Raw genomic sequence first — 72,089 nt, 5'->3', positions numbered from 1 at the left:
TATCGCCTTTAAGTATGCTTAGAGTTGTCCCCTTTTATGCTTAGGTGATGAACCTTGATGTGTGCATGCTTGCATGTATCATTTGTGCTCTTGTGTATCCTCTTAGGCCACTGTTTTGGGGGTGGGCTGAGGTCCTCTCATTTCAGTATAAGTCTGTCTTTGCATATTTTGCATGCTTGCATGTTGTATTGCATTGGTTGCATGCTTACATTGTATCATTTTCGCATGTTTTCATGTTGTTTAGTTAATGGCATTACATAGTCTTGTTGTATGCTTGATATGTCCTTATTGCATTAGTCTAGCATGCAAGATTAGATAGTGTCATGTTGCATTAGCTTAGCATGTTCATGTTATCTTGCATGAGTTGCATCACTTTGCATTGTATATTGCATCCATGCATTACAATTTGGCTTGGTTTGGGGTGTCAAGCCAAGTATGAGGATTGAGGAGTGTTCATACTCCAAGTGATGTAACATGTCTCAACCCTCGGTCGTCAATCCCCTTGACCTCAACATGATAGGGTGTTGGCATTCATTTTTTTTTTTTTGCATGCATTTACATCAAAGTTGCTAACTTGGCCTCTTAGGCCATCATGCATCAAAAGTGCACAATTGATGGCCCGAGGGTCGAGGGTCATGCTCCCTTGAGTCCCTTGCATGATAGGGAGTGTGCCCATGCTCACATTTGCTCGAAAATTCCATGCCATACACTGCTTGCCCTCTGCTGCTGTCAGCTGCAGGTTTCAACAGGAAGATTTGGCCGGTCGGCAATGATGAGTGCCGACCGGCAAAGAATTTTGGCCGAGAGCAAAATCTTTAGCCGATAACCTCATTTCCATGGCCGGTGGCCTTTTGATTCGGCCAGTGGAACTCCACTGCACTTAGAATGAAGTTCAGAATAGTTCAGGAGACTTTCATAAATTTCAGAGGGGCAGGGCAGTGTCAACAGAGGCAACAGTGCTATGGCAGCAAATTTCTGGGCGAGACGAGTCAAACTTGCATCATTCGCGCATCCCGAGGCGGGGGCTGTGGCCACCTTCCATTTGCATTTAATTTATTAATTAAATTAGAAATTCTGTAATAATTAATTTAGTATTATTTATTTGGACTGTAATATTTATTTGGACCCTTCGAGCGAGGGCAATTGTGTAATAAGTGTGCGTGAGTGTGTGTATGTCTTCCAACCCTACGTCTTTCTTCCCTTTTATTTACCCGCTTATGATGGTAGACTAGGGCATATTTAAATTAGCATACCTTATTCTATGCATGCGTGCATTCATACATTTGTCTTGCATGCACCAGGCTCGGCACATCATGCTAACTGCATTGTGTTTCAATTCCAAATTGAATACGTGTTAGTTGTAGCATTTCACATGCCATGTTTAGAACAGCCGAGCCCATTTCTAGTTGCATTTCGCATGTGTTGCATTAGCCATCTTAAACTAGGATCATGCATATGATTACTAACTAGTTTCTGTTTTGGCTTGGAGCACTCGGTAAGCATTTATGCTTTAGCATACCGCATGTGTGTGAGTGTTGCCATAACAGCATGATTACCATGAGGCTAGCTGCTTATGTGATATAACTGCTTGAATGCCTGTGGATGGAGGTTGAATTAATTAAATTGGGATAATGCATTAAAACTGTGAGTTTTAAGCCCACTAGATAGTGGCAAAACCATATTTTCTAAAGCCCACTTGAGGGTGGGAAAACCTACATTTTAGCCTATTTACAAGTAGCAAACCATTTTCAAAACAAGCATGAAATGTTTTGTTGCAATTTAGGCAATTTGGTCTATACTTGTTTGCTGCGTGCATAACATAGTAATTCTAGGCTAATAAATGGAATAAGAACACATAACGTTTTCAAAAACGGATATCACGGTTAGTAGAGGCCGATCTTCGGATCGGGCGAGAGGGGGTGCTCATAGCTGACCTTCCCCAATCGTACCCAAGCTCCCGAGCCGAGGCAACTTTGGTGATGATGGACATGTGGCCTTTCGCACTGAGTCAGGGTTTCCTAAATTTCCCCTTAAAAAAAATATTTAGGTGGCGACTCTGTATCTGGCAAAACAGTCCATGTTTGGCACTTCTTTTCTAAAAATCTATTTTCTTAAAACGATTAGCCGGATTTGGACTCTTTGGTTCAGATTAAGAACCGTGACACAAATTGAGTCCGAACTGTAGCACGAAGGCCTCACGCGGGCGCGTCTACACCCACCCATGATTTAGAACTAGCGGCGGTAATTTTTGCCTTAAAAATTTGGAGGCATTACTTGTATGGTGAGAAGTTTGAGATCTTCTCCGATCATAAGAGTCTAAAGTATTTGTTTTCTCAAAGGGACTTGAATTTACGTCAATGGAGGTGGATGGAATTTATGAAGGATTATGACTTTGAGTTACACTATCAGCCAGGGAAGGCCAATGTAGTGGCCGACGCTTTGAGTCGGAAATCGGTAAAATCTGTGTGTAGCTTGGCAAGTGTGGCCATTCGGGAATGGGAAATGCTAGGTGTTATTGGCAAGTTCAATTTGCACTTGGGTGAATCCAAGGAGAGTGCTACATTGTTTACTTTGAATGCTCAACCTACCTTGATTAGTAAGGTCATAGAAGCATAACAAGGAGATCGTGATGTAGAATCAATCCGTATTAAAATTTCCAATGGGAAGGAGGAGAAAGGTTTGAACATTTACTCAGATCTGAGTGTACATTACTTAGACCATTTGTTTGTACCAAAATCTTGTAGAGAGGAAGTACTTCAGGAGTTCTGTAACTATAGCGACCCCGGTCTTTTCTCTTTAGATTATTGTATCCGGACTTAGGTTCCGTGGATCCTGTCATTACTTATTGGTTGTTGTTGTCCTTTAATCTCTTAGTATTTGAATTATAGGTTGTGTTGGACGGGTCTGTTACAGGTTGGTTGATAGTTGATGCCAATAGGTGATGCCCAGATTTTGGCCTTCACGCTCGAGCGGAGGTTTTAACGCTCGAGCGGGCCCTTCGTTGTTGCTTCTCCGCTCAAGCGGGAGTTTTTGACGCTCGAGCGGGATTTTCCATCTCCCAGTATTTTGCTCTGCAGTTCTTCCGCTCGAGCGGTAGTTTTTACGCTCGAGCATGATCCCTTGTTTTGTTCCTCCGCTCGAGCGGGGAGTTTGACGCTCGAGCGGGTGCAGCGCCTGCAAAACTTCTGAAAGGGTGCAATCGACGCTCGAGCGGCTTTCTTCACGCTCGAGCATGATTCTGTGTCTTACGCTCGAGCGGGGCTTTCTACGCTCGAGCGTAGAGTCGACTACATCAGTCCGTGATTTCACTTTTCTGATCACTTTTTGACCTACCTTTTCATCTCTTAACTTTTAAAAACCGCCCCTTGAGAGTCTCTCTCTCTACTCTTACCTTCTCTCCAAGATTTGATCTATTTCCGGTGATCTTCTACCCTAGTTCCTTTGGAAGAAAGGTAGAGCCTCACGAGATCTTTCTTTTAATCTGAAAAAGAGAGGATTTGGAGCACTTTGGATTTTGGGTCATCATCTCCATCTTCTCTATTTTAGTTGTGATCTTCAAGGTAGGGATTTCCTACTCTATTCTATAAGCTTTGTTCTAAGTTGTGGTATTTTAAGATGTTGAGATCACTTAGATAATTTTGGGAAAAACCCTAGTTGTATTAATTAATTAATTTGTAAAACTAATTTAAGGGAATTGGGGAATTTGGTTAAATTCATGAAATTGATGAGTTCATAGATTAAATGGTGTAGTTGGATGATTTAAATCACTCACCTATTAAATTGTTGATATATTTATTTCCAGTCTAGAAATAACTGTTTTGGGCTATCGGTGGAGGATAGTCATGATTGTTGTAGACATTGCATGTGGATTAGGAATAACTGAAACTAATCACATTGGTTAAGTCATTAATTTGACTACTGAATTAATACTGAAAATACGTGCATTGGTTGAGCATTGCATTTGCATATTGTGTGGGAGGAGATAGGGGATGTACTCCACGGTTTAGGGGAAGATAGGGGATGGACCTCTAAACCGGATTTTTGTTTGGGAGGAGATAGGGGATGGACTCCATTAGCACCATTTTTATGTGTGCTTATTATATTGAAGTGTTTTTACATGATTATTGATACAGCACTAAAATGTGTATCAAATGGGAAGTATGAAGTGTTTTGATATGAGCATGAGTCTCATTTGTTTTGTTGATATTGGAAGTAATGTGATTATGTTATATAATTCACTGTTGTAAGTTTGGCCAGGTTCTGAGCCATGTTGATAATAATGGAAAGTGAAATGTGTCTTAGACATTAGTGTTATGAGACTGTTTAATAATAAAATTGATTATTTTGATTAACCATCTATTGAATGCTATAGCTTTATTCAATGCTTATATTTGGTTTAGTATTTTTCTACTGGGCTGTGGCTCACCCTTTATGGGAACATCATTTTCAGGTTCAGGTGATAAGCTACCTCCACGGACTTAGCCTGGAAGGATTTGATGTTTGGGATGTTGAAGACTTGTCTTTAGTTATATGTTTTATTTTGTTATTTTTGGGATTTCATGTAAACATTCAAGCCTAAGGCTTAACTTGTAAATGAGTTAGTACTCATCCTTTTTGTGTCCAAGTGTTAGCTTGGAAAGATGTAAGCCCTTAGGGCATTTATTTTGATGTTGCAGGATGTTACAAGTAAAGTCTGTCAATAAGAATACTCTGATGACTAACTCAAATGATTCTTTTTCTTTTATAAATGCATGTTAATGTTATGGTTATTATGGGTTTATTTTGAGGGCGTCACAACTTGGTATCAGAGCGTACCGGGTTTGAATACTTTGGGTACGTGGGAAGTGATTAGTATCACAATGGGTTCGTCTCGTTTGATAGAGACTTAGTGTAACGTTATATGCTTATATGATAACATGTTTCTGTGATTATGTGGGTATGGAATGTAGTTTCTAGGATGTTGATTGGACCCTTGAGTTCTAGTAGTCTTGTTGGAAAGGCACTTGATCACTGCTGCTTCCAACCGGAACTATAGTAACGCATTGGGACTATCATTATCCGGGAATGAAATTCGTAGGTGCTTATGTGATTATGTGCTTACGTGGAATGAATTATTGTTGTCCATTGTATTAGGACGCGAGTGTTTAGCTTTGGCACATTTATTAATGTGCTAATGTCTTTGTTTCCTTTATTAGGATGTCAGGACGAGGACGAGGACGCGGTAGGCGTGGTAGGCCGGGTAGGCAGGAGGTGCCTGTGCCAGAGGAGATTCCGATAGTTCAGGAGGGAATTGGCCAGGCCAATGTGGCCGAGCCAGTAGGCCAGCAGGCTTTGGGCGCTTTAGCTCGAGAGATAGCGGGGGCATTCAGGGAGTCAGTAGGCATTCTCAGAGCTGAGAATCAAGCTCAGGCTGGTATTGTGGATGCAGGACCTTCCTTTCTGAAGAGGGAGTTCTTCCGGTCCAATCCGGATGAATTTGTGGGTGATCCTAAAGAGCCACTTAAGGCAGATGAATGGCTTGAACAGACAACGAAGACGTTTGAGATGCTTGGCATCGAAGACGAGGGGTTGAAAGTGACCTTGGCATCTTTCCAGTTGAAGGGGGATGCGGGTCAGTGGTGGAAGTTTACTAAGGGGCGTATAGGAGGTACGTGGGAGGCTTTTGTGAATGCTTTCCAGGAGAAGTTTTTATCTCCGGCAGTTAGGGAGAAGCTGCGAGACCAGTTTTGTCAGCTTAAGCAGTCGAGTTCTTCTGTGGCCGAGTTTGAGGCTGCATTTACTAGTTTATCCAGGTTTGCACCTGAATTGGTGGCGTCTGAGGAACGCCGCTGTATTGAGTTTGAGAAGAAGTTGAGGCGTGGCCTCAAGCTGAGAGTTGGGGGAACTATGATTCGGGATTATGGGCGTATGGTTGATGCTGCAGCCCATATGGAGATCATGATGCAAGAGGAGGAGGAAGGGCAGAAGGGCTCCAAGAGGAGTCAGGATAGTCAGAGTGATGGTAGGAGACAGAAGGGTTTTAATCCCCAGCAGTCTCATGGTAGCTTTTCGAGATCGACTTTTCCTGTACCGAGTGCCAGTTCGGGGAAAGGCAGTCAGGGAGACATTACCTGTTTCAAGTGTGGCCAGTTGGGCCACAAGTCTCCAGTTTGTCCTCAGAGGGGAGGAGTTCAGAGAGCAGCATCTTCTTCGGCTCGATCTCAGAGCCAGAGTCAGGGTAGAGGTCAGCCACTCTCGTGTTATCAGTGTGGTCAGCCAGGGCATATGAAGAGGTATTGCCCCCAGTTGGGTGGCACACCTGGTGCATCTGGTTTGAGGCAGATTCAGGGTCAACAGCCAGCTCAGTCGGGTCAGGCCTCGAGGGCTAATCAGGGGGCTTCATCGTCTCAGTCGGTGCAGCAATCTTATGCTCCTAGGGGTGAGCAGGTTGATCAGAGGTCATCTGGGCGCGTGTATGCTGTTACCGCGCAGGATCTTGTACCGGCTCCATCTGTTGTGAGAGGTACTTTCTTGTTTTGCAACTCGGTTGCTAATGTTTTGATTGATACGGGTGCATCTCATTCCTTTGTGTCTGCTGCATTTGCATCTGTTTTGGAGTTGGAGTTAGCACAGTTGGCATCTCCTATCTGTGTAGTGTCGCCTCTTGGGGGTGAATTGATTTTGAAACATGGTGTTAGGGGTTGTGATATAGAGGTTAATTACCATAGAATCCCATTTTCTTTTGTAGTTATGCCTATGAGAGGTTTCGATGTTATTTTGGGTATGGACTGGTTATCGTCATACCGGGCAGTTATTGATTGCTACCGCCAGAGGGTCACTTGTTGTACCGTGAGCGGAGAGTATTTTCATTTTCTGGGGGACCGGGTTGGTGATGTGTTGCCACCGGGGTATGTTCGACGAGGAAGGAGTGAGCTTAGTGGGCTACTTGCTAACCTTTTGATTAGTGAGGATGATGAGACCCAGGTTGTGTTGCCAAGGGTGGTTTGTGAGTACTCGGACGTCTTTCCCGAGGATCTTGTTGGTTTGCCACCGCATCGAGAGATTGAATTCTCTATTGACCTAATGCCCGGCACGGCGCCGATTTCTATGTCACCTTATCGTTTTGCCCCAGCCGAGTTAGTTGAGTTGAAGATCCAACTCCAGGAGTTACTAGACAAGGGTTTTATACGCCCTAGTGTTTCGCCGTGGGGAGCACCGGCCCTCTTTGTTAAAAAGAAAGGTGGTGCTTTGAGACTTTGCATAGATTATCGGAAATTGAATCGGGCTACGGTTAAGAATAAGTACCCTATGCCTCGTATCGATGACCTGTTTGACCAGTTGAAGGGTTCCCGTTGTTTCTCGAAGATAGACTTGAGATCGGGTTACCACCAGTTGAGGGTCAGGGTAGAGGATATTCCGAAGACGGCATTCCGTACGCGGTATGGCCATTATGAGTTTTTGGTAATGCCATTCGGGCTCACCAATGCACCGGCAGTCTTTATGGACTTGATGAACCGGATCTTCCGGGAATTTTTGGATCAGTTTGTAGTCGTTTTTGTGGACGACATCCTTATCTATTCGCCTTCTGAGGAGGAGCACGAGGCACACTTGAGGGTGGTGCTTGAGTTACTTAGAGCCCATAGGCTGTATGCCAAGTTTGGGAAGTGTGAGTTCTGGCTGAGAGAAGTCAAATTCTTAGGCCATGTGGTATCCGGTGAAGGAGTGTCTGTTGATACATCCAAGGTAGAGGCAGTGCAAGATTGGGCACAACCTAAGAGTGTGTTTGAGATCCGCAGTTTCCTGGGGTTAGCTGGGTATTACCGTCGGTTTGTGAAAGACTTCTCCAGGTTAGCATCACCGTTGACTAGACTGACTCGGAAGGGAGTTAAATTTGTATGGAGTGAGACTTGTGAAAAATCGTTTCAGGAGTTGAAAGTTAGACTGACTACCGCTCCAGTATTGATTATTCCAGAGAGAGGGTTGGGTTATGCAGTCTATTGTGACGCCTCACGAGAGGGTCTGGGTTGTGTATTAATGCAAGAAGGGAAAGTAGTTGCCTATGGTTCACGTCAGTTGAAAATTCACGAGCAGAATTACCCTACGCATGATCTAGAGTTAGCAGCTGTGATATTTGCCTTGAAGGTTTGGAGGCATTATCTTTATGGTGAGAGATTTGAGGTATTCTCGGATCATAAGAGTCTGAAATATTTGTTTACACAGAAAGACTTGAACTTGAGGCAGAGGAGGTGGATGGAGTTCATAGAGGATTATGACTTTGAATTGCATTATCATCCGGGAAAGGCCAATGTGGTGGCCGACGCCCTTAGCAGGAAACCTGTTGGTGACATAGCTAGTATAGCCATCCGAGAGTGGGAGATGTTAGGTGCACTTGGAGAGTTTGATTTGCTTTTGGGCGAATCCGTTGAGGCTGCGGCCTTGTTTTCTGTTGTTGCACAACCTACACTTGTGACTCGGGTGTTAGAGGCTCAGAGGGGCGACCTTGAGATAGAATCCCTCCGTGAGAAGATTTCTGGTGGGAAGGTTGAGAAAGGTTTGACGGTGTATCCCGACCTGAGTGTGAGATACCGAGACCGTCTATTTGTGCCGGAGTCTCATCGAGAGGAGGTACTCCGAGAGTTTCATCATTCACGCCTTGCGGTGCATCCGGGAGGTACTAAGATGTATCGGGATTTGGGTCGCCAGTTTTGGTGGCGGGGTATGAAGAGAGATGTGGCAGCTTTCGTATCTAAGTGCCTTACTTGTCAGCAAGTGAAGGCCGAACATCAGAGGCCAGCGGGTTTGTTGCAACCCTTGCCTATTGCCGAGTGGAAGTGGGAACATGTCACTATGGACTTCGTTGTGGGTCTTCCGAGGACTCAACGGGGTAGTGATGCTATTTGGGTAGTTGTGGACCGGTTGACTAAGTCGGCGCATTTTATTCCTATGCGTGTTAAAGATTCAGTTGATCATCTGGCCGATTTATATATTCGGGACATAGTGAGGTTACACGGGGTTCCAGTGACGATCGTTTCAGATAGAGATCCTCGTTTTACTGCCAGGTTGTGGCAGAGCTTGCAGAGTGCCTTAGGCACTAAGTTGACCTTTAGCACAGCTTATCATCCTCAGACTGACGGGCAGTCCGAGCGTACTATTCAGATCCTTGAGGATATGCTTCGGGGTTGTGTTCTTGACTTTGGTGGGTCGTGGGAGAGGCACTTGCCTTTGGTGGAGTTTGCCTACAACAACAGCTTCCAGTCTAGTATCGGTATGGCACCGTTTGAGGCCTTATACGGCCGACCGTGTAGGTCTCCTGTTTGTTGGGCCGAGGTGGGTGATGCACCTCTGTTGGGTCCGGAGTTAGTGAGGGAAACGACGGAGAAGGTTGAACTTATCCGTAAGAGGCTTGTTACAGCCCAGAGTCGTCAGAAATCTTATGCCGACCGTAGGAGAAGACCTTTGGTGTTTGAGGTGAGTGATCACGTCTTTTTGAAGATATCACCAAGACGGGGATTGATGAGGTTTGGGAAGAGCGGGAAGTTGTCCCCTCGATTCATTGGTCCTTTTGAGATCCTTGAGAGGATTGGTGAGACTGCTTATCGTTTAGCTTTGCCGCCGCAGTTATCCGGAGTACATGACGTGTTTCATGTGAGTATGCTTCGGAAGTATGAGCCGGATCCATCACATGTATTGGATTGGACCGATTTAGTAGTTGATGAGGATGTCTCGTATGAAGAGAGACCGGTTAGGGTCTTGGATAAGCGGGATCAAGTCTTGCGAGGCAAGACCATTCCTTTGGTGAAAGTTTTGTGGAAACATCACGGGGTGGAGGAAGCCACATGGGAACGTGAGTTGGAAGTCCGCGAGAAATATCCGGACATGTTTAATGATTTGTAATCTTGTAGTTAGATTTTGTAATATTGTCAAACCTTAAAGCTTTTTATATATGTCTTAAGCTGTAAAACATTTAGAATGTTTTGGTTAATGGAAATATTTTGGAACTTACCTCGAAATGGAAGTTTAATGGAACATTGTATATATTGAATATATTGAAAATTGTTGAAATTGAAAGAAAATTGCATAGTGTTAATGCAGGTTGAAATATATGTTTGTTTTGCATATTGTGGCGTGCCTCTTAGTTGAGAGATGGAATGGCCGGTGTTGGGTCAAGTTGTTTATTATTGAGTTAACATATTGTTGGAATTTGAGAAAACTTGTTTTTAAAACCTTGTGCTTAATTTCGGGGACGAAATTCTTTTAAGGGGGGGAGGTTATAGCGACCCCGGTCTTTTCTCTTTAGATTATTGTATCCGGACTTAGGTTCCGTGGATCCTGTCATTACTTATTGGTTGTTGTTGTCCTTTAATCTCTTAGTATTTGAATTATAGGTTGTGTTGGACGGGTCTGTTACAGGTTGGTTGATAGTTGATGCCAATAGGTGATGCCCAGATTTTGGCCTTCACGCTCGAGCGGAGGTTTTAACGCTCGAGCGGGCCCTTCGTTGTTGCTTCTCCGCTCAAGCGGGAGTTTTTGACGCTCGAGCGGGATTTTCCATCTCCCAGTATTTTGCTCTGCAGTTCTTCCGCTCGAGCGGTAGTTTTTACGCTCGAGCGTGATCCCTTGTTTTGTTCCTCCGCTCGAGCGGGGAGTTTGACGCTCGAGCAGGTGTAGCGCCTGCAAAACTTCTGAAAGGGTGCAATCGACGCTCGAGCGGCTTTCTTCACGCTCGAGCATGATTCTGTGTCTTACGCTCGAGCGGGGCTTTCTACGCTCGAGCGTAGAGTCGACTACATCAGTCCGTGATTTCACTTTTCTGATCACTTTTTGACCTACCTTTTCATCTCTTAACTTTTAAAAACCGCCCCTTGAGAGTCTCTCTCTCTACTCTTACCTTCTCTCCAAGATTTGATCTATTTCCGGTGATCTTCTACCCTAGTTCCTTTGGAAGAAAGGTAGAGCCTCACGAGATCTTTCTTTTAATCTGAAAAAGAGAGGATTTGGAGCACTTTGGATTTTGGGTCATCATCTCCATCTTCTCTATTTTAGTTGTGATCTTCAAGGTAGGGATTTCCTACTCTATTCTATAAGCTTTGTTCTAAGTTGTGGTATTTTAAGATGTTGAGATCACTTAGATAATTTTGGGAAAAACCCTAGTTGTATTAATTAATTAATTTGTAAAACTAATTTAAGGGAATTGGGGAATTTGGTTAAATTCATGAAATTGATGAGTTCATAGATTAAATGGTGTAGTTGGATGATTTAAATCACTCACCTATTAAATTGTTGATATATTTATTTCCAGTCTAGAAATAACTGTTTTGGGCTATCGGTGGAGGATAGTCATGATTGTTGTAGACATTGCATGTGGATTAGGAATAACTGAAACTAATCACATTGGTTAAGTCATTAATTTGACTACTGAATTAATACTGAAAATACGTGCATTGGTTGAGCATTGCATTTGCATATTGTGTGGGAGGAGATAGGGGATGTACTCCACGGTTTAGGGGAAGATAGGGGATGGACCTCTAAACCGGATTTTTGTTTGGGAGGAGATAGGGGATGGACTCCATTAGCACCATTTTTATGTGTGCTTATTATATTGAAGTGTTTTTACATGATTATTGATACAGCACTAAAATGTGTATCAAATGGGAAGTATGAAGTGTTTTGATATGAGCATGAGTCTCATTTGTTTTGTTGATATTGGAAGTAATGTGATTATGTTATATAATTCACTGTTGTAAGTTTGGCCAGGTTCTGAGCCATGTTGATAATAATGGAAAGTGAAATGTGTCTTAGACATTAGTGTTATGAGACTGTTTAATAATAAAATTGATTATTTTGATTAACCATCTATTGAATGCTATAGCTTTATTCAATGCTTATATTTGGTTTAGTATTTTTCTACTGGGCTGTGGCTCACCCTTTATGGGAACATCATTTTCAGGTTCAGGTGATAAGCTACCTCCACGGACTTAGCCTGGAAGGATTTGATGTTTGGGATGTTGAAGACTTGTCTTTAGTTATATGTTTTATTTTGTTATTTTTGGGATTTCATGTAAACATTCAAGCCTAAGGCTTAACTTGTAAATGAGTTAGTACTCATCCTTTTTGTGTCCAAGTGTTAGCTTGGAAAGATGTAAGCCCTTAGGGCATTTATTTTGATGTTGCAGGATGTTACAAGTAAAGTCTGTCAATAAGAATACTCTGATGACTAACTCAAATGATTCTTTTTCTTTTATAAATGCATGTTAATGTTATGGTTATTATGGGTTTATTTTGAGGGCGTCACAGTAACGCCCTCAAAATAACAACATTAAACCCATTAATACAGACATGCATTGATATACAAAAGCTTCACATTCTCCTATTCATCAGAGTACTTCATTACAAAAGTATTACATGTTAACAACAAAAGCAAATGCCCTACGGGCTTACAGCTTTCCAAGTTAATACTTGGTTACAAAAGAGAGTACTAACTCAATTACATATTAAGCCCTTGGCTTGAATTTACATGTAATACATCAAAAGAAATAAGACAACAAAAGTGTGTCCTCCTTTAGCCTCCCAAGCTAAGTCCTTGGAGGTGGCATGCTACCTGTACCTGAAAATGATATTCCTATATAGGGTGAGTCACAGCTCAGTAGAGATATACTAAACCAAATATGAACAATGACTAAAAGATTAGCAGTTGATAGATGGGCAACACTGATACTTTCCCTTATCACACTTTACGGTTTCATGACATACAAGTCCATATTTCAATCCATTTTCCAATTCTTTTCAATTCTCAATTTATAACCATGGCTCAGAACCTGGCCAAACAACTTATATGAGACAATAACTCATATTAAGCCCTTTCTCATTTCATAATAGATAAGCATACTAGCTATATCACACACCAACAGATAAGCATACAAGCTATATCATCACTTCCATTGATATGCATAAAAGCACTATCACACTTCCAAAGACAAGCATATGAGCTCTGTCAACACATCACTAGATAAGCATATGAGCTCTATCTATGGAGTCCATCCCCTATCTCCTCCCAACAACATCCAGTTTAGAGGTCCATCCCTTATCTTCTCCTAAACCGTGGAGTACATCCCCTATCTCCTCTAACACAACACAATGCATATAAACAATAATTATACACATCATCACACAACACATAAATTTAATGTATTCTTTCAACCGTCATACTCAATGACATATTCCAGTGATTAGTTTCAGTTTACCTAATCATCATGCATTGTCTACAACAATCAAGACTATCCACCACCGATAGCCCAAAGCAGTTATTTCTATACAGAAAATAAATGCAACAATGGATATATAATCAACATTTCAACCAGGTGAGTGATAAATGATCCAACTACACCCTTTAACCCCTTTCCTTTCCAATTTCCACATTTTCAAATCAATCCCTCATTACCAACAATTAATTATACAAATTAATCAATCAATGTAATTAGGGCATTTTTCATAATTAACATTACAACCCTTAGGTTCCATTTTCATTAATGTTTCAACATTAATTTCACTTTTCCATGCCAAACATGTATTTAGGTTTTATATAGCTAAAACACCAACTTTTTGTAAATTTACACAAAAGCCCCCAACTATCACAAAATTACCAAACCAACCCCAACATCTCAAAATACTAAAATTTAAAGACAAAGTCCATAGTGAGGAGTAGGTTATCCCTACCTCGAAGTTAGAGCTCGAATGGAGAAGAGACCAAAACCAAAATGCTCCAAAGACCGAGATTTTCGGATCAAAACGACGCCCTCGACGATCAACACAACTTTTACAAAGGCCGAAGAGAAGGAGGACACTCTAACTAGATCAAACCCTAGAGAGAAGGGAGTTTCTAGAGAGAGAGGCTCTCAAAAAAGGTTTTTAGAAAAAGTAGGAGAGAGAAAGAAAGGCAAAAAGTGATTTAAAATCACCCAGCGGACAACTCATATACGTATGACCCGCTCGAGCAGAGAACACAACACTCGAGCGCCAAGAACAAAAATCTGGACACGCTCGAGCGCAATAAGGCCCGCTCGAGCGCCAAGACACAAGAATAAAGCACTTCCGCTCGAGCGCGAAAACCAGTCCGCTCGAGCGTAGATTTCCTCCTCCCAGAACTTATACCCAGAAAGTACTACCCGCTCGAGCGCCACCACACCCGCTCGAGTGTAAACAAACCCCCTCGAGCGTAAAAATCACATCTGCAGAAGTTTTGCAGGAACACGAAATACTGGAGGTGTGCAATCCCCGCTCGAGCGCAAGAAGACCCGCTCGAGCGGATCACCTAAAAACTGGACAACAAGGATTTGAAACCAAGGCCTAACCAACCTGTAACAACCCTGCCCAAAACATTCTAAAACTCAATCAAGTGGAATTAAAGGACGACAACAAGATGGATACCACTACCAACTTCACGGAACCGAGTCCGGAACACAACAGAACAGTAAGGGGACAACCGGGATCGTTATAAGTTCCATCACTCACGCCTTGTGGTGCATCTGGGAGGCACAAAAATGTATCAGGATCTTAGTCCCTAGTTTTGGTGGAGAGGTATGAAAAAGGACATAGCTGTGTTTGTATCGAAGTGCCTTACTTGTCAACAAGTGAAGGCCAAACATCAAAGGCCAGCGGTTTGTTGCAACCCTTGCCTATAGTAGAGTGGAAGTGGGAACATGTTACAATGGACTTCGTTGTGGGCCTTTCAAGGACTCAACGGGGTAGTGATGCCATTTGGGTGGTAGTAGACCGGCTGACTAAGTTGGCGCATTTTATTCCTATGTGCATAAGTGACTCAGTAGATTATCTTGCCGACCTGTACATTAGGGACACAGTGAGGTTGCATGGGGTCCCTGTGACAATTGTTTCGGATAGAGATCCGCGTTTCACTGCTCGGTTATGGCAGAGTTTGCAGAATGCCTTGGGCACTAGATTGACTTTTTGTACTGCGTATCATCCTCAGACTGACGAGCAATCCGAGCGTACTATTCAAATCCTTAAAGATATGCTTTGAGGTTGTGTCCTTGACTTTTTGGGTTCGTGGGAGAGGCACTTGCCTTTAGTGAAATTTGCCTATAATAATAGTTTCCAATCGAGTATTGGCATGGCACCATTTGAGGCCTTGTATGGTCGATTGTGTAGATCCCCTGTGTGTTAGGCCGAGGTGGGTGATGTACCTTTGTTAGGTCCAGAGTTGGTTCAGGAAATGACGGAGAAAGTGGTAATTATCTGTAAGAGGCTAGCTACGGCTCAAAGTTGCCAGAAAAGTTATGTCGATCGTAGGAGGAGACCCTTGTCTGTTGAAGTAGGAGATCATGTCTTTTTGAAGATATCACCTAGAAGAGGTTTGATGAGATTTGTGAAGAGTGTGAAGTTGTCCCCTCGGTTTATTGGCCCTTTTGAATCCTTGAGCGGATTAGGGAGGTTGCTTATCGTTTGGCGTTACCGCCACAACTTTCTGGTATTCATGACGTGTTTCACATTAGTATGCTTCAGAAATATGAGCCGGATCCATCACACGTGTTGGATTGGACCGACTTAGAGGTAGATGAGGATGCCTCGTATGAGGAGAGACCGATGAGAGTTTTGGATAGACTGGACCAACTCTTGCAAGGCAAGACAATTCCTTTGGTAAAAGTATTGTGGACGCATCACGGGGTCGAGGAAGTGACTTGGGAACGTGAGTTGGAAGTCCGAGAGAAATATCCGGATTTGTTTGTTGATGCATGAGCACGTAATGGGAATTTGGTTATGTTAGTGAATAGTATGGGCATTATATATGTTTTAACTTATGAGTTATTGTTGTTTTGGAAAAAAAAACATGGATTCAATATAATCATGGTATATGTTTTGAGAATATGGAATATTGTGGGTGTGGTGCCACTTTTGGAAGCATTGTGTATGCGGTGTAAAAACTTTTGAAAATTTTGACTTTGATTAAACATTGCAAATGTTTTGGGAAATTGTAAATTTCGTTTTGATTAGGACTTGTGAGCCGAGTCGTTGGGAATGGATGACCAGAGAATGGGTCATGGTGATGTAATTGTAAGAATAGCCTTGTTGTGGCTAGTGTAATTATGATTTTGGACTTAATTTGAAATTTCGGGGACGAAATTCTTTAAGGGGGGAAGGTTATAGCGATCCAGGTCTTTGACTCGCCCTTGTGGTGTTCTGGACTCGGATTTCATGGTTAGAAAGTATTATCTACATCTTTTCTTCCTTCCACTCTTTGAGTTTGAGTTTTGCGATGCTTTGGGAGTGTTTGGAACTGGTTAGTTGCAAGCTGTTCCAACTTTTGTCATCCAGAATTTTGGTTCTTCGCTCTAGCGAGCTTTGTGAGCTCCCAGTACTTTAGCAGAAAAGAGTCCTTCACTCAAGCTAAGTTTCTTGCGCTCGAGCGAGGAGTGCGTCTGAAAAACTTTTGAAGCTTGGTATTTTATGCTTGAGCGACGCTTCTTGCACTCGAGTGAGGTGACCTTTTTGTGTCAGGTTGCTCGAGTGAGAACTCCTTCGCTCGAGTGAGCCCGGCATATATCAGTCACCAGCAACGCCGTTTTGCTTCACTTTGATTTCCTTTTGACTCAAAAACCCTAAATCTGCAGCTTCTCTCTCTAGAAGTCACATTCTCTCTTTGATTTCTCCAAATCCATTGGGATTTAGGCCTAAGTTCTTCACCAAAGTTGGTTATCACCTCGAGGGATTCATTGTGTGCGGTGGAAATCGAGTTTAGGCATCATTGATTTTGGAGTTTCATCTCAATTTTTCTTCAAAACTTGAGGTATGGATTTTCTTTGAGTTATATATATATATATATATATATATGTTTTTGCAAGATCTAGATGATTTTCGAAATCATCTTTTGATTAATTTTGGAAAATAGGTTGTTGATTCAAGAAGATGAGTGATTTTGAAAGTGGGTTTACTTTCTAATTTTTTTATATAAGAATTGAGGGTTTTGAACTATGTTGCAAAAAGAAATATGTTTTTGGTGAGATCTTCTTAAATATTTGAAAATGGATGGTTTTGGTGAGAGCACCTAGAAATTGGGGTTTTTTGTTTAAAAGATGTTGAAAATTTTTGGGGGATGTTGTTATATTTTGTAACGCCCTAATTTTCTAGCCCAAATGATAATACAACAATCATGACTCTTTCAAGAAAAATCGAGTATAAATCTCCAAACTTACATTACATGATGCAATAGTTTTTCATGCAACAATACATTAATCCAACAACAAGTAAATAAACAAATAAATACCCCAAAGGGTTTACAAGTTTCCAAGACTTGAGCCTGGTTACACAAAACTATTATTCAAACCCACACACATACAACCCTTGACTTATACACAGAGTCACAGCAAAATGAGAGTCTCGTACTCTCAACACACATTTTCTCGCCTTTAGTTAGGCGACATCACCACATCTTTTCCTGCACAAAAATCCCGTAGGGTGAGCATAAAGGCCTGTAGGAAATTCTTAACAAAGTATATACATTTTATACAAGACTTAAGATATGGAATGCACATGCCATGCTATGTCCTTTTTGAAAATAAATCACATTTTCATCTTTTGAAAACCATCATGCTCAATGATGTCATGCAATTTCAATTGTTCAAAACTTAACAATTTATTTCAAGGGTGGTAAATACGACTCTTGTAATCTCTAGGTCGGTGTCTGCAAGTAGACTATACAAGTACTATCAAATTGTCATTTTTATCGGTATTAACCGGAAGGTTGAACACCTATCCACGCGGGTTTTCGGTCTTTCACCCCGGACTCTCAGGCCAACTTATTCAATATCATCTACACTACCTATCAAGATTTAGCAACGTATTTACCCCAAAACCATTCCATGAAAACTTGTTTCTCAACATTCTTTTCTTAATGTAAGTTTTCAAATCAACTTTCAAAGTTTAATGTAATCAAATGAATTGATATGCGAATAACACAAGATGAATATAAATACTGTTATTCCAATTCATCATCAAAGGAATAACACAATTCCTTCTTCTCAAGTATCCTCAACAATTGGTCATTTCAAGACTATTTCAACGTTTTGAACAATAATTTCCAAAATAAATATTCCCTAAAATTTATCATTTATATAAATATAAATAAGAATTTTTCCAAACATCCATTTATTTTGACACACAAAATAAATATAACAATATCATTCATGAATTTTCAGTCTCTAAAAAAAATCTTCAAATTCTAGGTTTTTTCACCAAAACTATACAACTCAAATCTTTTGAAAGAAAACTTTCCAAAATCATCTTTTATTCAATCAACGAAGATCAAAACCCATAAGATCATTTTAAAAGAACAAGAGATAAACCCACTTTCAAAATCATTCAACTTCTTGAATCAACAATCAGTTTTCAAAACTATCGAAAGATGATTTCGAAAATCATATAGATCTTGCAAAAAAAAAATATATATATATATATATATAACTTTAAGAAAATCCCTACCTCAAGTTTTGAAGAACAAATAAGATGAAATCCCAAAATTTACGGTGTCGAAACTCAATCTCCACCGCACACAACAAAGCCTTCGAGAAGTTACACAACTTTGATGAAGAACTTCGGTCTAACTCCCAACGGATTTGCAGGAATCAAAGAGAGAGGATGACTTCTAGAGAGACAAGCTCTAGATCTGGAAATTTTGGAGAGTTTTAGAGAGAGAGAGAATTGAAAAAGTGATATGAAATCTCCCCTTACGGACTGATATAACATGGTCCGCTCGAGCGTGAAATACACTTTCCCGTAAACAATTTCGAATGCAAAATGCATTTTTGCTTTCCTCCTCGAGCTCGATCCCCGTAAGTTGACCGGGTCAAAATCGGGATCGCTACTACCTCCCCCCCTTAAAGAATTTCGTCCCCGAAATTTCAAATCAAACTACCCAAACAAAGGGGGTTTCTAGCGATCAAAACCACGCTATTTCATTTTAAAATCACAATATTAACTCTCAAGCAATTTCTTATTTTTTATTTTTATTTTTATTTTTATTTTTATTTTTATTTTTTTATTTTTTGCCATTTCTACCATGGTTGTCTTATTAACAACAACCGTCCACATCAACCTAAACATGAAGCAAAGAAATGACAATCTGTAATTACTTCATGCTTAACATAACAACATACATAACAACATGCGGTCAACAATTTTAAGACATTTCCCTCAAACACTAGGGAATATTACAAGAAAAAACAATTTAAGCATTTTCAAACAAATCCGAATACTTAGAGCGGACTTTCGCCTCCAGTTCCCACGTCGCTTCTTCAACCCCATGGTGTCTCCACAATACCTTTACCAACGGTATAGTTTTGCCCCGTAGCACTTGCTCTCGGGTATCTAATATTTGAACCGGTCGTTCTTCATAAGGGGCATCCTCATCTATCTCTAAGTCAACCCAATTAAGCATATGAGAAAGGTCGGGTTCATAGTTCCTAAGTATAGCTACCTGAAACATGTTGTGAACTCTCGAAAGTTATGGCGGTAAAGCTAACCGGTATGCGACTTCCCTAATTCACTCTAAGATCTCAAAAGGCCCAATGAACTTTGGAGATAATTTGCCACTCTTACCAAATCTCATCAAACTTCGCCTTGGTGAGATTTTTAAAAACACATAGTCACCAACTATAAAGACCCAAATAAGATAAAATAAAAATGTAGTGAAATTTTTTTTTGAAAGGATCATACTCACTTTCTGTGGGAAAGTGTTTAAAAAAAATAAAATAAAATAATAAAGAGATGAAGACTGCAATGTTGAATGAGTGGTACCTTATATTATAATATAGTAGAATAAGAGAATAATAATAATGAGGCGTGCGGGAGTTGTGGTCAAGTCGTGCATATTATTTTAAAAGAGAGACTGAGTGAGAATTAGAGGTGTGATTGATTTGATCTTGGTTCATCATCTCATGGGCAAAGTGACCATTAAAATATTTTCTTACTCATGCAAGATGGCTGATGTCACAGAGGGAAAAGAATATTTTTGAGAGAGAGAGAGAGAGAAAGAGAGAGAGGGAGAGGGGTTGAGCTGTCCAACTCCGTGCACATGGAAATAGTTTCCTCAAATCTCTTCCACCGAGATCATCATGCGGAGGCGGAGGAGGGGTTAAGGTGCTGGAAACTAAACTGAAGGAACTTCGTTTCGATCGGGAGGAACCAGGATTCGGCATTCTTCGTTTCTCCTTGCGGAGAAGCTTCGTTCGGAGTTTAAAGTGATCATACACTGTTCTTCAATGGCTGTAGACGAAGATGCTGACCAAGAATACGTGCCTCAGAAGAAGAAAATCGTTTCTGATGACGATAAAAGGAAGAAGAAGCTTGTGCCTGGAGGTTTGATGAAAGCTGTGGTTAGGCCTGATGGTGGCGATTCGATACCGCCGATGGTGATCAGGTCGTGTTTCATTGCACGGTTCGGACTCTGGATGGAGTTGTTGTTCAGTCTACAAGATCAGAATTTGGTGGCAATGGTACCCCAATAAGGCATGTTTTGGGGAAAAGCAAAATGATACTGAGGACAGGTTATGATCCAGACATCATAACTTATACCGAGCTCATTAAAGGTTATTGTATGAGAGGTAAAGTAATGAAGGCTGAAAAAAACTTTTTGCCAAGATACAGAGGTCTGGTTTACCCATTGAAAAAGTTCCATTTCTAATACTCATGAAAAAGTTCTGCCAGATGAGAGAGTTTAACAAGGCATTTGACCTTTATCAAATATGGCTTGGAAGGGACAAATAAGTATTTGCGTTAGCCAATTATTAATACATGGACGGTGATGATAGTCAGCTTCTGGAAAATGATGCCCCATAATGGAAAGTTTGTTGCTGACCTTGTATCTAAGGGACTATTCAGGAATGTCTATGAAAAACTTCGGGCTGAGTTGATGCTTGTTACTTTGTCCTGTTCTCCCTGGTTTCAGAAAAGGCTTGTGGTTTCTGCAAAGAGGGAGAAGGCCACACAAGTGATAGTCCAATCCATCAGCAGATTCAATTGATTGCTGACATAAGAGCCAACACACCTGGAATCGAAAATTTGGATTTTTGCATATTTCCTCTTCTAGCTTGAAGTAGGGATTTTCTTTGAATTATATACATGTTTTTACAAGATCTAAATGATTTTAGAAATCATCTTTTGATTTGTTTTGAAAAGTGGATTGTTGATTCAAGAAGGTGAATGATTTTGAAAGTGGGTTTACTTTCTTTTTCCTTCTAAAAATAAAAATTTATATTTTTGAACTATGTTGATGAAAGAAAGATGTTTTTGGTGAGATCTTCTCAAATATTTGAAGATGAATGGCTTTTGGTAAGAAAACTTAGAAATTGGAAATTTTTAAGAAGTATGCTGAAAATTTTTAGAATATGTTGTTACATTATTTTGTGTGCCAAAATAAATGATGTTTGAAAATTATTTATTTATTTACATATAAATGATGTTTTCATGGAATATGAGAATTGTTGAAGTTTTGGGAATTGTTGTTTAAAAGTATTAATATAGTCTTGAGATGACTAAATTGTTAAGATTGTTTGAAACGTGGGAATTATGCTATCCCTTAGATGAATTGAAATAAAAGTATTTATTCATCTTGTGAAATTGCATTGAAATGAGAAATGAAAATTTTGATCACAATGGGAATATTGTGTGGGAGTATTGAAAGTAGAAGAAATATTGCATTATATTATTAATCATTTCATTGGCATATCAATTCATTTGATAATGAAGAGTTTTGAAATTTGATTTGAAAACGTTGCATTTAGAAAAGAATGTTGAGAAATAAGTTTTCGTGAAATAGTTTTGGGGTAAATACGGTGGTAAGTCTTGACAGGTCGTGTGGATTATAGGTGTCGAACCTTCCAGTTGCGATTAGTAAAAATGACAAATTGGTAGTATTTATATAATCTACCTGCAGACACCAGCCTAGTGATTGATAGGTGGTGTGGATTATAGGTAGTATTTGTATAGTCTACCTGCAGACACCAGCCTAGTGATTGATAGGTGGTGTGGATTATAGGTGTCGAGCCTTCCAGTTGCGATTGGTAAAAATGACAAATTGGTAGTACTTGTATACTCTACTTGCAGACACTGGCCTAGGGATTACCAGAGTTGTATTTACCGCCCTTTGAACAAAATTGATAAATATGGAACAGTTGAAATTGCATGGCATCATTGAACATGATGGTTTTTGAATAAATGAAGACGTATTCTTACTTTTCAAAAGAGCATGGCATGGCATGTACATCCACCTTTTTGAGACTTGTATAAAATGTATATATTTTGTGAAGGATTTTCCTACTAGGCTTTATGCTCACCTTATGGGATTTTTGTGCGGGAAAGGATGTGGTGATCCCGTCTAATTGAGGGTGTGGAAGTGTGTGAAGAGAGCATAGTGTGCTCGTTTGCTGTAACTCTGATTGGAAGCTAAGGGCTTTATATGTGCGGGTTTGAATAACTGTTTTATGTAACCAAGCACAGGCCTTGGAACTTGTAAACCCTTGGGGGTATTTGTTGTTTAATTAGTAATTGTTGGATTAATTGTATTATCGCATGAAAACTATTTACATCATGTAATGCAAGTATGAGGATTTGTTACCAGTTTTACATTAAAGAGCCATGACTAGTGTATCACTATTTGGGCATGAAAATGGGGGCATTACACCAACTTCAAAAGATAAAGGTCGTCTCCTCTTATTGGTATAACTCTTTTGTTGGTTTTGGGCCGTAGCTAACCTCTTCCGAATGAGAATAACTTTCTCGGCTGTCTCTCTAACAATTTTTGGACCCAGTAACAGTGTATCACCCACTTCCGCCCAACAAATCAGCGATCTACAAGGTCGACCATACAAGGCCTCAAATGGTGCCATCCTAATACTTGCTTGGTAACTATTGTTGTAAGCAAACTCAATCAATGGTAAGTGCCTTTCCCAAGACCCCTTAAAATCAAGGGCACAAGCTCTAAGCATGTCTTCCAAAATCTGAATAGTATGTTCCAACTCTCTATCGGTTTGAGGATGATAAGCGGTGCTAAGAGTCAACTTAGTTTCCAACGCCTCTTGAAGGCTTTGCCATAACTGGGCAATAAAACGAGGATTCCTATCCGACACAATAGTCACAGAGACTCCATGAAGTCGAACTATCTCTCTAATGTACAACTCTACCAAGCGTTTAATTGAGTTGCTGGTGCACATCAGAATGAAATGGGTAAACTTAGTCAACCTATCAACAATCACCCAAATGACATCATTGCCTCATTGTTCTAGGAAGCCCAACTACAAAATCCATGGTAACACGCTCTCATTTCCACTCGGCTATCGGTAAGGGTTGTAACAAACCCGCTGGTTTTTGGTGTTCGGCCTTCACTTGTTAACAAGTAAGGCACTTCGATACAAATAAAGCGACATCTCATTTCATACCCTTCCACCAAAACTGATGACTAAGATCATGATACATTTTAGTGCCTCCCGGGTGTACCGCAAGGCATGAGTGATGGAACTCCTAAAGTACCTTCTCTCTACAAGATTCTGGTACAAACAAACGGTTTAGGTAACGTACACTCAGATCCGAGTGAACGTTCAAACTTTTCTCTTCCTTCCCATTAGAACTCTTAACACGGATTGATTCCACATCACGATTTCCTCGTTGTGCCTCTATGACCTTACTAACCAAGGTAGGTTGAGCATTCACAGTAAACAAGGTAGCACTCTCTCCGGACTCACCCAAGTGCAAATCAAACTTGCCAATAACATCAAGCATATCCCATTCCCGATTGGCCACACTAGCCAAACTACTCACAGATTTTCGACTCAAAGCATCGGCCACCATATGGCCTTCCCTGGATGATAGTGTAACTCAAAGTCATAATCCTTTATAAATTCCATCCACCTCCGTTGTCGTAAATTCAAGTCTTTTTGAGAAAACAAATACTTTAGACTCTTATGATCGGAGAAGACTTCAAACTTTTCACCATACAAGTAATGCCTCCAAATTTTCAAAGCAAAAATCACGCTGCTAATTCTAGATCATGGGTGGGGTAATTTTTCTCATGAGTTTTCAATTGTCGTGAACCGTAGGCCACAACTTTTCCCTCTTGCATCAAGACACACCCAAGTTCATCCCCAGACGCATCACAATAGACAGTGTAATTCAAACCCCTTTCCAGAATTATCAAAATCGGTGCGGTAGTCAATTTAGTCTTAAGCTCTTGGAATGACTTTTCACAAGCCTCACTCCACACAAATTTGATACCCTTTCTAGTCAACCTAGTCAAAGGTGCAGCTAGTCTAGAGACAAACCCACTTTCAAAATTGCTCAACTTCTTGAATCAACAATTAGTTTTCAAAGCTATCGAAAGATGATTTCAAAAATCATGTAGATCTTGCAAATATATATATATATACATACATAGATATAACTCTAAGAAAATCCCTACCTTAAGTTTTGAAAAAGAAATGAGATGAAACCCTAAAATTTATGATGTCGAAACTCGATCTCCACCGCACACAACGAAGCCCTCGAGAAGTTACACAACTTTGATGAAGAACTTCGGTCTAACTCCCAACGGATTTGGAGGAATCAAAGAGAGAAGATGACTTCCAGAGAGAGAAGCTCTAGATCTGGAAATTTTGGAGAGTTTTAGAGAGAGAGAGAGAACTGAAAAAGTGATCTGAAATATACCCTTACAGACTGATATAACATGGTCCACTCGAGCGTGAAATACACTTTCTCGTAAGCAAGCTCGACCCCCGTAAGTTGACCGGGTCAAAATCGGGATCGCTACATATTTATTTTGTGTGCTAAAATAAATGATGTTTTGAAAATTTGTTTATTTATTTACATATAAATGATGTTTTTCATGGAATATGATGGTTGTAGAAGTTTTGGAAATTGTTGTTTAAAAGTGTTGATATAGTCTTGAGATGATTAAATTGTTAAGATTGCTTGAAAGGTGGAAATTTTGTTATCCCTTGGATGAATTAGACTAAAAGTATTTATTCATCATGTGAAATTGCATTTGAATGGAGAAATAAATATTTTTTATCACAATGGAAATATTGTGTGAAAACATTGAAAGTGAAAGAAAATATTGCATTGTATTATTAGTCATTGCATTGGCATATCAATCCATTTGTTAATGAAGAGCTTTGAAATTTGATTTGAAAACTTGCATTGAGAAAAGAACGCTTAGAAACAAGTTTTCATGAATTGGCTTTGGGGTAAATACGGTGGTAAGTCTTGACAAGTGGTGTAGATGAAAATGAATAGGTGTCGAGCCTTCCAATTAATACTGGTAAAAATGACAGATTATAGGTGTCGAGCCTTCCAGTCAATGCTGGTAAAAATGACAAATTGGTAGTACTTGTATAGACTACTTGCAGACACAGACCTAGGGATTACCAGAGTAGTATTTACCGCCCCTTGAATAAAATTGATAAGAGTTGAATTATTGAAATTGCATGGCATCATTGAGCATGATAGTTTTCAAACGATAAAGATGCGTTTTATTTTCAAAAGGGCATGGCATGGCACATGCATTCATCTCTTGAGACTTGTATAAAATTTATATACTTTGTTAAGGATTTCCTACTGGGCTTCATGCTCACCCTATGGGATTTTTGTGCAGGAAATGACGTGGTGAATTCGCCCAACTGAGGGCGTGGAAGTGTGTGTGTTAGGAGCACAATGCTCTCATTATGCGTGACTCTGTTTTGTAAGCCAAGGGCTTTATTTGTGTGGGTTTGAATAACCGATTTGTGTAACTGGGCTTAAGCCTTGGAAACTTGTAAACCCATGAGGGTATTTATTTGTTTATGATATTTGATTTGGATCATGTAATGCAAGTGTGAGGATTTATATCCAGTTTTTATCTTAAAAAGCCATGAATATTGTGTTATCATTTGGGCATGAAAATTGGGGTGTTACAGTTGCCCAGATTTTTGCTCTTCCGTTCGAGCGGGCTTTGTAATTTTTGCTCCTCCGCTTGAGCGGCATTTTTCACGCTCGAGCAAGCTTTGCCAACTCTCAGTACTTTTGTAGGCCTACAAAACTGCTGGGAGAGTGTTTTTTATGCTCAAGCGGCCTTTTTTGTGCTTGAGCGGTTTGTCTGTTGCCTGCAAAAGTATTGGATGTGTGTATTTTGCGCTCAAGCGGGTCACTTCTTGCGGTCGAGCGGAACAACTTTTTGTGTCTGATGCTGGAGCATCAACTCTTGCGCTCGAGTGGACTATGCGTATATCAGATCGCGAAAATAACTTTTTATATCACTTTTTCATATCTTTTCTCCCTGAAGCCTAAAGTTGAGACCGTCTCTCTCTCTAAAACATTCTCTTTTTCTCTCTCTCTCTCTCTCTACATTTTTACCTAGTTTTAGTGATTTCTTAACCCTAATCCCTTTGATAAAAAGGTAGAACATCTCAAGATCTCCATTTTGATCTGAATAGAGTTGGATTTGAACACTTTTGAAGTTTCACCTTTTCTTGGCTTGTCTTCTCTCTTTGAGGTAGGAATTTTCTACACCTTTATATGGTTTTTAACTTAGTTATTTGTCGTTGTGTAACAATGGTGGGATTTGGAAATAATTTGAACAAACTTAGGGTTTGGGTATGAAATGAAAAGGAGGGGTTTTTGATGATTATGAAATAAATGGGTATGGAGTTCGAATACAATATTATATGGTGTCAAAATTGTTGCTTTTGGTACTTGGGGTGATATTTGGAAAAATGGGAAGTTTTGCCCTAATTGGATTAAATTGTTATTTTGTGTAAATAATTGAAATTGACGTCGTGTAATGTGCAATTGGATGACTTTTGATGTAAATGGTGGAGTTGGACATGTGTTGTCTCTCACCTATGAAAATTTGAATAATTTATCTATTGAGAAATTTGTATATCTGTTTAGAAATATCTGTATTGGGCTATCGGTAGAGGATAGCTATGATTATTGTAGAAATTGCATGAAGATTAAGTAAATTGAAACTAATCTAATGTTGTTTGTCATTGAATATGACTATGTTTTCAATACATTGTATATGTCGGTGCTTGAGAGGAGAAAGGAAATGCACTCCATTGTTTGGAAGGAGATAAGGGATGAACTCTATTGAAATTAAGTTGGTCAGAGTGTTGAGGGTAAAAAGGCCCGAAATCTTGTGTATACATGGGTGCCAATCCCTCGGACGAAATTTTTGTAAAATGGCAGATTAAAGTATTATGTGGTAATTGTGTTGATTAGATAACCACTAAGTTGTAGTCTCAGTTGGGGTTATTGGAAGATAATAAAATTGACTCATGAATTGAAATGAATTGAAGGAAATTGGAAGAAGATATGAACTTGGTACTTCATGATGATATAAAAATGAGAATGTTTTGTCATAGGCATTGTATATGCACATTGCACTTGTACCTTTGTTAAATCTTATATATTGTGTTAGATTATTCCTGTTGGGTTTTGGCTTACCCTATTTGGGAAAAACCATTTTCAGGTGTTGGTGACATGCCTTCGCCAAGGCAATAACTTGAAGGGACTTTTGGGAAGCAAGAGATTATTTATTTTGTTTTATTCTTTTGAATAGCCAATGGCTTAAATTGTATTGAGCTAAGCTCATTTTGTTGTAACCAACTAACGACTTGGAAAGATGTAAGTCTATAGGGCATATTATTACCTGTTTAGTTTTCAATTCTCTTATTATTGTAACATATGCTCTAGATTTAGGATGAACATTTGTGAATGTATATCTCATGTGTTAACTTTTGTAAACGAACTCTAATGAATGAAAGCATATTATTCTATTATTTTTCTGCTTTAAGGATTGGTTTTATTGTAATAATTTGGGGGCATTACATATTTATTTATTTTAGAAATTATAACTATCCATTAATTTATGGATTTCAAATGGAAAAATAACAAAAATATTTCATAATCTCTCCATCTAAGCCTCTCTCACCAATTTTAAATAAATAAATAAATATTAAAACTTGCATTCCTTTTCTCTTTTCCAAAAAATCAGATAATATTTTTCATGAAAGTTGTGGGTATCCATCTATATCTTATATATTATATAATAACATATGAAAAAATAAAAATAAAAATAAAAATTAGATATACAAACAAATAAAATTAATAAATTTGATTTTTATTTGTTCAATTGAAATATTTCTTTTGCCTCTCAATATCCAATTTTAAATTTTAAAAATATATAAAGTCTATCTATATAGCGATCCCGGATTTACCCTTGTTGTACAGTGATCCGGACATGTGTCCGTGGATGTGGGTAGTTGACTATTATCTTGTTTACATCCTTTTTTACTTCGTATTTGAGTTATAGGATGTGTTGGGCAGGTTTGTTACAGGTTGGTTGAGTTTAGAAACCAAAACTAGTTGCCCAGATTTTTGACCTGTACGCTCGAGCGGAGGTTTTGGCGCTCGAGCGGGGAATACACCCATCCAGTATTTTCCTGTGCAGTGTTGTACGCTCGAGCGTGGGTTTGGCCGCTCGAGCGGGGTTATGTGAGTGCCGCTCGAGCGGAGAGTTGGGAGCTCGAGCGGAGACCTGGTTCTGTAAAAGTTCTGGGAGAGTGCATTCGGCGCTCGAGCGGAAGTGTGGACGCTCGAGCGGAAGTCTGTGAGTTACGCTCGAGCGGGGTGTTTTACGCTCGAGCGGGAGACTGGGTTTAAGTCTCCAAGTTGTGACTCTTCAAATCACTTTTTCACTTTCTCTTCTCTCTCCTACTTTTCCAAAATCGCCATTGTTGAGCCTCTCACTCTAGACTCTATCTTCTCTCTAGGTTTTGATCTAGTAGGAGCAATTTGCTCACCTTTGGCCTTTACAAAAAAGTTGTTGATTGTCGAGGGCTACATTTTAATCTGAAAATTTCGAGTTTTGGAGCACGTTGGGTTTTGTCATCTTCTCCTTTGGGGCTCCGAATTTGAGGTAGGGATATCCTACTCCTCTCTATGGATTTTGTCTTTAAATTTTGGTATTTTGAGATGTTGGGGTTGGTTTGGTAATTTTGTGAAAGTTCGGGGCTTTTGTGTAATTTTACAAAAGTTGGGGTTTTATTCATAATAAACCTAGATGCATGTTTGGCATAGAGAAATGGAATAAATATTGAATCATTGATGAAAATGGAACCTTAGGGTTGTTTTGTGAGTTATGGTAATTTGCCCTAATTGGTTCAATTAATTAATGCCGTTACAATTAATTGAAGAAAGCGAGGAATAGAATTGAGAATGTTGAAATTGGGAATGTATGGGATTAAAGAGTGTAGACGAATCTTCTATTGCTCGTCTAGTTGTAATGTTGATATATTATTTGTGCATTTATTTCCTATTTAGAAATAATTGCTTTGGGCTACCGGTGGAGGGTAGTGTTGATTGTTGTAGACAATGCATGATGATTAGGCAAACTAAAACTAATCAATCAGATGTGTCATAGAGTATGACGGTTGATAGAATACATTAACTTTATGTATTGAGTGATTGTGTATATGACCAATGTGTTTATATGCATTATGTGTAGACGTATGTATTGATCCATGTGTGTATGATTCTGTGTTTATATGCATTGCTTGTTTAGAGGAGGAGATGGGGGATGTACTCCGCGGTTTAGGGGAAGATGGGGGATGTACCTCTAAACCGGATAGGATTGGGAGGAGATGGGGGATGAACTCTGTAGACACAGCTCATATGCTTGTCTAGAGAAGTGAAGATACAGCTCATATGCTTATCTTTGAGAAGTGAAGATATAGCTCATATGCTTGTCTAGTGAAGTGAAGATATAGCTCATATGCTTGTCTAGTGAAGTGTAGATATAGCTCATATGCTTGTCTAGTGAAGTGTAGATATAGCTCATATGCTTGTCTAGTGAAGTGGAGATATAGCTCATATGCATATCTGTTGTGAATGTGGGTACAACTTATATGCTTATCTGTGAATGTGGGATTTAGTTTTTATACGTATCTGTTGAGATGATGATAGAGCTAACATGCTTATCTGTTGAAAAAGGGAAAATGATAGGTAACTTGGACTCATAAGTTGTATGACATAAATATGTGATTTATGTGAAAGTATCAGTGTTGGCCATCTATCAATTGCTAATCTTTTAGTCATTGTTCATGGTTGGTTTAGTGTATTTCTACTGGGCTGTGGCTCACCCTAAATGGGAATATCATTTTCAGGTACAGGTAGCATGCCACCTCCAAGGACATAGCTTGAGAGGCTAGAGGCGGACATACTTTTGTCGTTTCATATTTGATGTATTATATGTAAATTCAAGCCAAGGGCTTAATGTGTAAACGAGTTAGTACTCTTTTGTTGTAACCAAGTGTTCACTTGGAAAGCTGTAAGCCTGTAGGGCATTTTGTTTTTGTTGTTAGCATGTAATACTTCTGTAATGAAACTCTGATGAATAGAAGAATGTGGTTATTTCATATGTTAATGAATGTCTTATTTGATGGGTTTAATGCCGTTATTTTGAGGGCGTTACAATCTAAATAAACCTGATTTGAAAATATCTCCCACTATCATACTTTAAATCAATAAAACTCACATATCTATCACATATTTAACTCTCATCGTAACTTACCTAAATAATAATAATTAAAAATAAATAGAAACTATAGATAAATTAAATTTTAAGAAAAATAGAAACCCACAACTCCCATCACTAACCCACAACCACATATTTCACTATAATTCCATTTAAGAGAATATTCAACCCTTAATATATTTTTTTTATCAAATTATAATTTGATAAAAATTTAAAAAGATGAAATGTTGAAAATTATTTGTTTTTTCATCAAAATTGGTGAAAAGAAAAAAAAAATTGGGATGAGAATGAAAGTTCTTTTAAAAATTGATAAAAATTTAATGAAAAAGTAAAGTAATTCATATCAAATCAAAATTTTTATTCAAATTTAAAATCAAATTAGATAAAAAAAAAATTAAAAGAAAATGAAGAAAGTTTGAAAATATTTGAAACCTTCTTATTTTTAAAGACTAAAAATCCATGTGTGTATTATATTCATATTGTATTTTTAGTTATGAAATTGAAATAAAACAAATGTAACTTAAATTATTGGATTAATAATAGAAATATCATATTAATTATTGTTAAATTTCACTTGACTACACATTTAATAATAAAATTGTATATTTGTCTTAATTATAACTTTTAAATTTATATATTTTCAAAACAAGAAGAGATATGTCATAATTCATTTAATCTCATTTAATCAGGTTTAACTTTTTTTTAATGCAAATTATCAAACTTGCACTAAATAGATTTATATATATTTTAATTTTTTTAAACTAATAATATAAAAAGTTATAAACATAAAAGTTAACTTATAAATTTCATGTATACCTCAATGCAAAATACTAAATTACTTTAAAATATTTATAATGATTTGTTTATTTATTTATTTATAAAGTCCCGTACATAGAATAGGTTACCACTAGTTACTTTTAGGAAAAAATATAACTTATTAATATGGAAAGTTATTTTAACAAAATAAAATATAACAGTTTTTTTTTTTTTTTTTCTCTTTTTTACTCTATCCAAACAAGATAAGCGATAAATTACATTCTTTTATTTTTTTCTAAACATAAATGGTGATAAATTATAATTATTTCTTTTCTTTTCTCACTTAGGTGGGAAATCACAATTATTTCTTTTTTCACATCATCTTACGATCCAAACAGATTGTTAGATTGTATTTGGTTGCAGATTTGAGAAAAGATTTGGAAAGGAAATGAAAAAGGTAAGTGAAATGTGAATAAAATATGTCTAAATTTTACTTAGTTTCACACTTTTTTTTTTTCCTTTTCCTTTTCAAATCTCTTCCCAAATTATTCGACCAAACATAGCCTTAAATTTCAAAAAAAAGTAGAGTATTTTTATTTTTGAAAAAAATTCACTTTATCTAGCGATTTGGTAAGGCTTTCCAGGCCTACAACGATAATTCAAGTGGTTGTTCTATATTATCCTTCCTATACTATTTTGTGGGCATTATCTTAATTCATAATTATAATTTGAATTGTTGATTTAAAAATTTAACGGAAAAGATAAATTATCTAAAAATTTAGTTTGGGTAAATTATGTAAATAGTCCCTATAGTTTACACGATGTGACAATTTGGTCCATGTAGTTTCAATTTGCTCGATTTTTCCCATTAATTTAACGAATTGTGTCATTTTAGTCCAATAAATAACTATTGTTGAGTTAATTTAACGAAAGGTCAAATGATGTGTCAATTTAGTCCCTATACTTATATACGATGTGTCAATTTAGTCCATGTAGTTTCAATTTTCTCAATTTTGATAGGGACTAAATTGACACATTGTGGAAAATACAGTGACCAAATTGACACATTGTTTGATTTTTCGTTAAATTAACTTAACGACTGTTATTTATTGAACTAAAATGACACAATCCATTAAATTAAGGGACAAAATCGAGCAAATTGAAACTATAGGGGCCAAATTGACACATCGTGTAAACTACAGAGACTATTTGTATAATTTTCCCATTTAGTTTTATTGAGCATTATATGTTTTAAAATAGATGTCAACTATAAATTTAAACTTAAACTATCTGTTTTATAAAACAAAATGATATATGATGAATTGATTCTTTGTATAGCCAGTCATTGTATGAAATGGGTTCTAGTAAGTTCACTGGAAATGATAAATATTTCCAAAAACTCATCAGAAAAGATGAATTTTGCTGAAAAAGATGATTTTTTTTTGGAAATGGAAGAGAGAAGCTAGATTTGTTGGTAATCAAACTATATTCAAGAAGAGATTGAGAGAAATAGTGGTTGGATGAAAGATCAAAGCAAGCAAACTAGAGAGAGAGAGAGAGAAAATAAATAGCAGAGCATCCCATAGAATCCTCACTTTCACTCTTTCATTCCAACTCTCAAAATTTGCTACTATGTTTGTTCTGAATCATGAGCTATGGGTGGGTGTATACACACCCAAAATTGGCTTGAAGTCCAAGCAATTGATTGTGGTGATACCATGTGTTGCCATGTGACAACATGAGAAAGATTCCCTCCCTAACTGCGTGGTCGAGATAATTGCTACCCCCAAGCATTTTGTGTCTTCTCCTCAAGTATCTCGGAGAATAATAGGAAATCTAAGGGTTTTATATGTAACGCCCTCAAAATAATAACATTAAACCCATCAAATAAGACATGCGTTGACGTATAAACAAACCACCTTCTATTATTCATTAGTGTCTCATTACATAGGTATTACATGTTAACATCATAACAAAATGCCCTACGGGCTTACAGCTTTCCAAGTTAACACTTGGTTACAACAAAGAGTACTAACTCGGTACACATTAAGCCCTTGGCTTGAAGTTACATGTAATACATCGAAAGTAAAACAACAAAACATGTCCGCCTCTAGCCTCCCAGCTATGTCCTTGGAGGTGGCATGCTTTTTGTACCTGAAAATGATATCCCCATATAGGGTGAGCCACAGCCCAGTAGAAATACACTAAACCAACCATGGACAATGACTAAAACATTAGCAATTGATAGTTGGTCAACACTGATACATTCACATAAATTACATATTTATGTCAACGACTTACAAGTCCCATTTACTTTTCATTTTCCCTTTTTCAACAGATAAGCATGCTAGCTCTATCATCATTTTCACAGATATGTATAAAAACTATATCTCACATTCTCAACAGATATGTATAACAACAATATCCACAGATAAGCATACAAGCTGTATCCACACTTCACAACAGATATGTATATCAACAATATCCACAGATAAGCATACAAGCTGTATCCATACTTCACAAAGATAAGCATATGAGCTCTATCTTCACTTCTCTAGACAAGCATATGAGCTCTGTCTACAGAGTACATCCCCTATCTCCTCCAAATACCTATCCGGTTTAGAGGTCCATCCCCTATCTTCCCCTAAACCGCGGAGTACATCCCCTATCTCCTCCTCTACACACAACGTATATAAACACATTGGTTCTATATACAATCACACAATACATACAATTAATGTATTCAATTAACCGTCAAGTTCCATGACACATTTCATTGATTAGTTTCAGTTTACCTAATCATCAAGCATTGTCTACAACAATCACGACTATCCTCCACCGATAGCCCAAAGCAGTTATTTCTAAACAGAAAATAAACGCACAATGGATATTCAATCAACATTTCATTCCTCATTCTTCTCAATTAATTATCCCAATTAATTAAACCATGTAATTAGGTCAATTCCCATAATTAACATTTCAACCCTTAGGTTCCATATTCATCAATGATTCAACAATCATTCCATTTTTCTATGCCAAACATGCATCTAGGTTTATTATGAATAAAACCCCGACTTTTGTAAAATTACACAAAAGCCCCAAACTTTTACAAAATTACCAAACCAAGCCCAACATCTCAAAATACCAAAATTTAAAGACAAAACCCATAGAGAGGAGTAGGTTATCCCTACCTCAAATTCGGAGTCCCAAAGGAGAAGACGACAAAACCCAACGTGCTCCAAAACCCGAGATTTTCAGATTAAAATGAAGCCCTCGACGATCAACAACTTTTTTGTAAAGGCCAAAGGTGAGTAAATCACTCCTACTAGATCAAAACCTAGAGAGAAGGTAGTATCTAGAGTGGGAGGCTCAACAATGGTGATTTTGAAAAAGTAAGAGAGAGAAGAGAAAGCAAAAAGTGATTTGAAAAGTCACAATTTCGGGTCTTTAACCCAGGTCTCCCGCTCGAGCGTAGAACACCCCGCTCGAGCGGCCACTCACAGACTTCCGCTCGAGCGGCCAACCTCCCGCTCGAGCGCAGAATGCACTCGCTCAGCACTTTTGCAGAGCCAGACCTCCGCTCGAGCTCCCAACCCTACGCTCGAGCGTACAACACTGCACAACAAATACTGGATGGGTGTATTCCCCGCTCGAGCGCCAACATCTCCGCTCGAGCGTACAGGCCAAAAATCTGGGCAACTAGTTTTGGTTTCTAAACTCAACCAACCTGAAACAAACCTACCCAACACATCCTATAACTCAATTATGAAGTAAAAAGGATGCAAACAAAATAATAAACAACTACCAACATCCACGGACACATGTCCGGATCACTATATAACAAGGGTAAACCCGGGATCGCTATATTATAAGTTATCTCGACGAACTTTTGATTTTAGCCACTAACTCAACAATAACTACCATCCCAAGTTAAAGGTCAGGTGTTGTCCAAAGGGACTTCCCAAGTCCTACTACCTTGACTTTCAGTAAAGACTAATTTGAGTGATGAAAGAATTTATCTTTGAGTTCTCCATCTTTAAGAGAAGGTCCATTTTCTCGTCACATCATGGTTCTAACATGTCAATTAGGCTCCAAGTTCGTAAGTGTTTTGGGATTCTTAATGGAATAACTTCTGGGTTCTCGAAACATTTTTGAAGCCAAGCACTCAGATCTTTGGGTTTATGGCTCTAAACCTTTTCGAATCTAGTTGCAAAGGATATTTGGATTCATGGTTCTAAATCATTTTGAGTCCAAAATTTGTCTCGAGATTTTCGTGGTTTGAACTCTTTGTACCACTTCTAGCCTTCAAAGTTTGGGTAGGAGATTTGAATTTCTTACTTTAAGTTGCCACCTCTTACGGTGTTCACTACATGGTTTATGAGATAAACGAACTCCAATAATCTTTTGGGTCCAGTGTGAGACCCACAAAATGAAGTACGAAGAAATATAAAGAATAGTCAATGCCTTCTTTTTTACTTTTAAATGCTAAATCTATAATTATGCCACATCATTTTGTGTAATTTTAGAAAATTCTATCAAACACCTTCTTCCAACTTTCTTAAGAATATAGTTCAAGATTTCAAATAATCTCACTTAAAAGTTTTTCCATGGGCTCAACAACCTCTATTACAAAAGTAAGCAAGAATGGAAAACACTGTCAGTGTCGAAGTGAGTAGAAGCAACATAATAGCTCTGAGAAATGAGATGATTGTCCATGGGCTGTTGAAATAATTATGCCTTAACATTGCAGTCCATATGTTCCAGCATTGCTTACTATACTTGTTTATGTCATCAAATACTTGATAGTAATAAAAATTGTCTCGAGGTGCAACGGCACAAATAGAAATCTTGTTAAGAATTGACACAACCACTTCATCACCACCTAGCATGTTTTTAAGAATTCCATAGCGACGAAGCAAGGAGACATCCTGTGAAGAGTTAATGAGGCAATATCCGGACTTATTCGTTGGTATTTGAACATATGTCGAGATTTTAGTTTGTTAATGAAATGTTAAAACATTGTATATGTTGTGGATGTCTTGAAAACATAGATTCAATATGAGCATTGTATATGTTCTGGGAATATAGAATATTGTATGTGTTGTATCAAATTTGGAAACATTGTATATGTTTTGGATTATGAAAGCATTGTGAATGTTGAATATGTTTTGGAAACACAAATTTAATTTGAACATTGTATATGTTGTTTAACTCTTGGAAATGCAAATTTATCATAAACATTGAATATGTTTTGGAAATATGAGATGCACATATTGAAATTGGTTAAATTTGGAAGAATCATATTGATAATATATGTTGAGATATATTTATTGTGGAATTGTTCTTTTGTGGAAGGATTGAATGACCGGTAGGTGGGTCATGGTAATGAGAATTGAATTGTAATCATTCGAAAATTGAGCAATCATGGTTTTGAAACTTGTACTAAAATTTCGGGGACGAAATTTCCTAAGGTGGGGAGGTTGTAGCACCTGTATCTTTCAAAGCTTTTGGGGAAGTGTATTTGAATCCTTTATTTTTTATTTTGGAAATCTTTGGTGTTGTTGTACGTTGGTTTTGGAGGAGTATAATCCGATTTAAACTTGTTGGGTTTGGTTGTTCGCACTTATTCTTGTCAAAAGTTCCTTGGAGACTTAGAAATTCTATTCTAGGGTTGACACCAGCCTTCCTAAGGGTCGACCCTTACCTGTTGGTGAAGTTTCTGGAGGTGTTGCTAGAAAATATGGTAGACACCAGACTGGAGAGGGTCGACCCTTTTATGTCTATGTGTTAGTTGCTGGAAAATAGGGTAGACACCAGACTGGGGAGGGTCGACCCTCTTATGTCTGTGTGTTAGTTGCTGGAAAATAGGGTCGACCCTATCCTGTCTAAGGGTTGACCCCCCTTGCTTGTGCAGAATGTCTTTTCTACCTAAAGGGTCAACCCCCATGCCCGAAGGGTCGACCTCTGCGTGTTTTTTTTTTCCAGATTTTTAAGGTCCAAATGGCCCCTATCTAATGGGGTTTTTGGGCCTATTATTTTATCTAACCTTGGGGCTTTTCCTCACTACTATAAGTAGGCCCAACCCATTTTTCTCCCATGATTTTCCTTTCCTTTTTCCTTTTAAACCATGATTTCTCTTTTCTCTCTCTAAAACCCAAACTTTTTCACTTAAATCTCTAGATCTACTCACCTAAAGTGATCTTTTCACATTTCTCCTTTGAGATAAAGTGTAGAGCTTGTCAAGGGCTTTGTTTTGATCGGGGCAAAACGTGGTTTCGTTGCCATCGACTTTTGAGCTTTCTCTCTTCTCTCTCATCTAAGCTTGAGGTAGGGATATTCTACTCTTTAATATAAGCTTTAACCTAGATATTTGTCATTTTGTATAAATGGTGAAATTTGGGAAGATTTTGGTAAAAGTTAAGGTTTGGGTTCTAAATTAAAGGGGGTTTTTCATGTTGATTTACAAAATAACCTTGGGGGTTTGTGTATGAGTTTCTTTATTGTTGAAGTGGTGAGATTTGGACCTATGGGTTGATATTTTGGAAAAAATGGGAAATTTTGCCCTAAGTTGAGTTGAAATAACTATTTATGTAAATAATGAAATTGGTTTGGGAATTATGAAATTGGGGGAAATGTGATTGAATGGTGTAGTTTGGTTTGATAAATCACACACCTATGGAATTTGATAAATTATCTCTTGATAGATTTATTTATCTATTTAGATATATCTGTTTTGGACTATCGGTGGAGGATATCTATGATTGTTGTAGAAACTGCATGAGAATTAGGATGATAGAAACTAATCAATTGAATTATGTCATTGAATATGACGGTTTGATTAAACCATTGAATATGTGTTTTGATTAGTCATTGTATATGACAAAGTGTTTAAATACATTGTATATGTACCTTTGTTTGGGAAGAGATAGGGGATGTACTCCATTGTTTGAGACGAGATAGGAGATGGACTCCATTGATAATTAAGTTGGTCGGAGTGTCCAGGGTGAAAGTCTCGAAATCTTATATATTTATGGGTGTCGGTTCCCTCGAACGTGGTTCCGTAAAATGGCAAGAAATAGAAGTGTTGGATTGATGAATGTAATGAATTGTGAACCATTGAGTTGTAGTCTCATATTGGTTCCTTTAATAATAATGAATTTGGTTAATTAATTTACCCGGAATGGAAGAATGGAAATGAATTGAGATATTGGCTATCTATGTTGGATGACCTTGAAAAGAATATGTATTGGTTAAGAATGTTGTATATTTATCTGATGCTCATATTTTAGTTAATTCTCATATATTGTTTAGGATATCTCTACTAGGCTTTGGTTCACCCTACTTGGGAAACCATTTTCAGGTACAGGTGACATGCCGCCTCCAAGGGCATAGCTTAGGAGGCTTAGGGGCTGGAGGCTCTATTTTTGTGATTTCGTTTTTGTGCTGAATGTTTATTCAAGCCGATGGTTTTATATGTATAGAGCTAGGACACTTCTTTTGTTGTAACCAAGCAAAGTCTTGGAAAGATGTAAGCCCGCTGGGCACTTATTCTGTTGTTAACATTCGGAGTTACATGCTATAGTTTCAGGATGATCCTTTGTGAAAGTGTAATGCATGTAATATCTCTTGTAATATTAACTCTGATGAATGAAAATATAACATTTCCATTATGTCTATAGATCTTGTGAATGATTGATTTATGTACTTTTTGAGGGCGTTACAGAGTCCATCCATTTTTTCCTTCCAAACAATAGAGTACATTCATTTTCTTCTCCCAAACATCATACATATACAATGTATTAAAACCCGCAGTCATTTTCAATGACAACCGATAAGAAATTAGTTTCAATTCACCTAATCCTCATACAATTTCTACAACAATCAATACTATCCTCCATCGATAGCCGAAACAGTTATTTCTAATGCATTAGTTAAAAGATAACAGCATGGACATACAATCTAACATACAACCATAACTTGGAATTTCCCGTGATTCCCAACACTTGGAAACAATCCATATTCCACATTTTAAAGACAAATTTTCAAGACTAATATAATTTTCCATCAAACTCAACATTTCAAAGGAGTAACCAATACTCGGTATTCCAAAAGTTTCATAAGTGCTTTCCAATCAATTCCACAATCTTAAAACCAAACATAATATTTTCCCAATAATCCAACAACTCTCAAAACATTAACATTTAGGATCTTTCACAAATTGGGACTTTCTCACTTTCAAATACCCACATGCAATTTTATATACAGAAAATACATTTAGTAGCAAGATTATAGGTAATCAACCAAACCTTCAATTTACAAATCAAGTATCTCATATGAATTTCAAGTACAAAAATAACATATTGGCATACTCCAACTAGTAAAACTAATACTCAATTTTCCAATTGTTTTGACTCACACAAAACTATCAATCAACTTTGTTCCACCTCAACCAAGGTAACCAATATGATTTTTACCAAATCTCATACTTATTGAATATTTCTATTTCCATCCTACTATATCAAAAGTTATGGTATCTTCTCAATAACATACTTTTAATCATAACGGATATAAAATTTTAACCAAACTAATTTAATTCACTAAATTAGTAAATGTATCATATTCAAAACTTTCCAAATCAATAATACCAAACATAACTTCACATACCTCATCTCTCAAACATAACCATATCTCATGCCAAGCTACTCAAATAGCTAACCTTTCACAACTCTCTACAAATAATAATTTTCAAAACTTTTTCTAAAATTAATTAATCACATGATATTTACATCAAAAATTAAGAAACATGCCCAAGAGTAATATTTTCAAGGTTGTGAGTTCAAAAATCCACATTTCACATTTTCATTTTCACAAAAATGAACACAACTTAATCATCAACATATCACCTTTCATCAAATATCATGAATGTAACACTTTTAGAGTTTTTATTCCCAAAACAACTTTATAATCTCAACTTAACAATTTACCCAATATTCATCAACATCAATTTATTTTTTTCTCAAAAATAAATTCTAAAACTCAAAGATGAAATAAATATTTCAACATTATTTTCTCAAAATAAATTATATAACCATAATATGAGGTAGATACAACTCATACAACTATTAATTTCGTTTTCGGATTTTTTTGACAAATATTACCAACACAAAATGATTTTTTTTCTAAATCAATTTCAAAATATCAATGTCTTGAACACTTCAACATAATTTTTCTTCCAAAAATTGACCAGACAAAATATGAGAAATACATATACGCAATACCTCCTATAATGATATATTTTCTCAAAATAACCCTAGCATAGCTTTAAAGTAATAATATGAAGAAAGCTCTTACCTCAAAATATGAAGAAAAGTAAATCTAAAAAAGCAAACATCACCCAATCATGAATCCGAGACCACCATTGCGAGGAGTACGACAAGTTCTCCGACTTTCATTTACAAAACTTTTGCAAAATCTCACTTTAAAGACTGCGACTCTAAGCTCAAAGCTTGAGCAATCATAGAGAAAAGAGAAAGGGAGAGAGAGAGAGACACAGAGCCTCGGCCAAACCAAAACAAAAGAAAATGAAAAGAAAAGAAGGGAAAAGAAAGAAGGGACAAGGAATGAGGGAAGGGGGGGAGCCCACGTGGGTTTCCTTCCCAAAAATTAGTTTCCCAAAATGATATATATATATCATTTTTGTAAATATATCTAAGAATTTTGTAATATAAATTATAAAATGATATAATTTTCGCACAGCCTCTGTCAAACCAAAACAAAAGAAAATAAAAAGAAGAAGAAGGGAAAAGAAAGAAGGGACAAGGAATGAGGGAAGGGGGGGAGCCTCACGTGGGTTTCCTTCCCAAAAATTAGTTTCCCAAAAGTATATATATATATATATAATTTTTGTAAATATATCTCAAAATTTTGTAATATAAATAATAAAATGATATAATTTTTCTCACTACAAAATATAACATTTTTGTACACCACAATATATAATTCTTTTACTCACTACAAAATATACTCTTATTTTATTCACTATAAAAATATATAATTTTTCACCATATGGTACGCACCATAAATTCAACTTTCAAATATATATTATAATCATATATAATAAATAATAACAACTCCCACGGTGGTCAATACCAATCACATAATTAAAAAGGACCAAGCAGTTAAACATGAGTAAATAAACAAACTCAAATTAAATTAAATCTAAATCATGTTCTTCAGTTAAATTCACACCCATAAGCTAAACATCACCTAATTATACATCAAAGTAGACCCAACAAACTAATCTTAAGTCATGGTCCAACACACACAAAACTCATTTTCAATTTTTGTTATAAATTAAACTGAACACCAATCAGTCCGCGAATTTTCATAAAATAAATACTTATCAATAAATTCTGAAATGTTTACCCAACATGCTAGACTCATATGTGAACAACATATAAAAGTTTCATAATTTTCTGAGATTGGGAACTATTTAAAAAAAATATAAAACCGAATTGTTTTCACACAGAATATACACAGCACTACAAATCTGAAAATTTGCTCAATTAAATTATGCATTGACTTTTTAAAAAGAAAAAAAGAAATTATGGGTCATCACATTTAAGAGAAGGTCCATTTTCTTGTCACATCATGGTTCTAACATGTCAATTAGGCTCTAAGTTCGTAAGTGTTTTGGGATTCTTAATGGAGTAACTTCTGGGTTTTCGAAACATTTTCGAACCCAAGTACTCAGATCTTTGGATTTGTGGCTCTAAACCTTTTCGAATCTAGTTGCAAAGGATATTTGGATTCATGGTTCTGAATCATTTTGAGTCCAAAAATTTGTCTCGAGAATTTTGTGGTTTGAACTCTTTGTACCACTTCTAGCCTTCGAAGTTTGGGTAGGAGATTTGAATTTCGTACTTTAAGTTTCCACCTCTTACAGTGTTCACTACATGGTTTATGAGATAAACGATTCCAATCATCTTATGGGTCCAGTGTGAGACCCACAAAATGAAGTACGAAGAAATATAAAGAATAGTCAATGCCTTCTTTTTACTTTTAAATGCTAAATCTATAATTATGCCACATCATTTTGTGTAATTTTAGAAAATTCTATCAAACACCTTCTTCCAACTTTCTTAAGAATATAGTTCAAGATTTCAAATAATCTCACTTAAAAGTTTTGCCATGGGCTCAACAACCTTTATTACATAAGTAAGCAAGAATGGAAAACACTGTCTGTGTCAAAGTGAGTAGAAGCAACATAATAGCTCCGAGAAACGAGATGACTGTCCATGGGCTGTTGAAATAATCACGCCTTAACATTGCAGTCCATATGTTCCGACGTTGCTTACTATACCTGCTTACGTCGTCAAATACTTGAGAATAATAAAAATTGTCACGAGGTGCAATGACACAAGTAGAAATCTTGTTAAGAATTGACACAACCACTTCATCACCACCTAGCATGTTTTTGAGAATTCCATAGCGACAAAGCAAGGAGACATCCTGTGACGAGTTAATGAGGCAACACAGGAAAGTTAAATAGTCAGTGGCATATTTGAGGCCAATGTCCTCCTCGAGATGATGTTGCTCGTATGCAATTCCATTTCTAAAAAGACATTCTGTCTTCTCATGTATGACTAATGTCGGGATTTCTAATACCCCATTTTTAAATTTTACATTATAAACGATCGTACCACAGTTAGATTTCTTGAACTTGATCCCAATTTCATGTAACTCTGTGGCACATTGTATGTGTTCCCATTTCTTTATCTTGTCTCCTACGGCACTTTTTAGAGTTACTGATTTTGAGAGTGAAAAAGATGTAATTTGGTATACCAGACCAAGAAAATGTTTCACACCACAAGTTGAAATTCCATTATAAGCGTATAAAATCTTTGCAGGACCGGGGGATGCATATTGACTGACACAATGATGGTATCGAATGGCTAAATCAATGATATTGTCATGAGGGTCGAGAACTTTGGTCATATTGAACAACTCCACAAGAACAAAGAATGGAAGTTGATTTTCAAATAACAATGAGTCGCGCCATAATGTTGGAAGTATCCAATCAATTTTGAAGAGCGGGTCATTTCTATCTCTCATACTTGTTATGGTAAATTTGCGAAACAACTCAACGAGAAAGCAGCTGTCAAGAAGCATCATTTTCACAAACTCGTCTTTGTTAAGCCATACAGAGTTTGCATAACATCTAAGTGCTCGTTCTTGCAAATCTCTCATGGCTACTATGTATCTATCCACACTAGTCTCATTTCTTCGTTTAAGAAGCAATCGCAGATACTGTAATTTGTGTTCTTCTATCCATTGTAGGTTCTCTTTACCATGGTGATATGGTCCTATAGCCATTATTTCTAGTTCATATGACTTTTCATTTTGCCAACGTAGTCGATCATGCACTTTGTAGATATAACACTCGGAGTTTGTACCAGATAGGTGTGTAAGCTTTTCATCTAAGCGAAGGGAGATAGGATCAACACTTGCACTCCACAGCATATCTTGTAAAACTAGTGGAAATCCTGTCTAAACAAATTACCAAATTTGTTATATATATATATAAAAAAAGAAAAAAAGAAAGAACATAGGATATATTACGTGAATGAAGCCAAGCTTAAAAGATCACAGACTGGTCTAAAAGAGTTTTCCAAAAAAGTTTTCTCATAAATTTTGAAGCTCACATTTCAGACTGACCATGGCTAGAACATTTATTTAGTTATCTAAAAAAAATGGAACACCCTTGAAATGCATTAAAGTCTATCTCCTATATCTAATTTTTTAGCAAATTGTTTGAAGAATTTTTCCTTTTTTTTAGTTGGTGATCTAATTGGAGTGGTGCTATTGCGTTGGGCTCCTTGGTTCAGTTTAGGACCACCTAATTGATTAGAACCTTTCAATTTATAGGATCCGTAGATAGGTTAATTTATTTAAAAAATTAAATTAATTGGATATTGATAATTACATGATCGTATCACATTTATATTGTAAAATTGGACAACAAAATTTATCTAGTGGAATCACCATTGGAGAGGAACTCAACCCTTAGGAATTTCAGTGATAGATAACATTAGATGAAGCAAAATGCTACCTATAATCTTATTCCTCATCTCTTTTTCTCACTACAAAACACAAGCAAGCAAGCAGATTTTATATGCATTTATGAATATAAAGGCCTAGGGCCTATTACTTTGTGTTCAAGAGTGAGACACCAAAATAAAAAATATAATTATATATAACATTACTCTTAGATAAAACTACTAAAACTACATGTGTTTCTTAAAATGTTTGCAGGCCAATGCCCCTCCTGATCCCCCTCTCGTTGTGCCCTTATCAGGTGTGATATTTAGTTCAAATCTTATCATTGTGTCTAGGAAGCAGGATACCAGAAATAATACGATAAGGATACAACTATAGAACAAAACTTAAAAAAAATATGAAACCAATATGATTAGGATATGTTTTTAAAAAAACATAAATAATTTTTTTTTAAAAATTATTATTAATGAATTATGCATAAAATCAAGAATGTTGAAAAATCATAATGTAATTTTATAATGCAAAATATTAACATTTAAGAATTAGATATTAATTTAAGATAGTAGCTTGTTTACTTTTTAATTTTCAATAGATCTTGCAAATATTTCATTTCAATATCTAATATGTTTGTATTACAATAATAAAACAATTTACAACTTGTCCCTGCATTTTTCCTTTTGGCACTGGTAAAGAATATTGTTTTCAAGTTTACTTACTTATTTATATGTTGATATTTAATTTTAATTATACTACTATTATATTCTTTTCTTAATACTTACTTTCTATATAATTATATGAGACATGCATGAAAGAAAAAAGATAAATCAATTGGACAAATTTAATTACTTTAATTCACTATATTTTTCTTATCGAAGAACTAAATAAAATATTTAAAAAGTATTCTTATATTTATCCTTACAATTATTTATATTATATTATTATGCAAGAAATACTACAATTTTAATTTTGTAAAAGAAGTATTTTGTGATTTAGAGTATCTGATACGTATCTGTGAATATCTAAAAAGTAGATATTTAATACAAACATAATACAGATACATCTCTCTTTTTGAAATATCGGAGAAAAATATCCGTACTTCATAACAGTGTCTTATGGAAATTTTGATTTCTTTCATTTTTTCCTTTCTAGCTACCAATTGTTAATATATATATATATATATATATATATATATATATATAAACAAATAAATAAATAAGTGGACAAACATACCACGAAGGAGAGGCCTCCAAATATCAACCAATTCACGTACAGACACCTCAAAAAGCAAGAGCAGGATGACAGTCGAGAGGACTTTCCAAACAACAACAAACTTTTATGACTTTTTATCTACATACATATGCATATTCATCCATATATATATAAAGGGTGAGTGAACAATATATATATATATATATATTTTTTGAATTTATCTTATTTTTGTCTGTTATGTAAGGTTTTCTTTACCCTCGAATTTATTTATGTCCACTCACCAAGACGACTATTATTACAAAACTATTGAATAGACTTTTCAACAGCAAAATTATTCTTTTCTTCTTCTTTATTTATGTCGACTCCCTAAGACATCTATTATTACAAGACTATTGAATAGACTTTTCAACAGCAAAATTATTCTTATCTTCTCTCCAATTCTGCATTCACACCAAACCAATCAAGATATGTATCCAGACACAATATTTCAATGGTCTGGCTGGCCGGATTTTAAAATGACGGTTCAGGTTCAAGCTTTCGGGTTGGATTCAGGCCCGAGCTTAATCGGACCGGGTCCACTTTGAACTGTCGGTGGGTTTCGGATCGCCTATGGGTCACGAGTCATTTTTACGCTCCTAACTAGATGTAAGCTGAGATTAATTAAAATTTATGAATATTATTGAAGGAAACAATGGTAACTCGCAATTTTCAAACAATGTTTAAATTTTGAATTATATAATAGTGATTTACGAGGATTAAAAAAAAAAAAGAGACAAATATTCACAATAATATTAATTAAAATTTTATTACTTTTTCTTTATAATTTTCTTTTTGTCTCTCTTTGAAAACGTATATTGAAATATAAGGCCTCGTTTGGAAAGGGACCGGTTTCGCCAAAAAGTTACTAAAAAAGCCAAAAAGTCAACAACTCATACCAAAAAGTCAAAGATTCTCTTTTCTCTCTACTTTTTGCACATCTTTTCATAAAAAGTCAAAAAGTCATCCAAAACATACTAATTTTTTTCGTTCATATTTTTGCCAAATAGTCAAAAAGTTACTAAATTAACCTATTCCCAAACGAGGCCAAATATTCAAATACATCCTCAATTAAACACGAATATAGAGTTTGAAGTGAACGGTATGACCAGCAGCCTCAATTAGAGAAAAGTCTAACAAGCTCCCATTTGTCGTGTTTGAATTTTGGCACCAGAACACTTGTGATAGAGAGTTATCAATGCCGAATTAATTTAATTTTTTATAAATATTTTTTTCAATAACACTTATAAAATTAATGGTTTGAATCATTAAAATTAATTTGAAAATGGTCTCACTGATCCTAACAATATCTATTTTTATTCATTTAGCTCGTCGAGATAAAACTGTTATGTACCAAAAACAAAATTTGGGATAAATTACTTTGGCAATCCCTACATTTTATCCATTGTGTTATTTTAGTTCTACACTTTTAATTAACTCAATTTTGACCCTTAATTTTAAATTTTGTGTCAATTTTGTCTAATTGATAACACCATTAGAATTTTTGACGGAAAGTAATTACTGAATTAGTTGAGGTTGACTCATTGAATAAAAAAAATTTATAATTTTGCTTTCAAAAGCATAAAACATGCCGCTTATGTGTGCATTTTTCGCAAAATAATACTTACAATTGTAATCAATTGGATGAAATTGAGACAAATTTATAAATTTAGGGTCAAAATCGAATCAATTGAAATTACATAAATCAAAATAACAAAAGGACTAAAGTATAAGTACACAGACGTAATTTGGCCTAAAATAAAAAATAAAAAATAAAAAATAAAATGTTGGAAAATTTTTAGAAGTGAATGAGAATTGACTCCATTTGAATGAAATGATGTAATCCTTCATGGTGTCTATTCCTATAAAAGGGGGTGAACCCAAGAAACATGATCATTCTAAAGGTCATGGATACTTCTATAAATACCATCCAATCCCATGGCATTGATGCATAAATTAAGGTTTGTTTTAGGATTCATACATTTTGTCTAGTCAAGTATATAAGAGAGAGTGCATGGCAGAAATTGATTTACTGTACACACGGAAAATTGATCAATTTTTATGTGAGGTGATTGTTGTATCCTGAAAGTAAGACGTCCATTAATCGCAAGCACCAGAGGCGAGGGAAAAATTTTGTCTTTAACACAGTGTTCAATCACTGGCCTCGGTCACAATCTGTACTAAGTTAACAGAATTTCTGTAAAGAATTTCTTGTGTTTTGTTTTATTATTTATTTGCATTAAATTGATTTTACCGAAAATATTTTTCTACAATTTTAAGATAGAATTCTCCTATCTATAATGATACAGATTAATTCTTTTCAGTTAAATTAATATTTTTCAAATTTGATTTTTTGTAAAATTTTGTTTCTTGTTTTATGTAAAACTCCAATATTGTTACAGCATCTTTTCTCTGGTAATAGAATCAACAAATATGATTGGTAATTTTTACCTAAAATTGTGTTTAAGTGGAATTCTATTCCAGTATACTAATGTCAGTTCTATATTAAATTTGGAAAATGACTCGTAGCTCGAATTCGGTGGCCCGAATTCGGCTCGAAACCCAAAATGACGTCGTTTTGGGTTTTGAATTTTTTTTTTTTCCTGCCTTTTCTTTCTCTTCCTTTTCTTTCTTTCTTTTCTTCTTCTTCTTCGTTGAACACAGGAGAAGAGCAGAGGAAGAAGAGAGGAGAAGAGAAAGAGGAGGAGAGAGGGAGAAAGAGAGAGGAGGAGAGTAGATCGTCGCAGCACCACCGCCGTCGCCTCGCCGCCGCCGATCGTCGCAGCACCACCGCCATCGCCTCCGCCTCCGGCCCCGCCTCCGCCTCCTCCTGTGATTATGCCCCCTCCAATCCTCCTCCTCCTCCTCCTCCTCCTCCTTCCTCTTTCTCTTCTTCTCCGAATTCGAGCCAAATTCGAGCCTCCAAATTCAAGCTACCTATCGGAACCGATTAAATTTGTTGTCAGACAAATTTCAGTTTCTGTTGTGATTATACAATCAATTTTAAATCTATTTTGTATGTTTCGTCTATGCTTCTTTCCTGTGTGATTTCTTCCTTGATATGGGTATTGACACTTTTTCTGTTTTGCATATCTATTATAAGAATAAGACATCCATTTGGTTTTCTAAAACACCGAGACTAACGTTCTATCATTTTGATTATGACCATTAAGTCATATTGGCCCTGTTTGGTACAACTTAATTTCAGCTTATTTCAGCTTTCAGCTTAATTTAAGCTATTTTGATGTGTTTGGTTTAGCTTATAGCTTATAGCTTTGTGGAAGTCAGAAAACAGCTTATTCTTTAAGTGGGGCAGGAGATGCTTTAAGAATAAGCTGAAAATCAGCTTAAGCTGAAAGTTATAAGCTATAAGCTGTTTAGGCATAAGCTATAAACACTTTCCCACAGCTCTACCAAACAGGGCCATTGAGTCCGTATGCAACTTCAATTAATTTTATTTAATTTAATGGATATAGTTTGCTTGGTTGTGTTTTTTTAAAAGAACTTTTCAGAAAATTCTACTTTCTTATTTTTCGTATTTTTTTGTTTTTACTAAATTTTTTTTAATATTTTAAGCAATTTTTTTTTTTTAATTTTTAGACATACCTAACATAAATATACCTAAAAAGTAAAAAAATTATGAAAAAAACCTTTTAAAAATTCACTAAATACCAAAAATACAAAAAAAAAAAAAAAAAAAAAAACGAGAATTCAATACATTTTTTGTATTTTTATGTATTTATTAAAATTTTAAAATATTTTTTCACAAATTTTTTACTTTTTAGATATATCTAAGTAAAGTGCATCTAAAAAAGTAAAAAAAATGTTTAAAATTTTAAAAATATTCAATTAAAAAAAAACACGAAAACTAAAAGACTGAATTTTCAAAAAACTTAATTCAAAAAACACAAACGAAACACACTTTTCAAAAAATACAGATTGTTGGTTTTCTTTTCTGGATTTTGTTGTATATGTATTTTGTTTTCAATACAGAATTTTATTCTATGTTTTTTGGTTTTTTTTTTGAATGCTTCTGGTTTGTTTACCTATAGAATTTTTATTCGGTAGTTACTTTATTTTGTATATTCTGTATTTAAAATATGATTTTACATGAATCTATGTTTGAGTCAAATTCTATTTCTTATTATGTTGTCTTTAACCGTAATTTTTGGTTATTCATGATTTTGTTTATTAGAATCTGATAATATTGTTGCAGATTATTATTTTACGAAATTTGTTTTCTGTATAAGTTTTCTACTTGGTACAAATCTATGTTTGTGTTCTTTATATTTTCTGAGATTATCCTTTATAAGTACGATACTCTTGTATTATGTAGTTCTAGTCAGAATTCTGTCACATTAATTTGAAAGTCGCAACTATTCCGATCTAATATCCCATTATTGAATTCAGAGACGTGCTTATATTTATGTGTTTACCATTTAGAAAGTTTTGTATCATATTTATCTGCTTATTTGGTCTAGTTTGTGCAGCATTGAATTCAGAGACGTGCTTATATTTATAAGTTGCACTTGGAGCACTTTGAATACTATCCTCAACCCCGCTTACCTGAATCTTGGATGTAGCTTTCTGCCTCTTTTTCCTTGATTTCATCCTTCGCTCACGAAGAACTTTTGAACAGTTTTCACAATGCCAAGCACGTTCATTGGAGAGAAGCTCTGGCTTCGTGAAATACGCCAAACAGCTCTCTATGGACACTGGAGAATCACTATTATCGACTGCATCTGGATCAGACTCACTGCTATTTCCATCTAAGAAACCAGTTTCTACAATTTCGTTTGCCGGAAAATTACTCACTTGACAAGGGTTTTACATCGGGCCCTGCAGCAATTTCTGGCTCATCAAATAATTCTCCAAAGCCATCAAAGTCCAATGCATCTGGTTCACAGCCAACAGCTGACGATGACACCTTCTCGCAATAGCTCACCACTAGTTGAAGTTTCTTCTTTCTGAGGAAGCAACAGAACTTCAGAATCTTGGACCCGTAATGGGAGGTCATTTTCAAAAGAATTCCCTAAACCATCCTTGCCTCCAGAATCTTGGACTACTAATGCATCGTCAACTTTGGAAGCCATAACATGATCATCTGATAATGTATTGGGTTCAAGGTAATCCAACCATGTCAAATTGTCCAATGAACCTGCTGTTTCTACTATACAAAGAGAATGGATCTGCCTGCTAGATTCTATGCCATCCCGTAACAAGGCATCGTTTTGAACACCATATTGTTTTCCTGAATCATAAATTGCTGCAATATCTTTAGGTTTTGAATCTGTATCATTGTCATTTGACACAGGATCTGGTTCCAGGTAATCCAACCATGCTAAATTGTCAACTGAAGCCTCTGTTTTATCCATGACATTCTTGAGGAATGTATTCTTTTCAAACTCTTCAGCAGTCAAGAGATTTGATGAAACTGAACTCTTTTTATCTGCCAGTGTACTAGGGCCAACGGATTCAAACAGTGTATAATCGACCAAAGCATCTCCCACTTTTTCTTTGACAGGCACAGTAGATTCTACTTGGCAAGAAGATGAACCACCAGCTGACGGAACTGAAACACTTTCAGATGCTACAAAATCTGCATCCCTATTAAGCTTTGGATGAATCCTTCCACTTCATTTTGGAGGCAGCTTTGGTTTCTTGGCTCGAGAAATAGGTTGGGCCCTTTTAGATGGGGATTTCTTAGTTAGAACTGGAGTGAGAGATCTAGAAATGGGTTAAACACTGTTGAAGAGTGCCCACATTCCAAACAAGAAACAGTACTGGATAGTTGGCCCCCAAAGATGCCATCAACAAAAGTAGGACCTAGATTTGAGGAAATCCCATTTTCCAGAGAAGTAGTCTGTTTTCTTGCATTCAACTCTTCAGCACACAACCCATCAAGTAAACAACGAAGCAACTCATGACTATCATGCTGTTGATACCCCCTAAATTGGGAAGCCTTGGCACAAACACACCCGAAAAAGGATTTTGGATTTATCACATTTCTCAAGCCAGCCTCTGGACTAGTTTCAATAAAGAGCTTCTTTAAAGAAACGGTAAGAGGATTTAGACTCATCCAATTCCAAGAAGTGATTCCGTAATCTCTCCATTGCTAAGAGATTCTGCGCGACTGAATTAAAGAAGCAAGTATTACCAATATTAACCAAGCCTTTGACCGCATAACCACTTTTTCCATCCAAACTACTTACAATGGTGTTTTCTGATTTTATCTCACTTATAACACTGCCACTCCCAAAATAAACATCCTCAACATCCACTGAGGCCCCTTGAAATGATCGCCCATTTACCAGTTTCACAATATCTGACAGCGGACCTTTCTGTTCACCACTTTCCTCCAATTTTTCAACTGGAATTAGTGTATTGCAAGGGAAGCACTAGTGTAGTTGAAGGTTTTCAAATTGGATAGCCAACAGATGACGAGTTTGCCTGGCATGCTGAACTGCATGGGTTTGAGGGGTTGTTGGGAATCCAATCTCCCCACATGAAAGATGAGCACATTCCAAACAAACCCAAATTGCTTTAGACTCGGGTTTCTTGTCCACAGAACCTCCCCCTTTCTTCTGCACCTGCTTGCCCCTTCCCTTACTTGCTCGCTTATCAACCACACCTTCTCTGCGATCTTCACATCTAATATGTTCTATAGACCTTATTCTTGAAGAAAATTTAGCTAAATCAATACCCTTATCAAGATGGGAACACACTTTCCTCTCTTTTATGACTGAAAGCCCATCATCAGTGCTTGGAATGCTTTGCTGGGCGACAGGTTCAGTTTTCTGAGGAAGGGTAGAAACTCGCTTCTCTGTATCACCACTTCGGGCTTTCTTCTTAACTTTTTTCGTCTATAAAATTATAATTGAGTTGGCTGATATTAACTTATTGAGTTGAACAAATTTGTAATTTTGTCTATAAAATTATAATAGATGCTACTCATGTGTATATTTTCAATAAAAAAAAAAAAAAAACTAGCAATTATAACAATTGGATCAAATTAAGACAAAATTATAAATTCATAATTAAAATTGAACAAATTAAAATTGTAAGGACAAAAATAACACGAGTTAAAATATAAAAAATACCAATGTAATTTATTCTTTTAAGAATAACTACATAATTCTTAATTAATTTTAAAATTGTTAGTAAATATACCAAACAAATATGTATATATTTCCTATTTTTGTTATATTTTTTTTAAAAATATATTTACTAATTAAAAATTAAATAAACAGGTGGGTCTACTAACTCATGGATTGGATATGAATTGGATGGTTCTCCAAGGACTAGGCTTAAATCAAGAATTATTGGCAAAAAAATCGACTTGAACTAAATTTTCTTATATAGCGATTCCGATTTTGACCCGACCTTTGTTGTATTCTGGATTTGGGTCTCGTTGTTGAATATTGTTATTCACGTCTTTTTTCTCTTTTCACCCTTTGAGTTTGAGTATTGGGATGTCTTGGGCGTGTTTGGAACAAGTTGGTTGCTAGTTGGTCTAAATTGTTGCCCAGATTTTAGCTTCTTCGCTTGAGCAAGCTTTGTGATCTTCCAGTAATTTTGCAAGCCTGCAGAGATATTGGAAAGGTGTTGTTATTCGCTCGAGCAAGGACTTTTGCACTCGAGTGATAGTCTTCTGCTTGTAAAATTTCTAGAAGTTTGTATTCTACATTCGAGCGACTCTTCTTGCGCTTGCGCTCGAGCGAGGCAACTTATTGTGTCTGGTCTCCTGAGCGACAACTCTTGCGCTCGAGCGAGCTTCGCGTATATCAGTTCGCAACAACACCTTTTTATATCACTTTTTGATATCTTTTCACTCAAAAACCCTAAACCCGCTCTCTCTCTCTCTCTCTCTCTCTCTCTCTAAAATCCGACTTCTCTCTACAAATACACCTAGATCTAATATCTCTCTACCCTACTCGCTTTGATAAAAAGATAGAGCATTCTGGGGGCTTCCATTTGATCCGAATAAAGTCGACATTGGACATCTTTGAGGTTTCTCCACTTCTCCTTTGGGCTTATACACTTGAGGTAGGGGCCTCTACACTTTAATATGAGTTTTAACTTGGTTATAGGTTGTTGTGTGAAGATGGTGACATTTAGGGGTGTTTTGGAGCAAACCTAGGGTTTGGATTCAAGTTGAAAAAGAGAGGTTTCTATGTGAGTGTTATATAAATGATTATGGGGTTTGGTTATGAGGTCATCTTGTGTTAAAATAGTTAATTTTGGCCTTTGGGTTAATATTTGGAAAATGGGGAGCTTTGTCCTAAAATGTCTTGAATAAGTATTTTGTGTAAATAATGAAATTGGTATGGAAAATGTGAAATTGGGAGGATGTGTACATGAGTGGTGTTGTTGGATTTGTTTAATCACTCACATATGAAAATTTGATGATTTATCTGTTATAGAGATTGTATATCTGTTTAGAAATATCTGCTTAGGCTATCGGTGGAGGATAGTCATAATTGTTGTAGACATTGTATATGGATTAGGCAAAATGGAACTAATCCCTTAACCATTATCATTGAATATGATTGTGAATGATATACATTGTCTATGTATGATATTCAGGAGGAGAAAGATGAGTACTCTATGTTTTGAGGAGAAGAAAGGAAATGGATTCCATTGAACTAAGTTGGCTAGTGTGTCCATGGTAAAAGTCTCGAAAACCATTTGCATACATGGGTGCCGATTCCCGCAGACGAAATTTTCGTAAAATGGAAAATAGAAGTGAATGTATTTGTATGATGATTTTATCTGTTGGAAACTTGTGGGATGTAACTTTTGTTGATGGGTTAAATGCAGTGGATATATCTATTGAACAAAAATGAACAAATTGAGATGCGAGTTTGGTATAACATGGTTTTGGAAAGAGTTATAAAGATTTTGTCATAAGACAATGAACATGTGCATCATACTTCTATCTTATTAATTCTCATATATTGTGTTGGTATGTTTCTACTAGACTTTGGCTCACCTTACTTGGGAATCATTTTCAGGTGTTGGAGACATGCCTCCGCCAAGACAGTAGTTTGGAGAGACTTGGAGCAAGAGCTTCCTTTTATTTTATGTATTTTGTATAGTCAAGGGCTAAGTTGTGTTGAGTTAGACTCTTCCTTTTGCTGTAACCAAGCAATGTCGTGGAAAGATGTAAGCCCGTAGGGTATTTATTTTGTTGATTATTAACTGGTAATACATGCTATAGATACAAGATGAACATTTATGAATGTATATTGCATGTGTTATCTTTTGTAATACCAACTCTGGTGAATGAAATCATACCAATTCTATTATATTCACTTTTCTTATGAGTTGGATTAATTTTTTTTTTTTGGGGGGGGGGGGGGGGGGGCGGGGAGGGGGGGCGTTACATCTTAAATTGACTTGCACTAAATTTTCTTGACTACTTTTTAGTTTTTAATCAAATATTAAAACCCACTAAATTAGCTCATATCAGTCACGAATTGATAAGTTATGATAAAATTTAAATTTATTAGGATTATAATATGACCTACAATTTAGGGTGGCTCTATCTTATATAATTTTTTCATCCATAAATATATATAACTATTCATTTAATTGTTTTAACATAAATATATAGTTTTTTTAAACTAAGTTCAAAATTTTTAATTATTATAAAAAATACTTACAAATATCTACTTACTAATTTAATAAATCGATAGGTCAAATGATTCGTATAAGTTGGGAATAGACAAAAATATTTTTTAATGATTAGGTGAAGAACAAGTTGGCGTAAATCTAAATGTTAAGCCTAAATTTAATATTACAAATGAATTCTAATCCATTTTTATGTAAATCTTATAACATAAGATAAATTATAATTTTGATGTTAGACAAATTTTTAGACTTTACAAAACATGAAAAAATTAATATATTGACAAATATAATTTACCACTATCATATGATAAATTAAATTTACGAAACTCATAAGATGAAATATATTTATATTTTATCATAAATATAATTTTTGTGATTTATTTTTTAATTTTTACCAATTAAATTATGACATATATTTGTTATTAAGAACTTAGAACACACAATTAGTAACATAAGAATAATAATAAAAAAAATTCTCTTATATGTAACTATGATAAAAATGAATAAAATTTAATTGATTCTAAATTATTTTTACTAAATATTCTAGATAATTTTTTTAGATTATTATTTAATTTTGAAAATTAGTTTTTTATTATTTACTTATACCCGTGCATAGCACGGGTAATTATACTAGTATATTATATAAGAAAAATGGAGTTTTTAACCTACAGGCCTTGTGGGAACTTCAATACCTCAATCTTACTTTTCTAATTTTTGATTTAGAAAAAAAATAAAACTCTCAACATTTATTGACTTCTCCTAAGCTACAAGCCTTTTTGACTTGTCTTACACCATTTTCAACTTCTCTCATACACAATGGTTAGTGATGGGATTGTTAAATTATTTTTATAACAAAATCTAAAAGAATTAATTTGTATATTAAAAAAATATCTAAAACAAATATAAATTCTTATTAAATCTATCTATCTATATATATCTATATCTATCTATACTATATATTAAGCAAAAAGGGGATTTTTAACCCCAAGTCTTGTGGGAGCTCCAATCTCTCAATCCAAAATTTCCTGATTTTTTGGTTTTAAAAAAAAAAAAATCTTAGCATTTATTAACTTATTCCAATTCCCAAGTCTTACTCTCATAATAACACTTTAATCCATTAAGAACAACTATAAAAAAAATTATTTGAAATCCAACACATATGAATTCTTTGAAAAGGTTTCAACACATATGATTATTATCTCTCATAATAATAATTTAATGCATTAAGAATAAGCATAAAAAAAAATTATTGAAAAGTCCAGCACATATGATTATTATTAAAATATTAAACTTTAATATAATATAATAATAAAAAAAGACATTTAATTCATTGAAAAGTCCAACACATATGATTATTATCAAAATATTAAACTTTAATATAATATAAAAAAGGAAAAAAAAAGAAGATATTTAAAAAAAAAACATTTATAAATCACAATTCACATAGAGCTCCAATCTCCCAACCTTAATTTTATAAATTTTTTATTTTTAAAAAAAACTCAGCATTTATTGATTTGGCCAAAATCTCCTGATCAACATTTATTAACTTTTTTTCAATCCACATGTCTTTCCATATGCCTGCATTTATTGATTTGGTCAAAATCCCTAATCAACATTTAAAATCTCCTCATACAAATAAGTATAGATACAACCCGCACATAGTTACTGCGGTAGCCTTTTTAATTTCTCATATACACAATGGTTAGTAATAAAATTGTTAAATTATTTTTATAAAAAATCTTAAAAAACATAATTTATATATTAAAAAAATTTTAAAACAAATATAAATATCTATAATTATCCCGTGCATAGCACGGCTGATAGGCTAGTCTATACTATATATTAAGCAAAAGGGGGTTTTTAACCCCAAGGCCTGTGGGAGCTCCAATCTCCTAATCCTAATTTTCTAATTTTTTGATTTAAAAAAAAAAAACCTCAGCATTTATTGACTTCTCCCCACCCAACCTCAACATTTATTGACTTCTCCCAACCCACAATCCGTTTTGATTTCTCTCATAATTATTGCAACACCCTTTTGAATTTCTCCCATATACTATGGTTACACACAAAAATAAAAATAAAAAAGATAAAAATTTAGCTATAGATCTCAAAAAGATATAACATCTAAATTTAAAGTATAATTATGTATTTTTTTTTATGTATATTTATCAAAATTTTAAATCACTTAATGGGACAAATTAATCAATTTTCCAAAATTATTGATTTTTAATTTACAAAATAGATTAAAAAAAACTATTGACTGATTTATTTATTTAATAACAAAAATATTTCATAATCTCTCCCTCCTAATCTCTCTCACAAATTTTCAAAAAAAAAATATTAAAACTTGCATTCATTTTCTCTTCTCCAAAAAATCAGATAATATTTTCTATTAAAGTTGTAGATATCTACCTATATTTTATATATTATATTATATTATAACATAACAAAAAAAAAAAAACTAAAAAACTAAAAAAAAAAATCTTTAAATTTTATCTAAATAAACTTTAAATCAATGAAACTTACATGTCTATCACATATCTAACTCACATCATAACTTACCTAAATAATAATAATTAAAAACAAATGGAAACCACAGATAAATTAAATTTAAAAAAAAAAAGATACCCATAACTCCATCTTAAATAAATTGAAAAAAAAATACCCAAATACAAACCACACAAAAATAAAAATAAAAATAAAAAGATATATCTATCTATCTATCTATCTATATCTATACTATATATTAAGCAAAATTGAGTTTTTAACCCCCAAGACTTATGGGAGCTTCAATATCCCAATCTGAATTTTTTAAATTTTTTATTTAAAAAAAAAAACTCAACATTTATTGATTTGATCAAAATCCCCTGATCAGTATTTATTAACTTTTTTCAATCCACATATCTTTCCATATGCCTGCAATTATTGATTTGGTCAAAATCTCCTGATCAGCATTTAAAATCCCCTCATACAAATAATTATAGATACAATTCGTATATAGTTACTGCAATACCCTTTTCAACTTCCCCCATACATTATGGTTAGTGATAAGAAAAAAATCTTAAAAAACATAATTTATATATTAAAAAAATCTAAAACAAATATAAATATCTATAATTATCCCGTGCCTAGCACGGGTGATAGGCTAGTTTATTATATAAGCAAAATGGAGTTTCTAACCCACAAGCCTTGTGGAAACTCCAATATCCCAACCTTAATTTTCTAATTTTTGATTTAAAAAAAATATTAGCATTTATTAATTTCTCCCAATCTACAAGCCTTTTTGACTTCTCTCATAATTACTGCAGTACTCTTTCCAACTTCTCCCATACACTATGGTTAGTGATGGGATTGTTAAATTATTTTTATAAAAAATCTAAAAAAATATAATTTGTATATAAAAAAAAAATCTAAAAAAAATATAAATATCTATCCCTATATCTATCTATTTATCTATACTTACTATATATTAAGCAAAATGGGGTTTTAACCCCCAAGGCTTGTGGGAGCTCCAATATTCCAATCCTAATTTTCTAATTTTTTGATTTTTAAAAAAAAAAAACCTCAGCATTTATTAATTTATCCCAATCCCCATGCCTTTTGGGAGATTTGGTCAAAACCCTCTCATAATCAAACTTTAATGCATTAAAAACTAGCATAAACAAAATTCCTTGAAAATTTCAACATATCTATCTATCTATATTATATTATCTATATCTATCTATCTATCTATATCTATACTATATATTAAGCAAAAAGGGGTTTTTAACCCCCAAGACCCGTGGGAGTTTTAATATCCGAATCTGAATTTTTTATATTTTTTATTAAAAAAAGAAAAACTCAACATTTATTGATTTGGTCAAAATCCCCTGATCAACATTTATTAACTTTTTTCAATCCACATGTTTTTTCACATGCCTGCATTTATTGATACAATCCCCTGATCAGCATTTGAAATCCCCTCATACAAATAGTTATAGATACAATCTGTGTATAGTTACTGCAGTACCCTTTTTAACTTCTCTCATACACTATGCTTAGTGATAAGATTGTTAAATTATTTTTATAAAAAATCTTTAAAAACATAATTTATATATTAAAAAAAATCTAATAGAAATATAAATATTTATAATTATCTATACTATATATTAAGCCAAAGGGGGTTTTTAACTCCAAGGCCTGTGGGAGCTCCAATCTCCTAATCTTAATTTTCTAATTTTTTGATTTAAAAAAAAAACCTCAGTATTTATTGACTTCTCCTAATCCAACCTCAGCATTTATTAACTTCTCCAAACCCACAATTTCTTTTGACTTCTCTCATAAATATTGCAACACCATTTTCAATTTCTCCCATATACTATGGTTACACACAAAAAAAAAAAAAAAAAAAAAAGAATTTAGCTATAGATCTCAAAAAGATATAACATCTAAATTTGAATTATGATTTAATAATATAATTATGTATTTTTTTATGTATATCTATCAAAATTTTAAATCACTTAATGAGAAAAATTAATCAATTTTCCAAAATTATTGATTTTTAATTTACAAAATAGATTAAAAAAAACTATTGACTGATTTATTTATTTAATAACAAAAACATTTCATAATCTCTCCCTCATAATCTCTCTCACAAATTTTCAAAAAAAAATATTAAAACTTGCATTCATTTTCTCTTCCCCAAAAAATCAAATAATATTTTTTTATTAAAGTTATAGATATCTACCTATATTTTATATATTATATTATAACATAACAAAAAAACTATAAAACTAAAAAAAAAATCTTTAAAATTTATCTAAATAAACTTTAAATCAATAAAATTCACATGTCTATCACGTATCTAACTTACATCATAACCTACCTAAATAATAATAATTAAAAACAAATGGAAACCACAGATAAATTAAATTTTTTTAAAAAAAAGATACCTACAACTCCATCTTAAATAAATTGAAAAAAAAAAATACCCGAATAGAAACCACACAAAAATAAAATAAAAAGATATATCTATCTATCTATCTATCTATATATATATTAAGAAAAATAGGGTTTCTAACCCCCAAGTCTTGTGGGAGCTCCAATATTCCAATCTAAATTTCCTAATTTTTTATTTTAAAAAAAAAACTTAGCATTTATTAACTTCTCCCAACCCCCAAGTATAAAAAAAATTCTTTGAAAAGTTCAACACATATGAATTCCTTGAAAGTCCCAGCACATATGATTATTGTCCCTCAAAATAACACTTTAATACATTAAGAACAATCATAAAAAAAAATTTCTTGAAAAGTCCAATACATATGAATTTCTTGAAACTCCAACACATATGATTATTATCAAAATATTACACTTTAATATAATATAAAAAAAAGAAGACATTTAAAAAAAAAAGACATTTAAAAATCACAATTCACATATATAGAAATAATTGTGGAGTACATAGGAATTCCTTGAAAAATCCAACACATGATTATTATCCCTCATAATAACATTTTAATACATTAAGAACAAGCATGAAAAAAATTCATTGAAAAGTTCATCACATATGAATTCCTTAAAAAGTCCAACACATATGATAAGTATCAAAATATTAAATTTTAATTTAGTATAAAAAAAGAAAAAAAAAAGACAGTGATGAAATACAACCGGTGCATAGCACGGGTGATATGCTAGTATATTATATAACAAAAAAGGGATTTCTAATGAGAAGCCTCCTAAGAGCTCCAAACTCTCATTATAAAATTATTGATTTTTTAATTTATAAAATAGATTAAAAAAACCTATTGGTTGATTTATTATATAGCAATCCCAGTTTTGACTTGACACTTTTGGTAGTCCGGATTCGGGTTTATGGTTTCTGAATGTTGTTCATTGTTGTTTTCCCTTTTATTCCTCCTTAATTTTGGTTATTTGGATTGTAGTTGTGTGTTTGGAATAGGTTGGTTGCTTACTTTTCCAAACCTTTGTTGCTATAGCGATCCAGGTCTTTGACCCGTCCTTGTGGTGTTCTAGACTCAGATTTCATGGTTAGAAAGTATTATCTATGTCTTTTCTAAGCCCACCCGAGGGTGGCAAATCCATGTCTTAGCCTACTTGCGGGTAGCACCATCAAACCATTTTCAAAATAAACAAACATGAGATGTGTTGTTCCAATTCAGGCGATCCAGTCTATACTTGTATGCTGTGCGCATCACGTAGTAAATCTAGGCTAATAACCGGAATAAGAATGCATAATGTTTTCAAAAACTCAATATCATGGTTAGTAAAGGCCGATCTTTGATCGGGCGAGCGGGGGTGCTCACGAAGTGACCTTCCCCAATCGTACCCAAGTTCCCAAGCCGATGCAACTTTGGTGATGACGGACACGTGGCCTTCGGCACGAGTCAGGGTTTCCTAAATTCCCCCAAAATAAAATATTTAGGTGGCGACTTTGTATCTGGCAAAGTAGTCCATGTTTAGCACTTCTTTCTAAAAATCTGTTTTCCAAAACAATTTGCTAGATTTGGACTCTTTAATGATTCATCGGTCTTGCATTGCACTCTGCGAGATTAGATACAGGACCATGACTTTTGAGTCCGAACTGTAGTGAGCCCCAAATGAGCAAAACGGGATTTCCCTCTCGGGACGTTCGGGGACGTCTACAGTTTATGAACACATGTAAGTAAAGTACACGCGAAAACGTGTACAATGTGTAACCACCTGGGGGGATGCATAAACACATATAAGTAAAGCACACGCGGAAACACATGCAATGTGTAAAGCAAGCAAGGTATGAACACATGTAAGTAAAGTACATGCGAAAACGTGTACAATGTGTGAAATAAAAGGAACTTGAACACATATAAGTAAAGCACACGCGGAAACGCATGCAATGTGTAAAGCAAGCGAAATATACACATGTAAGTAAAGCACGCGTGGAAACGCATGCAATGTGTATAGCAGGAACAATGCAAATGAAATGTGTATGACAATGAGAGGTAGGAAAATGCATGACAATGCATGTAACAACCCTCACCTTATTCTTGTCATACTTGCATACATTCTTGCATGGTCTTGCTTGTCATGTTAATTTGAAGGTTTTATCTTGCCTTGATTCGTTTAAGTTGCTTGCATGATTTTGTTCCTTGCTTAGTGTGTGTGTGTGCGTAGCCGAGATCATCTTGAGCTTAGTCCACCTTTGACCCTTGTGCTTAGAACTATCTTGTGATCTTGATCAACCCCATCTTCACCTCGGGCATTATTTGCCGAGATGTTTTGCACTTGAACCTTGTCCGCAGGCAGGTATGGCCTAGGCCGAGATGTGGTACACCCCGGCCAAGGTGTGGCACAGCTTAGTCAAGCGTCGTCCTCCCTAGCCGATGTTTTTCTATCCTATTGCTGGATCCTTGTTTTGAGCCGATGTCATCTTTTTGCCGATGTGTCTTACCCGAGCTTGTTGCATACGCCTTGTCAGAAACTTGTCTTGTCTATCAATCACCTTTTTGGAGCTGAACCAACCCGATAACGCCACGTGTCCGAGCTGACTGTTAAGGCAGCCGGCAGACCTAGAAACAAATCATTTTGTCTCAAATCCTTGTTTTAGAGAGAGAAGCTCTAGAGAAGAGTTCTTGAGTGAGAGTAGTCTTCCAAGCTTGATCTTCGTGGCTTGAACCGTTGGATCCGAGTTTTGAGGTTAGAATCTTGATCTCCTTTGGTTACTCTTGCTGATTATCTAGCTGCATTGCATGATCGGATTTGTTTTGCATGTCATGCATTGTTTTGAAGTTGGTTTCGGAAAGAGAAAATGGTTTTTCATGTGTTCTTAAAGAAAAGTCCCATTTTGATCGAATAGATTGGAACAAAAACCATGTTTTGTGTTTATTCTTGCATGACTCTCTTTAATGGGTACCCAGGCTCTATATTTTGAACTCTTGGCTTGAAACCTCAGATTTTGTGGCGAGTTTTGAACTTACATCCACATTCCTCATGATCATATCTTCATATTCTTCAAAGGAAAACCCAGGTTCCTCCTGACCTTGTTTAGCGGGACCTCGGCTTAGCCCCGGATGGTACCCAGTGTGTTTTCGAAGAACGGGAGCAGTGATTAAGCTCCCAGCTTGTTTTGTTTTGTCTTTGACTTGGATCTGGCAAGAGTGCCGAGATCATTTGCATGTATGTATAGAGCTTGCTTTAAGATGTGACTTGCCATGTGATTGTAGGTCCTTGATATTTGCTTTGAGTCTACACCTGAAGAACTAGGTGAGTGGTATTATTGATAAAGCTATGTTATACTTGTTTTGATAAATCTTGCTTGCCTTGTTTTGACAAAAGTATTTTTGTTAGCATGAATGAATAGCTCTTGTTTTGATGTGTCAAGTATACTCCTTGTTTTGATGCCATCTTTGAAAAGGATACGGTCCTTGTTAAATCGGGCTACGGGCCTAAGTAGCATAAGTCCCTTGTGCTGGAGGACTCTAAACTTTCGCAGTACTGAGTACAAAAGGATACGGTCCTTGTTAAACCGGGCTACGGGCCTAAGTAACACAAGTCCCTTGTACTGGAGGACTCTAAACTTTCGCGGTACCAAGTGCACAAGTCCCTTGTATTGGAGGACTCTAAACTTTCGCAATACTTTTGACTAAACGATTACGGATCGTACAGCCTTGATATTTGATCGATGAATACGGTTCATCCCTTGCTTCGCCGATGTTATGATACTTGTGATACTTGATGATGAATACGGTTCATCCCTTGCTTCGCCGATGTTGTGATACTTGATGATGAATACGGTTCATCCCTTGCTTCGCCGATGTTATGATACTTGTGATACTTGATGATGAATACGGTTCATCCCTTGCTTCGCCGATGTTGTGATACTTGATGATGAATACGGTTCATCCCTTGCTTCGCCGATGTTGTGATATTTGATCGATGAATACGGTTCATCCCTTGCTTCGCCGATGTTATGATACTTGTGATACTTGATGATGAATACGGTTCATCCCTTGCTTCGCCGATGTTATGATACTTGTGATACTTGATGATGAATACGGTTCATCCCTTGCTTCGCCGATGTTGTGATACTTGATGATGAATACGGTTCATCCCTTGCTTCGCCGATGTTATGATACTTGTGATACTTGATGATGAATACGGTTCATCCCTTGCTTCGCCGATGTTATGATACTTGTGATATTCGATGATGAATACGGTTTATCCCTTGCTTCGCCGATGTTATGATACGTGTTTGATGAATACGGTTCATCCCTTGCTTCGCCGATGTTATGATACGTGTTTGATGAATACGGTTCATCCCTTGCTTCGCCGATGTTATGATACGTGTTTGATGAATACGGTTCATCCCTTGCTTCGCCGATGTTATGATACGTGTTTGATGAATACGGTTCATCCCTTGTCCTGATAAAGTTCGATTCGTTGTTTCGAAAGACTTCGGCTATATTCATGCTAAAACCTTTATTATTAGTATCATTCACTGAGTTTTGTACTCACCCCTCTATATATATGTAGGTGATGAGCAGGACGGCGGCGACGCCTAGATCGTTTTGGGTGCTTGTTTTGGAGTCGTGCTTATGTCGGCTTTACTTTTGTATTTACGTCGGCGATGCCCTGCCTTGCATGTCGGCAAATCTTGAAAATCATGCTTCTTGACTTGTATTCGTTGTGTATTTTGTATATGTCAGCTCGAGAAGCCTTTTGATCAAGATGTAATGTGTAATTTTACTCGTTGTATTCAAGTTGTAAATTTAATTGAAATGTTTGGCATTGCTTTTGATCTACGCACAGCTCTTATGGACCACTTGTATTTGATTTATTGCTTCCGCATTTGTGAGCCCCTATATCCATACTCTGATTGTGTTAAGTTTTGAAAAGTTGGCCTTCGGTAATTACGGATTACTGGCCATCACGGCACCAAACTACTAGGGGCGGTTTGGGGTCGTGACAGAGTGGTATCAGAGCGCACAAGTTCCTCAGTATACGCTAATCACACACTTTGAGTCCTAAAGAGCATAGGATTTCCCTTAGAAAGATGTTAGGGTTGCATCATGGTATTTGTTATTTGAACGAGGTGTGCATTGTCTTGATATGCTTAATTGTTGCTTGCCTACGGGGTTATCTGTTTAACTGTTTTAAAGTCATATTCTGCATACTCATAGCATTATGAGGAGAGGTAGACCACCGCTTGGCCGAGATCAACCCGAAGATAGAATGGACAGACTGGAAAGATTGGTTGAAGGTTTGGCCCGTGAGTTGAGGCAAACCAGGCAGCAGTTCGCTAGTGCTACGTCGACTCAGGCCGAGCAGACCAACGGCCGAAACGTAGTTCCACCTCCACCTCCGCCAGTGCCGCAAATTCCCCCGCAACCAGCCTTATATGGGGACGGCACGATCGCTTTGATCAGGGAGTTCAAGAAAATGAGGCCACCGAGATTCTCTGGAGGTATAGAGCCGATGAAGGCCGAGGCATGGGTTTTAGAAATGGAGAAGTTGTTTGAGATCTTCCCTAGCACCGACGCTCAGAAAGTGACGTTGGCAGCATTCACATTAGATGATGACGCTCGCAGATGGTGGATGATGGTTAGAGGAAGCAATCCAGACCTGACCTGGACCCGATTCTTAGAGTTGTTCTACAAGAAACATTTTCCCCTAAGTGTTCGAAACCGCAAGGCTACCGAATTTCATACTCTGACGCAAGGCAACAGAACAGTGGCGGAATATGACCGCGCTTTTACTGAACTGGTAAGGTTTGTACCTCACATGACCAACGACGAATATATGAAGGCCAGGAAGTTCGAGTGTGGGCTTCGTGGACCGATTCAAGACCGGGTCAACTTGCTTGATATGCTGACCTATGCCGAGGTATTGGACAAAGCCATTCAGGCCGAAGCTAATCTGAACCGATACCAGAACTCGGGAGAAAACCAGCGAAAGAGGCAGAACTATGACAATCGCCGAGGACAGCTGAGCACCAAGAAGAGAACGAACATGGGCAGTACTAGTAATGTAAGGCAAGAAGGGAGTGCTAAACTGATGTGTTTGGATTGTGGGAAACAGCATTTCGGGATTTGTCGACGAACGTCTGGAGCTTGCTATGAATGTGGCGATATGGGCCATTATGTGAGGGATTGCCCCAAAGCAAAGGCTGATAACGACAAGAAAGGGGAGAATACCTCGGGTTCCGTTCAGAAGGGAAATGCTGGGAAAAGGAAGAGGATGTAAGAATCCGTTATCCAGAGTTGTTCCTGGAACAAGGTAATTCAAGTTTGGGGACCAAACTTCTTTAAGGGGGGTAGGATGTAACAACCCTCACCTTATTCTTGTCATACTTGCATACATTCTTGCATGGTCTTGCTTGTCATGTTAATTTGAAGGTTTTATCTTGCCTTGATTCGTTTAAGTTGCTTGCATGATTTTGTTCCTTGCTTAGTGTGTGTGTGTGCGTAGCCGAGATCATCTTGAGCTTAGTCCACCTTTGACCCTTGTGCTTAGAACTATCTTGTGATCTTGATCAACCCCATCTTCACCTCGGGCATTATTTGCCGAGATGTTTTGCACTTGAACCTTGTCCGCAGGCAGGTATGGCCTAGGCCGAGATGTGGTACACCCCGGCCAAGGTGTGGCACAGCTTAGTCAAGCGTCGTCCTCCCTAGCCGATGTTTTTCTATCCTATTGCTGGATCCTTGTTTTGAGCCGATGTCATCTTTTTGCCGATGTGTCTTACCCGAGCTTGCTGCATACGCCTTGTCAGAAACTTGTCTTGTCTATCAATCACCTTTTTGGAGCTGAACCAACCCGATAACGCCACGTGTCCGAGCTGACTGTTAAGGCAGCCGGCAGACCTAGAAACAAATCATTTTGTCTCAAATCCTTGTTTTAGAGAGAGAAGCTCTAGAGAAGAGTTCTTGAGTGAGAGTAGTCTTCCAAGCTTGATCTTCGTGGCTTGAACCGTTGGATCCGAGTTTTGAGGTTAGAATCTTGATCTCCTTTGGTTACTCTTGCTGATTATCTAGCTGCATTGCATGATCGGATTTGTTTTGCATGTCATGCATTGTTTTGAAGTTGGTTTCGGAAAGAGAAAATGGTTTTTCATGTGTTCTTAAAGAAAAGTCCCATTTTGATCGAATAGATTGGAACAAAAACCATGTTTTGTGTTTATTCTTGCATGACTCTCTTTAATGGGTACCCAGGCTCTATATTTTGAACTCTTGGCTTGAAACCTCAGATTTTGTGGCGAGTTTTGAACTTACATCCACATTCCTCATGATCATATCTTCATATTCTTCAAAGGAAAACCCAGGTTCCTCCTGACCTTGTTTAGCGGGACCTCGGCTTAGCCCCGGATGGTACCCAGTGTGTTTTCGAAGAACGGGAGCAGTGATTAAGCTCCCAGCTTGTTTTGTTTTGTCTTTGACTTGGATCTGGCAAGAGTGCCGAGATCATTTGCATGTATGTATAGAGCTTGCTTTAAGATGTGACTTGCCATGTGATTGTAGGTCCTTGATATTTGCTTTGAGTCTACACCTGAAGAACTAGGTGAGTGGTATTATTGATAAAGCTATGTTATACTTGTTTTGATAAATCTTGCTTGCCTTGTTTTGACAAAAGTATTTTTGTTAGCATGAATGAATAGCTCTTGTTTTGATGTGTCAAGTATACTCCTTGTTTTGATGCCATCTTTGAAAAGGATACGGTCCTTGTTAAATCGGGCTACGGGCCTAAGTAGCATAAGTCCCTTGTGCTGGAGGACTCTAAACTTTCGCAGTACTGAGTACAAAAGGATACGGTCTTTGTTAAACCGGGCTACGGGCCTAAGTAACACAAGTCCCTTGTACTGGAGGACTCTAAACTTTCGCGGTACCAAGTGCACAAGTCCCTTGTATTGGAGGACTCTAAACTTTCGCAATACTTTTGACTAAACGATTACGGATCGTACAGCCTTGATATTTGATCGATGAATACGGTTCATCCCTTGCTTTGCCGATGTTATGATACTTGTGATACTTGATGATGAATACGGTTCATCCCTTGCTTCGCCGATGTTGTGATACTTGATGATGAATACGGTTCATCCCTTGCTTCGCCGATGTTATGATACTTGTGATACTTGATGATGAATACGGTTCATCCCTTGCTTCGCCGATGTTGTGATATTTGATCGATGAATACGGTTCATCCCTTGCTTCGCCGATGTTATGATACTTGTGATACTTGATGATGAATACGGTTCATCCCTTGCTTCGCCGATGTTATGATACTTGTGATACTTGATGATGAATACGGTTCATCCCTTGCTTCGCCGATGTTGTGATACTTGATGATGAATACGGTTCATCCCTTGCTTCGCCGATGTTGTGATACTTGATGATGAATACGGTTCATCCCTTGCTTCGCCGATGTTATGATACTTGTGATATTCGATGATGAATACGGTTTATCCCTTGCTTCGCCGATGTTATGATACGTGTTTGATGAATACGGTTCATCCCTTGCTTCGCCGATGTTATGATACGTGTTTGATGAATACGGTTCATCCCTTGCTTCGCCGATGTTATGATACGTGTTTGATGAATACGGTTCATCCCTTGTCCTGATAAAGTTCGATTCGTTGTTTCGAAAGACTTCGGCTATATTCATGCTAAAACCTTTATTATTAGTATCATTCACTGAGTTTTGTACTCACCCCTCTATATATATGTAGGTGATGAGCAGGACGGCGGCGACGCCTAGATCGTTTTGGGTGCTTGTTTTGGAGTCGTGCTTATGTCGGCTTTACTTTTGTATTTACGTCGGCGATGCCCTGCCTTGCATGTCGGCAAATCTTGAAAATCATGCTTCTTGACTTGTATTCGTTGTGTATTTTGTATATGTCGGCTCGAGAAGCCTTTTGATCAAGATGTAATGTGTAATTTTACTCGTTGTATTCAAGTTGTAAATTTAATTGAAATGTTTGGCATTGCTTTTGATCTACGCACAGCTCTTATGGACCACTTGTATTTGATTTATTGCTTCCGCATTTGTGAGCCCCTATATCCATACTCTGATTGTGTTAAGTTTTGAAAAGTTGGCCTTCGGTAATTACGGATTACTGGCCATCACGGCACCAAACTACTAGGGGCGGTTTGGGGTCGTGACAATGCATATACTGAAATGCATGGCAATGCAAAATAGGGAAATGCATGACAATGCATGTACCGAAATGCATGACAATGCATGATAAGGAAATGCGTGACAAGGCGTGATAAGGGAATGCATAACAATGCATGTACTAAAATGCATAACAATGCAAAGTAAGGAGATGCATGACAATGCATGATAAGGAAATGCATGACAATACAAATGCGGTGTGCATAACAATGCACGATGAGAGAAATGCATGACAATGCATGTACTGAAATGCATGGCAATGCAAAGTAAGGAAATGGATGACAATGCAAAATGAGACACGCATGACAATGCATGAACTGAAATGCGCGACAATGCATGTAATTGAAATGTACGACAATGCGTGTAATTGAAATGCATAACAATGCACGATATGGAGATGCATGACAATGCGAAATGAGATACGCATGACAATGCATGAATTGAAATGCATGACAATGCGTGTAATTGAAATGCATAACAATGCATGATAAGGGAATGCATGATAATGCATGTACTGAAATGCATGACAATGCGCGATATGGAGATGCGTGACAATGCAAATGAGGTGCACATGACAATGCGTGATAAGGAACATGCAGGACAATGCATGAGAGGTGCGCATGACGATGCGTGAAGGAACATGCATGACAATGCATGTGAGGAAATTAATGACAATGCAAGATAAGGAAGATGCACGACAATGCGTGTAATTTGAGATGCATGACACTGCATGTGAACTCAAATGTGCGACAACGTACGTTTTTTAAAATGCATGACAATGCAAATAAATTCGAATGCGCGACTGGGCGCATTTGTTGAAATGCATGACAATGCATGTAAACTCAAATGTGAGACAACGCATGTTTTGTTGAAATGCGTGACAATGCAAATGAACAGTGCATAACAATGCAAATTGTGTGTGTTACAACGCGCGTAGACGTGCATTACAGTGCAACCTATGCATGCTTATCATAAACGAGGCAGCACATGTAATGCAACGCATTTAAAGTGGTTATTGAACCTTACAAGATACCCAAGGATACGAAAAGGATACACCTTGCGCGTATTGGGCATCGTATACGGGAAACACGGCTCGAGGTCAACACGAAGGCCGATCAAGGTTCAAAAGTGCATTTCCTTGTACTGCCTTGATAAATGAAGGTTTCAAACCACATCAATGACCCAAACAAGGGTGTAGGGGGTTCACCGGCCACCGGGGAAGACCACCTGCCATCCATCGGCCACGAAATAAGGTCATCGGCCAAATAGTTGGCCGACCGGCTAACAATGTGGCCGACTAGCCAAAAATTGCTGTATCGGGGTAGTTTTGTCAATTGGCCACGGGTCTTTAAATATAGGGCTTCAAGCCCTATATTTCCACTTCCTCCTTGGTCGAAAATCCCTCCCCTCTCTCTCTAGGCGAGTTTCCTCCATTCGATCTGAGTTTTTACCGTATTTTAGGGCCCTTTTCGTTGTTCGATTCGCGAAAACCTCCTCATTTCGCACGTTTTGAACTGAATAAATCTTAGTTTCGGTGTACTTTTCTTGATTTCCACCACTTGGGGTTTGTTTCCCCCGAGTTTACCTCGGTCTTTGTGCCTTTTTCGGACTCTAACCTTTATGCCCATTTTTCATCCTCTCGGGGTTAACTTTTGGGTTGACTTTTCACATTCTTACCCGATTTTCACACTTTTGGCCATTTTCACACTATTCTTGAGATGGCAGACGACATTCTAGGTAGTGGAGCTCCTCCAGAGTTGGACGTGGACCCTGAGGCTGAGCCCCTGCCTCTTCATATCCGGCCGTTTGATCCGACGGCCTACAGGCAGGTGATACACGTGCTTCCTCCTGACAACCTCCGTCACTTCAGGAGCTATGAGCGACGCGTGCCATTGGAGCTTCTGCTGCGCGAGCCAGAGTCATATCTGTCCTATGGCGCTTCTGAGGTACACTCTTCCCTGTTTCATTTTCTGCAAAGTAGAATACATAACTGCAATAGTTAATTCTGTTCTTTAACTGTTTAGCCTGGATACACCGATACATTGCATGCTGTAGTTCACTGCGAGCACACCCGCACCTGATATCTGTTTGAATCTGAACACGTGTACACACGCTGTATTTTCCACTGAACCACTCAAACACACTGATACATCACATGCTGTAGTTCACTGTAAGCACACCTGCACCCGATATCTGTTTGAATCTGAACACGCGCATACACGCTGCATTTTCCACTGAACCACTCAAACACTGTATTTGTAACACTGCTTCGTAACTGCTTGTTTTGACCATAGGGGGATTCCCATGCCTTTTGGGAGTATGGAAATGTTGCCGCCAGAGGTTGGTACATGGAGCTACCTGACGCGGTTCGTCGCATTGTTGACTGAGCCGGATTTGGGACCTTCTGCATGGGACTCTCGCGCCTCACTGCGAGCAGGCCCCTTCTTGCTGCTCTGGTGGAGAGGTGGTGGGACACCACCAACTCCCTCCACCTTTCTGCCACCAGGGAGATGACGATGACTCCCTTCGACTTCTCCATGCTCACAGGCATCGGAGTGGGGGGTGATCCGATCCCCTTTGATACAGACATAGACGAGTGGGACATCGCTCAGATGTACCTACTCGGTGCTCAGCCACTTCTCGCTCGGGCAGGGTTTGTGCAATACTCATGGTTCGAGGATCATTTCCGGATCCAGGCACCTACTAC

General features: G+C 36.6%; 1 protein-coding gene and 1 pseudogene across 2 annotated transcripts; both read right to left on the bottom strand.

The window, feature by feature from the left end:
• Positions 1-42,396: 42,396 nt before the first annotated feature.
• LOC114265447 (UPF0481 protein At3g47200) lies at positions 42,397-46,139 on the bottom strand. Of its 2 annotated transcripts, none has more exons than XM_082877919.1 (2): positions 45,593-46,139; positions 42,397-43,852 (listed from the first exon to the last, which is right to left on the bottom strand). In XM_082877919.1, exon 2 carries the CDS (start codon positions 43,823-43,825, stop codon positions 42,500-42,502), a length of 1,326 nt encoding a protein of 441 aa, XP_082734045.1. In that variant the 5' UTR covers positions 43,826-43,852; positions 45,593-46,139; the 3' UTR covers positions 42,397-42,499. The 2 variants fall into 2 exon arrangements, with proteins under 2 accessions (XP_082734045.1, XP_082734046.1); XM_082877920.1 differs by having other exon boundaries at positions 42,397-43,848.
• Positions 46,140-49,547: 3,408 nt separating this feature from the next.
• Positions 49,548-71,010, bottom strand: LOC145795803 (ubiquitin carboxyl-terminal hydrolase 2-like; annotated as a pseudogene).
• Positions 71,011-72,089: the final 1,079 nt, after the last annotated feature.

This window comes from Camellia sinensis, chromosome 7, assembly GCF_055761805.1.
Source record: "Camellia sinensis isolate YWXY chromosome 7, ASM5576180v1, whole genome shotgun sequence".
In the NCBI taxonomy this organism is placed as follows: domain Eukaryota; kingdom Viridiplantae; phylum Streptophyta; class Magnoliopsida; order Ericales; family Theaceae; genus Camellia; species Camellia sinensis.
This window is presented reverse-complemented; position numbering and strand designations above follow the sequence as displayed.

Coding starts and splice junctions, on each gene's coding strand:
- LOC114265447 (XM_082877919.1), bottom strand. CDS start 43,825: ATGCTGTGGAGTGCAAGTGTTGATCCTATCTCCCTTCGCTTAGATGAA.